Here is a 72,089-nt window from a genome sequence, read left to right as displayed (position 1 = left end):
TAATCACTGTTTATTTTAATGAAATGAAAATTTAATTCCTCCAGGATATAATATGGGTTAACTATTCACACCACAATAATTCTTAGAAACCACACTATCTTTCGACACAAAAATAGACAGGATTACTTTTCTAGCATGTTAGATTGTCACAGAAAATGTCACGCTTAAAATGTCTTCACAGAATATAAGACATTGAGTAATGTACTATAAAAATGTGATTGACAGAGATTGCAGTGCCCTTCTAAGGCACAGCAACTCATTCACAAATCATTAAGTCACTATTTAAAAATAATGCAACAGAAACGTGATGGATTACAAAAAATTACAAAGCTGCAATTGTTTATATAATAAGAGGCTGTACAAATGTCTTTAATAAAGGACATGGCACAATTCTTGGAAAAAATAATTAGTGTAGCATTTCTTTTTTTGCTACCTTCAGTCCATATTGAGAAAGTACATCAGTTGGTAAAGCTGTCCTGATATCTAGTGAATGGTCCAAGACAAAAGATCATAAAGACACTGAGATAAGACAAGGATTCTGAAGGAAGTGAGATAAGGAAAATGAGAGTTCTATGAAGAAAAGTGATAGACAGGTGCAATGGTTTCTCTTATGTAAGACAATTGTGTTACAAAGACTGTATTTCTGTTCTCTATCATTCCCAGCTACACTGACACTTATGTGGAAAACAGGTCAAGGTATTTCTGACTCTGCTAATAATGCTTTGACATTTCTTTGAGAAAATCTTCTGAAATAATATACGTCTATATCTGTACTTTTTGTCACTATGAAACCTTTCAATACAATGTTTGATCATGACAGGGCAAAGAAAGCAACCGTACTGACAGTGAGTCTCCCCAGTCAGCCTATCCAGTGGAAATAAGCGTCCTGCTAATACAGGGAGAACTTACAATTTCTCTCTAAATGGAAAAAAAGACAACCATGTTCAGTCTTTATTGCAGATAGGTAAGGGTCTCTCTGCTCCATCATCTGAAGCCATTAAATAAGATGAACCACCACCAACATCAGAATTACCAGTCTCCCATGGATTCTATGACATGAAATTTTCAAGAAAGAATAACATGTTAAAACAGTTATGTTTAAGAAGAAACTGAAGAGGTTTGTCTGACTGACTCATAACATACTAATAAGGTGCCTAGCCCATGGTAACAAAACTGCACTGAGGAATAGAGGTTAATTAAATAAGACTCACATTTCTGTTTGACTCCTGATGTCTGAAACTCTAAATAAGTCAGTAATTATTTATTTCCTAAATAACTACATTTAAAGTTTTTGTTTAAGATTCACTTATTGATGCTTCTGAAGACTAGTGCCACATTAAATTATAAAAGCACACTATATATACATTTAATTATTTGTACAACCTGTTTGACAATTATAAAGCAAGAGATGTCATTAACTTGATCTCTTCTTTCTTCGTTTAATTGCAGTTTACAAGTATGACTGTCACTGTTCCATCATATTTTATTCCATAATCATTCATGGCAGGCATGTTTTTTCCCCATCTTGCATTTGATCCCCCATGTCGTGTCTCCATGGCAATGCTTCTCTCAGTTAACATTACAGACCTACATTTCCCGGTTAACAGGCCCACTGTCATTAGTTGGTTACACAAACAAAACATTTTTATTGCAAGACAAGTAGAAATAAATGTTGCAAAACTTGGTACACACTGCAAAGGTAAGGTATGGGATAGATTCATTTTAAGGTGCCAAGCTAAATTTTCAAAATATGTAGGTGTACTATGCATGTAACATAGATAAAGTGATATTCCACAGCTTCACACATCACAGTGAGGGTAGGTAGCTATGCTCCATTTTCCTGCACCACCATATCTAATACGACTGGTTTGTTTCTTGCCCTCTTATTGATTTATTTTGCGTCTCTCGGCTTTTCCCAGTTAGGGGTCGCCACAGCGGAACTCCGGTACGCTAATGATTGGTAGTTGATTTTTATGTGCCGAGTTACCAGCTCTGATGCACAACCTTCAATGAATCCATTATAGAATTTCTACTTACAGTTCTTATCAGAGGTAATTTAATACCACACTGGATTCTTTGATGGCCAAAGGCAACATAAGCTCTATGCCACCAGCAGCAATTTCACAGAAGCAAGATGCCTGTCAGCACCACTGGCAATCTGAAAATGGGAATGGACTTGAGCTATCAGTAGGTCTGGCTGAGGGTATAAATGAAGAAGGTGATGACCAGCTATTGTATCAAAAGAGAGGATTTGGGAGAACCTCCTCTCTGTGTGATCTCTGGTAGAAATGAGGAACCTTACAGATCATTTCAGGGTTACCAAAGGGGTGATAATGATTCCCTGAAGTCACTGTACTAGCTTATCCAACAACTACAGCAAATGAAAAACCACATTACGTTTGCAGATCCCAGGCTCCATGGTCATTGCTACCCACTTCATCCCTCATATATCGGGTCTAGTACAGAGTGACATTTGAAGTCTACCAAAGGAGTCATGGGGGTTTACACAGTAAAGGGTTATGTCTAAGGCACTAGTAAATAGAAAATGGGGGCTTATGGATATGTGAGCATGGAAGCCATGGAAGCAATAGCCTGAGGCCACATTTGTCCAAGGAGGAATGCATTAAAGTTAAAGATGTCCATCAAAACCACAAAATATGATTAATAAATTAATATAGTCTTGACACATATCTGGAGACTCAATCAAATACATCTCCAGGGGAAAAGGCACCTAGTAGAATCTACTTTTTGTTAATTTCTTATTCATTAGTAAACAGAACCAATGGTATTAATATTACTTTCTGACAAGTGTCAGACCATGACTGTTTGCTTTGACAACCCCAGTGCCTTGTAAAATACAATCATGGTCTGATACTTGTCAAAAAGTAATATTATTAAAGAAAAATGCTTTTTAAATGTGATTAACTCTGGAAAGAGTCTTAAAAGCCCTGCAGCAATGAATATCATTTTTGCTAATTACCATTGTCAGCTGCCTGCCAAAGTTTCTTTATCTACCCACCCTCATTCCCAATACTATGTATAGCTTTACAAAAGAGTTAAATCTGCTTAGAATGAAAGAGGATAAAAATGAATTATTTCCCTGTTTTTGTAGCTATTTACCATGCCCTCAAGTCAGCACCTCTAGCTAGATAGTGGTTGTTTCAGCTTCTACACATTCCTCCAGATAGAAATTACTACACCATGTTCAAAGTTATCTTTGCTAATACTACTCCCCCAGCCCTGTAAAATTCAGCAGATGTGGTAAAATACTGATCTCTTTAAGTAAGAAATGCTGAAACTAAACTGTATGCCATAAGTGGTGAGAAAACAATGCTGTTGTAATTGCGGATTGCCTTAGTCAAAAGTAGAGTGAGACATGGCCATTTAAGAGCCTCAAATTCTGTCACTCAGCTTTTTGAAAATAAAGAAGACCCTACAATGGGTGCATTAACTGTAAAAAGAAGTATGATTGTATCATTTTGATGTGTTAATGGAACTCCATAGTTGCTTCCAAAGTCACACATCAATGTATTGCAGCCACTACATTGCAATACTTTACAGGCCTGAGTAATGACTTCTGTACTAACAAACACAAATGCATGCCATGCCTTCCCAGTAATAAAATAGTACCCTGTGGGTAAAGACTTCATTTTCTGCCACCATATTTCTTTGAACTAGTGAGTCATTAATCCATTCGAAATTAAGCATCTTTGCAAATAATTGAATGCAAAGAAAGGGATAAATAACGCAGCTGAAATGTTTAACATAAACCAAGAAAACACTGAGCCATGCCAGAAGCAGTCACTTTGTAGTTTAATTATAAGATAAAAACAAACCACATAGAGTATGTTGCCACACCTCGTGTTCCTCCTTCACAAAAAAAAATAACATGAATGCAAAGAAAAGCTGAAATGTCTACCATAAACCAAGAAAACACTGAGCCTTATCAGAAGCAGTCCCTTTGTAGTTTACTTGCAGTTGGACTGCTTCTGGCATGGCTCAGTGTTTTCTTTGCAGATATTTGTTTATTGCTCACAAGTGAACATTTGAAGTAAATCTCAAAATTGCATGATGCATTGGGAAATTTCCCATTTTCTCTGGGATGAAAGTAAATATGCAGAAACATAACTGTTTCATTGTAATATAGCAGCATCCTTTACTAACCTCATGCATACATGGAACAAATGTTCTGATCTTACAAGTCTCATTTAGCTTATCAGTGTAATTTTTATGCTATTATGTAATGACCTATGTGTTAACATTCACGCTTGAAGGACTCAATATTTATCAATTATTAGCTGTATTAATACTGAGAATCATTTTCCATGTGCTATATAACACATGTCCAGATTTCATCCTCATAAAAATGACTGCATAATCTGAAAACTCTCTACTCATTTCATTTGGAATGGTTAGAGAAAGAAAAATATTAGCCATAACTTAAAAAAATTATCTCAGAAGAACAGATAATGGCCTATATTTTACTGAAAACAGTGAACAGTTCCATACCTCTCAACCTCTTAGAGCAAGAAATCTGGACAAAGCCATTAATAAAAGTGGGGCAAAGGCCCAAAAATAGGGACAATTTTTAAATATTGCTCTTACAAACTTTGAAAGCTGATAGAATAACAGATTTTGCATTAGTATGAATTTTCGGAAGGGTATGAAGTCTAAAACTCAAATGTCTGTCGTTATTTTCTAACTTCAGTTTGCAATGATTTGCCACTAATTTGCCAGAAAACCACAATTTTATGAAAAATGAAGCAAAAATATAAGGCAAAAATCTGGACATTCTGTGAAAATCTGTACAGTTGAGAGGTATAGTGAACACCATCTTAAAAACAACATATTTCCTTGGTAAATCTATTCCCTACAACATTCCCTCATTTCAAATAAATAGCAATATAAGACTGCAGTGGTTTGGTGATCTTACTCAATCTATGTCAGACAGCTCTTCATTTTACCTTTTTGTGCATTTTTTCATTTTGTTTGGACTTCCAAAGCAGGATGGGACATGCGGGGTGGAGACATTTCCAAATTCAGACACATACTTCCCAATTTCAAATGTAAGAAATTCTTTCATATAAATCACACTTTGGTAATAAAGAAGCAGTAAATTGCAAGACAATATCACATAAGGGCCACCATATAAAAGCAAAAAAAAAAAAAAAAAGAAATATTGTCTCAACTTAGACATGAGCACATATTTCAAGAGTATCATTGGATCTTAGTTTACAATGGATATTACACACCAGTCCATAATCTTAGATTGGGGTGAGCCAATTCTGCAAGCAGCCTGGGATTTAACTTTATAACACAAATGGCATTTGCAAACTAGTTGAATGTTCTGCAAAAAAGGCAAGACTTTAACAGTTTCATAGTGAATGCACTAAGTTTACAACTTATATTGCTTTCTACTGTTTTTATATCAAAGTATGACTCTAGGATTTGAGTTCTGAGTATGATAAACAGACATGAATCCAACATCTGTGTTGTCTGGGGCAATAGTGTACAGCTGGTAAATGGAAAGAATCCCACAATATGCTATTTTATATCTCATTTTTAATCACACGTACACAAAAAACTAGAACAAAATCTGATTTAGCTTTGATTTCTTATTTCAGTACATGGGATTTATAGAGCCAGAAAAAGCTAGTCATTTCTTTTTTCCTCATCCTGTTTTTTACATTAATGGCAACCTTTGCCCTAGTTTTCCTTTGTCTCCTCCTAACCTTTCTGCCTTTGGTGTTCTCTTTGTATCTTCATAATTTCACTGTCATGTTTTCTTCACTTTTGCTATAGTTGATAGTACTTTAAGACCTACATGCTTAATAAGATGCTCATGAAATTATGCTGATTTTATTATACTAACTATGCCTTTATAGTTGTCAAGTTATACGTGTGTGTGTGTGTGTGTGTGTGTGTGTGTGTGAGTGTGTGTGTGTGTGTGTGTGTGTGTGTGTGTGTGTGTGTGTGTGTGTGTGTGTGTGTGTGTGTGTGTGTGTTAGTGTAGCTATCTACCTGTATACATATATATATGGTTTACCATCATAATTTCTACAATGTTTTGTGTGAGTAATCACTTACTCGAAAAACATTGTCAAAATTGACATTAGCGAATGAGCATAACAACGAATTAAAAAAATGTCAACAGTTCATATTCAAACTGTTGGCATTTTTTTGAGCTTACCTCAAAGTCCGGTGCCATTCAAAACATGTTTAGCAGGTGGGCAAGCCCTCTGCACCCACCACGTGGGAGGCTGCACCCCCCTACACCCCCACCAATTATATATAACTAACTCCGAGGATGCACTACAGTGAAGGATGCCAAACTCACAAAAGTGTGAATGCACACTGGCATTCACTCATTTGTGTCTTCGGCACCTTTTCGTAACATTTGCATTCGCAATTTTGGAATGTTGCAGCACTCCTTTCACAAATAATCACTAATCACTCAGATATCCACCAGTCGACCATATGACGGTAAACCCATATATATATATATATATATATATATATATATATATATATATATATATATATATATATATCTTACCACTGAAAAGGATTTCTATTAAGCAGTCAGTGGGTACTTGCTTCTTAGGCAGAACTTGATTGTGTGAGAAAAACTCAGGCAGAGCATGTTTCAGGTAATTGTTTAAATGTCACAGTTTGCACAAAAAGGATGTTGCATTTGCATTCTTTAGCATATGGCTTCATTCCAGAGCTTTCAGAAATAAAATGAGTTCATTAGTCAAATTTGCATTTTGAAAATGGAGGTTTATTATCAAAGATAATTAAAATTAATTTTTCCCGTAACATACAGGGAAAAGTCAAGAAACAAAACTGCAAATTATTCAGCAGATTCCAAAATCCAGTTTGCATTCAGACTCTGAAGTTCAGTTTATAATTGTAGCTTGTCCTTTTTCAGGATTTTCTAAAGTACATGACAGTATTTACACAATTTAGTTTTATATCTTCAAGAACTCCTTTACATCCAACAGGCGTGATAACACCATTAGTCTTAAATATAAAACCTATGTACCTCTCAACATATGAAACATAAACAGCCAAACAGGACCACCACGCTATAACGCATCCATCAATAAACGTTTATTAAAACGATAAATTAAAAGGATTAGCGCTTTTGGGCTTAAAATAGCCATTCTTCAGATCCAACAACTTAAAATCACACTCCTGTTTAAAAGAACGTAATGAGCCAATGAAAATGGGGCTGTGGAACTTTTGGTTCATTACGCATTTGTAAACAGGAGTGTGATTTTAAGTTGATGGATCTGAAGAACGGCTAGTTTAAGCCTGAAATCACTAATCCTTGTAATTTATTGTTTTAATAAAAGTTTATTGGCTGATGCATTATAGTGTGGTGGTCCTGTTTGGCTGTTTATGTTTCATTCTTCATTGTTTCTGCGTTATTGGACTGTTTGTGTTTCTGGGCTTCACTATTTTGACATTTACCTGTCAATATATGGTAATCTAAGTTTTCCTTAAAAATTAAAAATATGGCAAAACTTCTTTTCCTGCTTCAGATTTATGCAGAGCTTCTCTCAAGTGGACAGCTATTCAAAGACTAGAGGCACTTGTGTATAGAGGCACTTGTGTATAAACTTTAGGATACAGCCTCCAAATTATTTCAAAGACTAGAGATACTTCTGTATATACTATAGGACACACAGCCTCTGAATCTTCTCAAAGACTAGAGGCAATTGTGTATATACTTTAGGACACCTCCAAATTATCTCACAGCTATTCAAAGATTAGAGGCACTTGTGTATATAATTTAGAACACAGCCTCCAAATTATCTCAAAGACTAGAGATACTTGTGTATATACTATAGGACACACAGCCTCTGAATCTTCTCAAAGTCTAGAGGCACTTGTTTATATACTTTAGGACACACATAGCCTCAATATATGGTAATCTAAGTTTTCCTTAAAAATAGGGTAAAACTTCTTTTCCTGCTTCAGATTTATGCAGAGCTTCTCTCAAGTGGACAGCTATTCAAAGACTAGAGGCACTTGTGTATATACTTTAGGACACAGCCTCCAAATTATCTCACAGCTATTCAAATATTAGAGGCACTTGTGTATAAACTTTAGGATACACAAGTAAGAGCAGCACTAAGGAAAATGAAGTCAGGGAAAGCAGCAGGCTCAGATGAGGTCACAGCAGATATGATAAAGATGCTGGTTGAGCTAGGGGAGAAATGGCTCCTGAGGGTACCAATTGCAGTGTGGAGAGAAAGGCATATTCCAGATGACTGGAGAATAAGCATACTCGTGCCAGTGTACAAGAACAAAGGGGACATCCACAACTGTGGACAGTACAGAGGCATCAAACTCCTACCACATTGCATGAAAGTTCTGGAGAGGATGATTGATAAACGGACACGCAGAATAGTAGAATGTAAGATGGGAGATGAACAGTTCGGATTCAGATCAGGATGCAGCACAATTGACCCGATGTTTGCTTTGAGACAGATACTTGAGAAGAAACTAGAGAAGAGGAGAGAGTCAAACTGGGCTTTCCTAGACTTGGAGAAAGCATATGGCAAGGTCCCAAGAAAGCTGATCTGGGCAGTACTGCAGTGGTTTGAAGTCCCAAAAACATTGGTAGAATTAGTACAGGCTATGTACAAGGACCCAGTGACTCAAGTACAAACAGTGTTTGGCCTCACTGAGGGGTTCCCAGTGGGAGTGGGTGTACACCAGGGTTCAGCTCTGAGCCCACTGCTGTTCATACTGGTAATGGACTACATCAGCAAACAGGTTGGAGGGGACAGATCAACAAAGCTACTGTATGCAGACGATGTGGCAGTACAGGCAGACTCTGAGCTAGAACTTCAGCAAAGGATAGGAGAATGGAATGCAAATCTGAAGGCTCATGGGATGAAACTAAGCACAGATAAGACAGTGATAATGACAGCAGATTGGGGAAATCAGAAGAAGCTGAGAATAGAGATAGATGGGAAGATAATGGAACAGGTAAACAGCTTCACGTATCTGGGAGGGGTGGTTGAGGAGAAGGGTAGTCTGAATGAAGAGGTCAAAGCTAGAATCCGAAGGGCTGCAGCCAAGTGGCATAGAGTACCAGGTGTAGTCTATGACAGAAGAATGCCAAAGAAGCTGAAAAGTAAGGTGTACAAGACAGTGGTGAGACCAGTACTACTGTATGGTACAGAAACCTGGGCAGTAAAGGCAGAATAGTTGAAGAAGCTAGAGGTGATGGAAATGAAGTGCCTGAGAAAGGTGGTAGAATGCACACTGCGGGACAGATGAAGAAATGAGGACATAAGAGCAGAAGCCAAAGTAGCTCCAATTGCAGAAAAGATCAAAGAAAACAGATTACAATGGTATGGGCACATGTGTAGAAAAGCAGAAGACAATCTGGTGAGGGAGATTTGGGACAGACAGGAAGAAGGTAAGAGGAAGCGAGGGCGTCCAGCAAAGAGGTGGATGGATTGTGTGAAAGAAGATCTGCGACAGTCAGGCATGAGTGTTGAAGAAGGCAGGAGAGTGGCACTGAATCGAGAGAGTTGGCGACAGTTAATACGATACCCCGACCCCATGTAAATGGGAAAAAGGGGATGATGATGATGATGATGACACATAGCCTCCGAATCTGCAATCTGCCTGCTGCTCTGGTGTTGTTAATTATGTTCCATCAAAATGTACCTGATATCTGTTTAAACTCACCTTCCTGCTCTTTGTTTCTATCTTAAAGTCAAAGTGCCCCTGTGCTTCCTAGCATCATTAGCCACCAAACTGTGATACCCACCAGCATAGAACCCTCCGTATGAAACATGTCAATCCATTCCATTTAGGTGACTGCAGCCAGGATAATGTCTAATTCAAATGATATAGGTCTGAAGGGTTAATGGTCAACCCTTTCTGTCTCTAAAGTCACCAAAAGATGTATATGTACCTGTAACAATTATAAGCTTCTTTCCTTCCTAACAAGTTAAATGTATGGGTAGGGACAGAGGGACGATTATTTTCATAATGAGGTACTGTCTTTTTATAGCTGAATAGTACTTCTCCATGGTGGTGAACTTTCTGATTAGTAACATAATGGGATGCTCCTCCCTGCCTACTGTCTGATAAATGTAGCACCAGATACAGTTTCTATGTTATACTGGTTTAAGTTATTTTTACCAGGAAACTCTTAAGAATATGTTATTCCTGAGTGCAAGCTTCTTTATTTTCCTTTATGAGAAATGGATAATGTAGTCCCTATTTTACCTTCAGAACATGATATGGGGCCCTGCACGGAAACGACCGTTTAAGAGCAGCATTGCAGCGCACCATGCATAGTAATGAAAGTGTGCTGCCTCTGCTCCTAAACAGACACGGAGCATGGATGAGTGCAGGGGGTGTGTCTGAGAGCAGAGCTCTCACAATACACATGCCCCTGCACTCAAGAATTGCTGTTCGACAATTACAATGAGCGAGAACACTCATAGGAGATTGCATCCCTCCCAGCTGTACAAATCTTCACAGAATGTCTAGCTTTTTCACCCATAGAGTTGGCCTGTACCCCATTTGTCCTGGGAAATCACTAGGATGATGTCAGGATTGAAGTTGTTAAATAATGGCATACATTTGAGTTTCAGACTCCAAATCCGTCAGAAACATTATATTAAAACAAATCCTGTTACTCTAGCAACTTACCTAAGTTTATAACAGCAATATTTAAAATATGTCCCTAGTTGTACTTCATTTTGTCAAGCTTTGTCTAGATATTTTGCATGAAGAGGTTGAGAGGTATGGGGGGTTGCTAGGATGTCTGCCAAATGTGCACATGCATGCAGGAATCCACAGCAATAAGTGTAATCTGTCCCTTCCTAGAGGAAATAACAGTAGAATTTCTTATTTTTTTTATCAAACAGATTAAATTTAACCATAGGTGCGCGGGTTTGCCCATTGTTTAGCTTCGCTTACTGTAGCTTAAATAGCACAAGAAGATAAATAGCAAGATACATTCAATTGAAACAGTACTGCAATAGTGTAGTGGTCAGAGCGTTCGCTTTGCGAGCAGTCATTTCTAGCTCAATCCTCACTATAATAAATTCCATTTTCCATGTGAGAGCAATATATGAACATTTTATTGCTGTATAACCTACTAAATAACATATATTTGTGAACTGGAGTACTGCATTAAGTGCAGATGTGAGGTGTCATTGTAATAATGTGGCAAAATCCACAGATAAACACAAGTGCCCATACAGTATATGTACACATGAATCAGGAATACTAAATGAAGTTATAATGTGTAATGACTGATAAATCCATAGAGTGTCCAAATCTACCACTTTCCCAAGACCCATGTTTCATTTCTGTCTAAATTAGTGTGAAGGTAAGCAGGAATAAACACTTTTAAGGAGTAATAAGTAGGTTTAAGCCTGTTTGAATGGGGGTAAGCAATACGCACCCAGGTTAAGCAATTTTGAAGCTAACTCTCAGTAAGCATATTTAACTGGAAGTTAGCATTGCTTACCATCACGCAAACCCGTGTTAACCCACTTACAACTGCTTAAAAGTGCCTTAATCACTCTGTATCCAACAGCCCCTGTTCTGCCCAGCAACAAAATAAACAGGCCTTGCAGGACCCTGTACACTATAGTCACAGCAGTTAACCAATAAGCCATCACAGCTATACATAAAACTGAGGTATACCCAAACAGATCCTCACTATAGCAAAATCACAATTTACATGTGAAAGAAATCTATAAACAGTTTTATGTTGTATAACCTGCTAGATAACATATATATGTGAAGTTTAGTACTGCATTAAGTCCAGTATGCTGTGGTGATACGGCGGTAGCATTGTTACCTCACAGCAAGATGTTCTCCCATTCGATTCTCTGCTGGCTTGGGAGGGCCTTCTGTGTGGAGTCTGCATGCCCTCCCCGTGGTTGGGTAGCGTTCAAAAGACATGCGTGCGTAAATGGGCATGCCTTTGTTGAAGGTTGGGTGTCGAGCTGGCACCTTGGCATTTCGTAAAAATCTACTGCCAATCATTAGCGGACCGGAGTTCCGCTGTGGCGACCCCTTACTGGGAAAAAGCCGAAAGACAAACAACAACAAGTACTGCATTAAGTCCGGATGTGAGGTGTCATTGTAATAAAGTGGTGAAATCCCCCAATAAACACAAGTACCCCATAGAGTGTATGTACACATGATCCATGGATACTAAACAAATATAAAACATGTAGTGAATGATAAATCAATGTCAAACAGCAAATAGTGTACAAATTTAAAAATAACCAATGCTAAGCATTGCACACCCCTGCTTATTAGGTGTAAGCAATGCGTAGCCCAGCTAAATCGATTTGCTCATTGGTATACCACTTTAAGCAATGCCAACCATAGGCAAGCAGGTTTGTCCATAGCTTAGAATTTTCAAAACCATCCAATCATGACAAAGTGCAGGAAATCGGCCCTATTTAAACCCCGCAGGTGTGAATACATCTCATAACTGGTTGTAGCTTCCTCTTGTAGGCACTATGGCTAGTGTTGAAGAAGGATCACTCTTCCGAGTGCAGCTCTGGGGCATCCAGGAGTCCAACGTCATGGCAGGACTCCTGGTAAAAAACCATGAAGAGAGATTGCTGCAGGGCCAGTAACAGGGTTCCCAATATAAAGCGGAAGCCTAGTACTGTCTCGCTCGTGACTTCACCAGTGCCACTGACATACCTCAAACTGGTGAGCAGGTCAGGCATCACTATGCTGACCTGAAATTGAGGAAGAGGGAGCTCTTGTGTTAGTGGATCCAAGAAGATAGGCAGTTGGGTGATGTCCCAGCAGTATGTATGTACTCATTCTACTACCTGTTTAATAATTGCCAGCTCATGTATATTATGGATAGGTATGGCTAAATATTCCTCTAATGTCTTTGACAGTGGCAGACGAGCGGGCTGTGAATCAGGAAGCCCAAGGCTGTAGGCTGCAGAGGCTGTGATGTGAGGCAGGTTAGTAATAATCTTGCATGTACTGTCATAAGAAATAAATCTAATAGTAGTAGAAAGTTAATTGCCAGTATAAAACCTGTATTGTGTATGGGATGTACTGAATAAACCAGACAATGTGGCAGGAAGAGACTCATATAGGTTGTATGTAAATAAAAGGTTAACGGCCTGGCAATAAAAGTCTAACTGCTGGACTGCTTGTGTTTACTCTGGTATCATATAGTAATGTAGTGTTGCATTCTCTTAATAGTACTGTCATATTAAGCACTGTTACCCACACTGTGCTACATAAATAAAATGTGTAGGAATGTCTGTATATGACTGTTGTAATCACAAGGTCATACTGTACAACTGAGGGAGACTTAGACAGAAAGCAGTGAAAAGATACACAGCAGAAGCCAAATAACATGCTCAACTGACATGTAAATGGTTGTATTTTTAGCACACACAACCATGGTTCAAATCCTGGGAGTGGTAGTAAGCTGCATGCAGAAACATACCCCTCAACTGTACAGATATAGTTAGAAAGTTCAGATAATTGGCTTAATTTTCCTGCCTGTCCTCCTGTCCCCCTGGCAAATCAGTGGGATGATCCCAGAAGTTTAGGCAGCAAATAATGACATACAACTGATTGTCAGACATCATAATCATCAGAAATATATCTATAAGAACAAACCTGTCACTCTAGCAACTCACCAAAATGCTATGAGAGTAATATGCAAAGTATGTCCCATCTCTACCCTCATGTTGTGAAGCTATGACCAGAGTGTGTGCAATAAGAGAGTGAGACGTATGTGCATAATAATAATGTGGAATCTGGTAATATGTGTGGCAACATTCAGGTAGTGTTAACAAACATTCCTTCCACAGGTCTGGCAGATAAGAAAACTGTGCCTGGAAATAAAAGACTGAAATCCTGGACTGGTACTGTTTAGTCTGGTATTGTATGGCATTGTTAGTGTTGCAGTTTCTCTGAACAATAATGTATTACTCATCACTGTCATCCACACTGTGCTGCATAATAAAACTGTCTAGGAATCCCTGTATAACAGTGTTGTAATTGACAGGTTAGATTGTAAAACTATGAGAGACTTATAGGCAGAAATCAGAGAAGATATACACAGCAATATCTAAATAGCACACTCAACTTTGATGTACACTGTTTTATTTTTAGCAGACACAGCCATGGTTTGAATCCTGGGAGTTGTAGTAAGCTGTATGCAGAATCATACCCCACAACTGTACACATTTGTCCAGAATGTCCAAATAATTGCCCCATATCCACTGCCTGTTACCCTGTCCCCCTGGCAAATCAGTGTGATGATCTCTGACATTTAGGCAGCATTTAATGACATATAACTGACTGTCAGACCTGTAAATATTCAGAAAATGTATATAAAAACTAGCAACTCACCAAAGGTTTATGAGGGCAATTGTAAAAATATGTCCCAGTTTCACCTGCATGTTGTTAAGACTTGCCCAGAGTGTGTGCAATAAGAGATTGAGAATTATGTGTACAACATCAACCAGGAATCTGGGAATATGCGTAGAAATAGTCAGATAATGTTAATAAACAATACCTCCACAGGTATACCAGGTAGGATGTGTATACTGCAGGTAAAACACAGTTCACGTATATGGTTGTCTACTATACCACTGTCCAAACTAAGGCCATAGGGTAATGTAATAATACCTGCAAGGTACAGATTACAGCACTGACAAAGAAAGTATTGACAACTACAGGGATATACAAGTTTTTAACTGACATCCTTCCACTCCACCCCCACCCCCCCCCGCCCACTATATCTGCAACAATAATATAAATACACAACTCAATGGGTATGTGTACAATTAAATTTACTGTTGGGACATATGTCCTATTGTTTGATAAATATTGAATTTTTTTTCTATGCATGTGCCATGTTGAAATAATCCCACATTGGTGGCAAGCTGCCATCAATGTACCTGCATGTTGTTGTAATGCCCAATGTGGTTCCATATATGCATGTGTTCTGTTTGCTATGCAACTGTTCCATATCTGGTGTTTTGGGTTAATGGGAATATCTATGCATGCTGTTATACCTAATCCTGAAATGTGTTGACTATTACTAACCCGCATGTGTTTTAAAATTGAAACACCATAGCATGTTTGGGAAGGCCGGGCACCCCATGGACCCACCTATAACACCTCATCTGGTCGTGGCACTGAGCACCAGCACATCTGGGGCCCACCTCGGGACCTCATTGTCTGCTGGTCCTGCACCACCTTCGGGTGGAACTGCCTCAGGGGATGGGACTCACCCCCCCCCCCCGGGAGTGGATGCAGACAGGAAACTGTCACTGTCATCAGGTCCGGGGTCTGGTGCATAGTGAGCACCACAGGGAGTTCAGAGATCAGCTACACCAGCTTGAGGGCTGCGTGGCACATCTAGAGGGTCAGCCTGCCCTTCCTACCCAGCCCCCAGCACAGCCACCTTCTGGGCTGTGAAGGTGCAGTGGTGACTGCCCATGGGTGGGGACCTAAGTCCCACTGTTTCCATTTGGGGGCTCATGGGCTTCTAACTTCCAAACACCCCTCCCCATCCAAGGTGTTTACCCCCACATGTGTCATATACCAACGCTGTGTGCTGTCTTGTCTATCTTGTCTGTCATCCTACCCAACCTACCTCCCCAAATATATCTACTATCCCTCCCCAACATTCCACTCTTACCTTAAAAAAAAAAAAGGGCAATCTGTTCCGAAAAAAAGCTCTCCCCATACATAGCTGCCCATTTCACACACATGTCCACTGGACACATGTAATCTGGTCTAATTGGCTTCACAACATATTATTGTTGTCCTCACCCCTCTCTGAGGGGTATGAGTGTCCAAATCTACCTACAAATCAGTGTATATGCACAACTGTTGCTACAGAAGAAATGGGCAGCTATGGACCTTCCCTACACCCATTCTGCACATCCCTAGCTATTTTCCCTACTGTCTTTCCCTCTTTGTGCCCCTTTTTCACCACTTTCCTATCAACCATTTTTCTTTTCTTTTAAAGAAATTAGCACAGGGGTAAGCACGAGTAAGCATTTTTAAGCAGCAGTAAGTGGGTTTAATCCTGTTTGCACAGGGGTAAGGAATGCCTACACCGGATATGCAATTTAAAGGCTAACTGAATGTAAAATATTTAACTGGAAGTTAGCAGCGCTTATGGTCGCACAAACCCACGCAAACCCACTTATAGATGCTCAAAACCACCTTAACCACTCTGTATCCAATAGCACTTGTTCTGCCCAGCAACAAAATAAACAGCCCTTGCAGGTCTTGAACCTAGGACACTGTATACTACAGTCACAGCGGTTAATGACTAAACCATCACAGCTATAAAGATAGTTGTTGTTTTTCTAATTTATCTGTCAGTACACATACTGAATAGTATTGAATGACTGCTATGACATCTACAATGGGGTAGTACATGTTAGTGATATTACTGTTGAATCACGTATGTTTGTGTGTGTGTGTGTGTGTGTGTGTGGGTGTGTGTGTGTGTGTATATATATATATATATATATATATATATATACATATGTAGATATATGTGTACATGTACATACACATATATATTCATATATATATATATATATATATATATATATATATATATATATATGTATTTATATACATCTGTATATTGCATTATATTTATGGCCATATATAGATCTATCTGTATACATATATATATATATATATATATATATATATATATATATATATATATATAGATTTATATATATATATATATATATATATATATATATATATATATATATATATATATCATATACATATGCATGGGTTCCTATTAGATTGTCAAAACTCAGTTTGTGCGAATATGAAATCATCGACACGTATTGCGCAAAATATGTAATCGGCGAACGTGCAAAACTGCGGAATTCAAAATGTTGAAGTGTTTTGATTGGCCCGTCTACGGTATAGCTCCGTAAGGTAAGTGTGTAATAGTTAGGGACCTTAGGGTTAGGGTGCGGGTTAAGGTAAGTGTATAGATAGGTAATGTGTGTAAGATTTAGTGTAGTGTTAGAAGTAGGGTTTTGTTAAATGTATTTATGTGTGTTATTTATTTTGTTTGGGTATCTCTCTGCAGGGGAAGTGTGCGGTAGTTACGGACCTTAGGGTAATGGAGGGGTTAAGGGTAGTGCATAGATAGTTGTGTATGTGGATTTTAGTGTAGGGTAAGAAGTTGAGTTTTGGTGCTTTACTTTAGGGTTAGGAGTAGGGTTTGGTTAGTTTATATATGTGGTTTATTTATTTTGTTTGGGTAGTAAGTATGTAGTGGGTGATGGGGTTGGCCGACTATGAACGTCTGATATTTTAAATTTCGCGGTTTAGTGCATTCGGTATTTTTGCAGTTCGAGTAATATGTGTGGCTGTTTTGGTATTCGATGTAATGGACTTTTGTTGATTTAATATAGACCCTATATATATATATATATATATATATATATATATATATATATATATATATATATAGATATGTATATATATATATATATATATATATATATATATATATATATATATATATGTGTGTGTGTGTCTATATATGTAGATATCTATATGGTTGGGAGGGTGGCCTAATGGTTATGGTGTTTGCCTTACAAACACAAGGTGCATGGTTTGAGTCTCACAAGGGATAATTGGCTAGGCTTTCAAGGGCAATTAGCTTAGTACTAACCTATGTAATTTAAACTATAAATAGGACATGCTGGAGGGACAGATTCATAACCCAGAGGCTCCCTTCACTCTGGAATAAAATCCAAGTCCAGGTTAGGCAGAGTCCCTCATTGACTCTCTTCAAGAGGAATCTTGATGAGTGGATGGGAGATTGTAGGTTTACCCCGGGTATCACTTCTGTGTCACTGTTAGACAGAGGCACAGTATACTAACCTCAAAAAAGGGCATAGCAAAATTAATTTAAAATGGGTGGCGAAAGACAAACACACTCTGGCTAGGCTTATAAATGCCCTAGGGTGTGTGTGTGTGTGTGTGTGTGTGTGTGTGTGTGTATGTATATATATATATATATATATATATATATATATATATATATATATATATATATATATATATATAGGTTTACTATCACAATGCCGACATCCACTTGCACGGCTATGAAGTATTCGAACAACAGATGTTCGAATACTTCATATTTCGGCAGGTGATGTGAGCTAACGTTACCATTGCGAATGGACTGTGCATTCGCAATTCTAACGTTCGCTCATGTGAGGGGATCGTGGTACAGTGTGGTTAGGGAAATACATCCCTTTCCTCACTGTAGTGCGATCTCGGAGTTGGAATATTAAGGTAGGGGGGTGCAGGGGGCTTGCCCCCCTGCATAACTGTGAGTTTAGGCTAGGTAGGTAGGTAGTTACGGGATGGGTGGGAGTGCTGTGTATTGCCGTAAATGTCGCGAGCGACATTTTCGACAATACACAGCTGTTTTCGACTTTAGGTTAATTCAGAAATGTTCATTTCCGATGTATAAATTTGACAATGCAGACACATTTTTTGCTGATTTTCGAATTTATGATAGTAAACCATATATATATATATATATATATATATATATATATATATATATATATATATATACATATATGTTTAACATATGTCCAGAACATGAGCAGAGTCATACCTCAGCACCAATAGTCGCAACCTCTTAGTGCAAGAAGATGTTATGTAAGTATTGCAGGTATAAATGTAGACTGTTGCTACTGTAACAGGGGTTGTCTTAACAGAAATCTTGTGTGTGGGAAGTCACATCTGATATTGACATGTACGCCATCAGTTACTGACAGACATCCTAAGATCATCATAGTACAGTACCACAGATATCACAGTAATGGCCCTGTGGAATACAGCAGAGGTATGACCAATAAATGTGGACAGTCTGGTCCATCCAGAGGTATACACAGAACCCCTTAGTGCAAGACGTGTGGACCATGCCTGACAAAGTAGATATTAGCCATGTAACTTGGTATATCATTTAAATTCTGAAATACATATGCTCACACAGTTTATTCATTCACACACCCCTGTCTGTCCTGACACATAACCAGAGGAGCAGAGGTCACAAGCTGACATACTACCCACTAGTTAGTGACATACATCTGTACAGCATCCCACTGCTTTGTCAGAAATACACAACAGTTATGGTGGCCCGGCAGCAGAACATCTGACAAATATCTGGACATAACATCACACTGTGTAAGTGCACTGAGCTACTAGGCATGTCACAAAGCACTGTGCAAACTACAGGCAGACTGCCACAACACTGGCCTACATTTCTTATGGGGGAATACACATGTACCTGAAAATATAACAGGCTCTACTGGCATGTAACAGCATGGAGTAACAGACATCTGTGTGAATATCCAGAACCAATCTGAACACAGCGACCGCCACATATGGTAAGTGCACTTAATATTACAGTATATGGACTGTCTGATCAACATCATCCTCATAATGGCCACTCGCACACTAACCCTACATATACTGGGCCAATAAACACTGTATTCTGATGCCTGACTGTGGTATGGGACATGTGTGGGTTTGGCCCTACAAACATGCAAGCCGATAGGGTACCATACACTAGAGCAGCATGCAACATCAGATAGAACAGGACCAAGAGCAACGACATCTACCACAGTCTGTACACAGGACAAAGTGCATATTCACAATACACACTCTGTCAACAATCACCGACCTCACTACTGTACGCACTACAACAGAATGTCCAGGTTTTGTCCTCAAATATAACCCCTACTTTACATAACATGTCTAGCAGTCTGATATCTCACTGGTTTGTTATCAGATATGATGTCAATAAATAATGGTGTACTGAACATACGCACCTCTTACTGAATGACATATGTACAAAGGTTGTCGGAGTTGTGGCTGGAGGCAAAAACACAGGGACAATATTGACACGTTGCTGTGATAACCTCATACATTTACTGGTGTAACAGGGTTTGTTGTGACATATGTCTTCTGAGGGATATGAAGTTAGTAACTCTTATGGCTGTCACCATGTACTGACTGCAATTCTCAGGCTATGTCACTGCATTTCTAAAGATAGGTCATCTGTGAGTAATGCGACATACGTAAGACTCCAAACACTGGCCAGTCTGTAGATAGCCCTACAGGTGGGAGTTTCCTCGACCACATCACACTCTCATGACAGGTATTAAATCATGCAGACCAGGCATATCCTCACAAACCCTGTTAAACCAACATTACTTCAAATGTAGAAGAGCAAGACTTACATTCTGTATTCATACCTGGAACATCCCCCTCTTGTTTGTTGGCCTGTCTCCACAGTGTATGTTGTAAGAGGTATATCCCACCACAGTCTGTGCCAAACATCGCCATGAAGTCCTGCTCACAGTGAATGAAAAGGGCCAACACTCACATGATGTTCCTATTTATAGGTGTGTGTTTCCATGCAGTTGGCTACTGGAATGTTTCCACAGCTGTTCCACATGCAATCAGCTAGTGGGGAACTGCAATTCATGCACAAGCCATCAGCTGATCATGAGCATCACTTACAAAACACAAGCTGCTGCTGCCTAAGCAAAGCAGGTGTACTTCTACACATCCAGCAGAGAGAGAGTGAGAGGGACAGACAGAGACAAAGTAAGAAAGAAGGGGGTAGGAGTGTAAAAGCTAAACATGTCTGTGTCACACACTTACCAGTACAGGGTTTCAAACCCCTGCCTGACTATGTATTGAAATTACATTTCGATGCAGTTATTGCATGCGCCACAGAGCTTACATGGTTGAGAACTGTCCAAAGGTATATTTGAAGGTGAGTGACATCAGCAACAGTGATAAAGGAGGGCTAAGGTAGGTGTAGTACATGTGCCTGTCCACAAGAACAGGCGTCAAGGACAACACAGCCACACTCTCTCAGGGACTCACACACATTGTCACAGTTGGCAGGGTCAGGATTATAATTTCTAACTAACTAGTTTGCTACACTACAGTATTACTAAGGTATTACTTGCAACACAGAGGTTATCAGGCTGATATATGGGCAAAGGGTATGCCAAGGTGACTGACATCAGAAGGCATGCTTCAGTAGGGCAATGGGAGGGGTAGTGAGTGTGAATGACTTCTAAATCATTAATCTCCACACAAACACACAGACACATGTTTGTCAGTACTGACATGCATGAGTTCATTGCTTCACAGGTGTGTAGTGGTTGACTGTGCCAGAAGGCTGTACAAGGCTAGACAAAGGGTATAACTTGGCATCAGGCCACATGACAATGGCCTGCAGTGTGGTTCAGGTGTGTAGTCTCTGGATTGGTCCACACAGGTGGGTACTGTATTCACCATCCACTCATTTGGGTTACTATTGTGGGTGGCCAGTGCTGTGCAATGCTTGCCATGTATGTGTTCTATATTCCATAAAATGGATGGTATCTGGGATGTGCACATGTCCTACATGCATGTTCTGTGACATGTGGAAGTGTACCTGGGGTGTCTGGGCATGTTGTCTGGACAGATTGTTATCATCTGATGTGGCATTCCTGACCTCATGTGGTGAGAACTGGCAATGGAACTCAGGTTGATCCTGCACCTACATTGACAGCATGATACAGGTATTCACTGGTGTTAGTGGCATCTGTCTATACCGGGCATGTGTATAAGGTATGATATTTCCTTTGTGGGTTACATTTGCTGACTCTACAATTGTTGCAGGCGTCCAGTGGAGAACATAGCAAAGGAATACTCTATGCAAGTATTTGCCTATTGTAGGGATGGAACAGGGTGCCATGTCCTCTGTAGTTCACTGCAATCACAGCATGCTTACTATCTGTGGGCAATATGCAGGGAACTACCAACACAGTGGTTGTTGCCTAGGCAAGTGTGTTTGTATATGAAACATAGGTGGAGAGTGTTCTCTGGGTAATACAAGGGTTGTCTATATTGTTCCCCAATCCATAATGTCACATGTAGGGGTATAGGTTCTCTACACCAGCCTCTCTGCTGTTTGACATCTGTTGTCCTTGTAGGTCCTCCATATAAGAAATTTGCAAAACCCACCCCCACAACAAGTCCTGTTATTACACAATCACAGCTACCTCCACACATAATACTGATGACAAATACACACACACGCAGTCTCACCATTGCCATGTCTGGGATTAGAACTCCTACCTAACTAGTACATCATACTATAGCATTACACAGTTATAATATGTGCCATGGAGCTTTCAGGGCTATTATTTCACCAAAGGTGTATTTCAAGGTGAATTACATCAGCAGACTTGCCAAAGTAAGGCAATGAAAAGTGTAGTGACTGTGAATGGTCTCAAAAGCATCGATCCATACACAGACAAACACACACAGAGTTTCACAGTTGCCATGTCTGGGATTAGAACTCCTAACTAGTATATCACACTACAGCATTATTCAATTTCAGCACACACCACGGAGGTTACAGGGCTACTCCTTCCTCAAAAATGCATTTCAAAGTGAATGACATCAGCAGGCTTGCCAAAGTAGGGCAATGGAAAATGTAATGACTGTGAATGGCCTCAAAAGCATTGGTCCCTACACAGACAAACAAATACACACAGAGAGTTTCACAGTTGCTATGTCTGGGATTAGAACTCTTACTTAACTAATACATCATAAGACAGCATTATCCAGTTACAGCACACACCATGGAGCTTAGAGGGATACTTCTTCCCCAAAGGTGTATTTCTAAGTTGATTACATCAGCAGGCTTGCCAAAGTAGGGCAATGGGGAGTGCAGTGTGTGTGAATGGGCCATAAACCATTCCTCGGGAACCAGACACAATACTCAGTAACACACAGGTTTACATTTAACAGGAACGTGTATACAACTGGTAGAGTAATAATGACTTGTACAGTCATGTTACACAGTTATTACAAGCACCACAGACACTATAGTGCTGAGGGATATCAGAAGCAAATGTCTACAGTGATTGACATTTGTGCATCATGTGGTTTTAGCCAATTGGATGTGTGCTGGGTGGGACAAGGCTCATGATGGGTAGCTATTTGTCACCGTCTGTCACTCTCTTTCACACATCTATGTATGTGTGAGTTTGGCCTATTATAGTGAGTTGTCCTTGGATATATGTGTGTATTCCTATCTGATGTGTGTGCAAAGCATGACTGGTGTGCAATGTGGAGTGTGTGCACAAACAGCTGCAACTATCAGATATGTATAGTCCACTGTTGTTGCCAGACTTGGGCTTCATTTCTAGCATGCCCAGCATGACCTTTCAGTATTTTGTTGTCAGACATGGGCTTCAGTTCTCTAAGTGTGGGAGCCTGCCCAGTATGACCTTCTGTATTGAATGTGAGAATCCATTCCTGGTAGGTTGTACTCCAGTGCAGGCTTTTGTGTTCTACACCTACAGCTAGCAACCTGTTTCTGCAAGTTATCTGTAGATTGGTTGACAATATGGGGTTACAATGGGCAAAGGATAGTGATATACTGTAACTAATTGTGTCTGTGCTGCTTCTGTTACATGGTTTTAGTATTAGCAGAGATATTCAGACATATGTACTATTTTACACTGTGATGTTTTATGTCAACAACTACTGACAGGTATACATATTTGCTTGCAGTAATTTCCTGGGAATCACAGGATGAATGAAGCTGTGTCCAGTATTGTGGTCTGCAGCCTACATATTCTTGCACAATCATGCCATTCTAGAGGGGGAGCTGCAGACACTTGCTGATGGGTCTGTGTAAATGGTTCAGCACCTTGGTACTGTGGTGGCTGAGAATTCCATGCTTGGACATCCATCAGTGTGATAGTATGGCCATACCTCACAGCTGTACAGATTCACACAGGTTACCCAGAGGCAGGGCTCATATTTCTGGTAAATACCCCTTCACATCGTGGTTTACAAGCAGGTTTGTAGCTACCTGTTCCTGTGTTTTCAGGCAGGGATAGTATGTGCACACTTCTGAGTTTCAGACTTCACACACTCCATGGCATCCATGCATCAACCCCCCCCCCCCGTTATTCTATCCTCTTCCAAACATTATGCAAATGTTATTTGATAAGTATCCCTATAGTTATCACTTCATCCCAGCAGTATTTAGGGGTTGGTCCACAGTTTATGCAGTAGGATAATGGTGGACATGCTACTGGGATTTGTCAACATGGCCTTGCATTTGGGTTCTGTGGACTATGTTATGCTGTTATTTGGGAGTCCATGAGATAACATATATACAGTATGGGTGAGACACAGGCCTTTGACAGATGACTGTATGGCATTTGGTAGTGATGCAGGCCATCTGTAGCAGGTATTGTGTCACTACTACAGTCCCAGGCTGCAAGCCACTATATCACCCTGGAGTGACAGGATAGGTGTGCAAAGTGTTAATGTCAATAGTTTCTGTCCTTATTGCTTGATTGGTGTGAATGCTGGCAGGGTGCTGCTTACAGCTAGGGACACACCTGCATGGAACACCTCTTCAGCATGCTGCATTCTGTGGGTATTCCCATACAGAGGTGGGGGTCATATCGTACTCATTCCCAACAGCAGGGATAAGACCTGTGAGGTACCTGTGGGTGATGGTGGGGTGAGCAGGGTGCATGTGTGCTATGGAAGCTACTTGCAGCTGACTCAGATATACATGGGGCATTCCACTTATGCTGGCTTGTGCAGGGACATCAGCAGTTTCTCAGCACTTCATACCTGTGCCTTTTGTGGTCTGCCAGTGTTTGTCCTGTCGACATCAGTATTCCATACTACACAGCCAACTAATGTGCTGCTAACCTGTATGTACAATTCCAAAGATGTGTCCATTTGACAGTAACATTTTATACACTCTCTGTCTAGGGTACTTCCTTCTGTGTACTGTTTGTATGTCTGGGCCCACATTCATGCCATGTCCATCTTTCAGATGGTGACAGCTATTACATTTGAACAATTAGTATGGATTACTGCTGGAATGTGTCTTGCTGGGATGCATTGTGTTTGGCACTGCAGTTGTGAGAACTTGGCCCTGTCATCAACAGTACTGGCCATTGGCCACCAGCACACAACCCACCATGCCTACATGCTGACTTCCACACAATATACAACACACACAAACCTAACACACACAGCCCTGCATATTGTACACGTGCTACAATCTATTCTGCTACTTTGGCCAGCTCAGGTAATATGTGGTCCACTGTTATTATACCTACACATGCATGTTACTACATTTCTACATAGGATTGTGGGGTGGGGGGGGGACACCTGACAGCTGTACTCATTTGCTATGACTGTACTGGTATTTCAGGTACTTCATTTCATTCTGAGTTATGACCTGTCATGCTGACTAGAGGCATATCAGTGTACTACAGTTCTTAGGTTTTATTGACATACATTTCAGTTTCAGACCTCTTACACTTCAGAACTAACATCCCACTGCCTGACCTGTTGTAGTCTGTCTGTGTAGGTCTGGAGGGGGGCTGTTCCCCATAGCCATCAATCAGAGGCCTTAGCACAGCCTTTCTTTGTGTTTGTCTACACCTACCCTGCTGGCTGAGACTGTTGTTGGGTATGTGAGCTTCACTGACATGCATGTGTGTGTCCTATGGACAAACATTTGGCCCACCCCATGTCTTGCAATGGGTTTTGTCATCTTGTCTAGTACTGCCTACTATGTTGACACCAGTATTTGTTAAGGATTTCATGTTGCCGATATAGGTGTCTACTACATGTTGGCATCCCATTAAGACACCTGATTCCCTAACATGCTCACATCCATACCATAGATACAGGTAGCAGAACATTCTGCTCCATTCAGCAATTGATAGTGAGTGTGATTTACCTTGTGGCTGTGCCAGTATTGAGGATGGTGCTGGAGGGCTGACTATGTTGGATGCACATCGTACACTCCCTATACATGGTTAAGCACAGGTAGTGTCATGTTTGTCATCCCTTTTACTGTATGTGCGAGTCAGAGTGAGGTGTCATTCCCTGGGTTCCTACCATGTCAGTGTATGTGCTATGCGTTGCCTCTTTGCCAAGGCCTGGGCATACTGGGCACGCCTCCTTCTGCCTATTGGGGCAAGCTCAGGATGTTCCTCCTCTGAGTCACTCTGTGCCAGTGCAGGCCTCAGCAATGGTGGGAGGCTATGTGGCCCTGCCCCATGCTGTTCCTGCTGCAGCTGTTTCCGCAGGATCATATTGTGTAGCATGGCACATACAATGACAATTTGGTTAAATGTAGCTGGTGATTACTGCAAGGCTCCACAGGATATGTCCAGGCATCGGATCCGTGACTTGAGCATCCCAAACACATGCTCTGTTATGATTCTAGTCTGTGCATGTGCCTCATTATGGAGTTCTTGTTCGGGTGTGTGTGCATTTCTGATGGGTGTCATCAGCCAATGCTCCAGTGCATAACCAGCATCCCCCACTAGGTGGCCATATGGGATGTCCCTATTGGCAAATCTCTCTGTACATCTGTGTCATATGCCAGATGTGGGAGTCATGGTAGCTTTCAGGGCTGCCAGCACACACATTCATTATAATGCCCTGGGCATCTCACACAACCTGGCAACTGATGGAGGGGAAGCACTTGTGGTTTATGTAGACTCTACCCCGCTCACCACGTGGTGCTTTGATGTGTATGTGTGTGCAGTCTATAGCACCCAGTACCTCAGAGTATTCTGCTATTTGGTGGAAGAGATGCATATTGCTGGGCAACTCCTCACAGGTGTTGAGGAAATATATGTGCTCACCGGCATGTGCTGACATGGCATCCAGGAACTGGTGGGGTACCCTGGATGCTGATGCCTGTGAGATTCCCAAGGTATCCCCAGTTGGCCTTTGGAAGGTACCTGTTGCTAGTATTCTTAAGCCAACACATACCTTGGTATCCACTGGGATGGGCTCCCCTCTGTGGGTTCTGTGTCTAAGGCATGGGCACACAGCTCAACAATTTGCTGTAGGAGGTCCCTCTCCACACTATAGTGCTCCACTATCTCCAGCTCATTTAGACCCTGGTAGGTTACCCTGGGTCTGTACACTCTTCTCCTTCTCCTCACTGTGAGTTGGTCGTCAGCATTCTTATCCTCACTACCCTCAGCCTCTTGCACAAGTTGATTTATGAGAGCGAATGCAGCCCCTATCATTTTGTTGCTTTTGTTAGGTAAAATTTCCCAGTTTGTGTACATCAGAGGTGTAGAGTTTGTGGGAAAAACTAGAGGGAAAGGTGTTTGCATAGTTTACATTAGTGTGCTGCCTGTGTAATTGGCTGATTCTGATACATTTCACCTGCCAGCTATGCTAGTTTTCCTTGATTACCTTCCTACTGCTGTTTTCCCTTCACATTGCCTTCCTGTTTAAGTCTTGAGGTGCACCATGCAAACACAGTGCTCAGATGTGAACGGAGCTGCTATTTCCTTAATTACTTTTTTTTTTTTTTAAAACCCAGTGCCTGGCGCACACACCCATTTAGGCAATGTAAAGTGTGCTTGGCAGCTTCAGACACACCCCCTTCCATAGCTCTGCTATGCTAAGGACAAACACAAGCCACAGAGCTCCAATAAGCTTACAGTATGCCTGGCACACTCCTCTATGATGTCAGCTAACTCTTAGGCTTGCACCATGGTTTTCGTGCACCTACACGGTTGGGAGCAGGCTAGCCATGAGGGGAAATCTGTGATTCAGTATCATTCCCCACATTTGCATAGAATTGTCTGCTAATGCCTAGTTACAAGTCTGACACTGAGCCTTCCCCCTTAGCAGCCACTATTCACTGGCCTTGTTGTCTTCTGCCTGCCATTGACTATAATGGCAAAATTGTGCTTTTGCAGAAAAAAGTTTTTTCAAGGTTTTACTTTTATTTTCCAGCCGATCCCATTTGTGCACTGCTGCCCTACACTTAAACAGCTGAAATCAGCCAAAAAAAAATTTTTTTTTATTTTGCAACTGTTTTCCATGCCAATGACCATATATTTGGTCATTGGCATGCTTTCCACGTTATATACACCCTTTATTTGGAGCTGTCATGGCTCTGTTTTGTAGTCTGCAGAAATGTACTCGATTACTAACCAAGTACATTTCTGCAGGTTACACTAATCCTGCACGGATGGCTGCCAGCTTTCTGGATTGCTAATTCACCTCATTTGCAAGGTTTTCACCTGCAGATGGGGTAATTAGCATACAGGAGCTGTGTCCGTGCAGGAATAGTGCAGGAGTGCTTGTGCACGTCCCTGGAGCTTGTTCCTGGATCTCTCATTGGCCATATTGGCTCCAGCAGCTCCTGCAATATTTCTGCATGCCGTGCAGAGCTTGCTGAATCCTGGGGGCTGGGGGGGGGGTATCTTCTCCTACAGCATACTTACTATAGAAACTTCAGTTTCTCCCAAGGATTCAGAGCAGTAATAAAAACTCTTCTGGTCTTCTTTTTCCAATTATCTTTGTCATTTTACAAGATACTTGTTTTCAGCAGTGGCAGAAATACTTTATCTCCTGATTTAAATGCTCTGAAATGAGCATTTTTTTTGTTACACACACACACACACACACACACACATATATATATATATATATATATATATATATATATATATATATATATATATATATATATATTTTTAATTGCATACTCAGTGTTCTTCACATATGTTCTCTTCATATAGTCGTTTTAGTTCTTAATTTGTCCTACTGGTGTGTAAAATGTTCTATCACACTTTTAACGGGGGTGTTTTCTTCTTTTCATGTCTTTTGCTGTATAAAACAAGCTTCATGAATGTTTGCCACAAAGTCAGTAGTACAGCTAGGTTAAGGAGAAGGGAGAAGTTACCCCGCTTGCAAAGTGTTAGGGGCAAGATTGGTCAATCCCAATCAATCTTTAGTGCATACTGGCATGTAGAAATAAATGTTGATCTTGCATTTTCTGTCAAAACTGAGCAGTGCAGCATTCTGTGTGTGGTATAACTCATGATTAGGGGATGGCACTGAGTACACAAATAGGTAGCTATGTCCCTACGTACAGCAGTTCAACCAGTCTGAATCCAGTTATGGCTCAGGATACTTCCTTTACACAAAGAGAATGTATGGGAACAACTCATCCCACTTCCTCCATCCACTTCTCTGAAGTTTTACAATATAAGTTTTTTTAAAACATTCAACTAGAATATGGTAAACAGATGTCCTTAGCTGTTTAACTTTAAAGAACTGACAAAGTGCAAGCTTAACCCTGGACATGAATAGGGTATCATGGCCAGTTATACTTTCTCTGATAATTACTGGCTATGGGGTAAAAAAACAAAACAAAAAAGTACATATTCATTTACTATGGTCTTTGCATTGTTGAATTGACGTTTTGTAAGAGGACTGCCTCTGGAAGTTCTGTTGCACACTCAGTAATTATTATATGTACTGGTGGCCCTTAGTTGATGTTACAAGTTGACCATAATGCCTGCTGTGATGTATTTAAATGGAAATACAGAATGGATAAGGTTATAAATGGTTTCTTAAACCCAAAGATGTGTACTGGTTCTAGACATGTGGGGAAGCTGCACAAAAATGTTCTCTATGGTCAGAAAAACATGACTAAAATGCTGGCTTGGGGTTATCCATCCCTAAATTACCACCCAAAATGTGTATGTGTGCTGACTTCATTACAAATTCTCTAAAACGTCTGAAACTAACAATTGCATCGGTAGCTGATCTTTCTTTTTGGCTACCCTGTAAAACAAGTCATTTCCTAAATAATGCAGGAGTCTGAAGTGAAAATGTTATGTTCCTTTGTGTCACCTCCTATGCTTTCTATATTTTCTCCATCTCTGCTTACTGTATTGCTTTTTCATGGTTATGGTACCAGTGGACAAAGAATGAACTTTCAAGCTTCAGTTGTCTAAGGTTCCATCCGCCAGTGATTGGAGCTTCTCCATAGAAAATCACTGTTGGCAAGTTCTGCCTCAGTGATTCCCTTTTGGGGGAATTTCCTCCTTCTTTGAGTTAGTGTGACCATGGAGTTGGTATTTATATATATATATATATATATATATATATATATATATATATATATATATATATATATATATATATATATATATATATATATATATATATATATATATGTTTGGCAGTTCAGGCATTCTGTGTCCATTCATAGAGGAAGCATGTTTCTGCTGTGCTTTCTTGAAATTGACATAATTTATCTAGAAGTCAGCAAAGTCAGCTTTGCTTTCATCAGTATTCTGATGTGAAGTGATGGCCATGACTTCTTTCCCTATACGTTAGAGGCTTTTCTCCTTCATCCAGTTAGTGTTTTAAAAAAGGAAACCAATAAAATAATTTTATTTCATGTAGGTTCTTACATTTTGCTTTTCTTTTGTTTCAGTATTCACCTTTTTTAACTTTTATAGTTCACAGGTAGGTACTAGGCTATCGGACCTGGGGCCTATACAAGCCCAGCCAAAAAGGTACACTGGCTTTTGCCACCCAAGAAAATTATTTTCCTGTGCCACTATCCTATATAGTCCTACTTCTGAGTGTTTGTTTAATTTGTTTTAAAAGAGAAACTTAGAGCTCTGACCAGGTTTCTCTTTTCCTTTTTCTTCACTTTGAGATTTCTCTCTTTAGTCCTCAGTTACTACACCCATGTGCCCTAGTTCATTCTTATCCATAATTCCTTCATCGTCAGTTTCTACCCTTTCCTCTTGTTTTTACTGGGGCCTTTTAGGAAGGTTGTCTTTCTTTGTCGGTTTGGAAACTGACTTCCTTTATTATTTTAACAATGAGAGTCTTTTGGCAAGCATCACATTTCCTGTCAGTTTGCACAGTTTCAAGAACACGTTTTTTCTTTTTTTGACAACTCAACATTTGATTTATCTAATATTTTCACCCAGAGGCAAAACCTTTAACTACTTGCATTTTTCAGGTAAGTGCATTCTTAAATCTTTAACAGTAATTTATCACTATGATGCTTTTCTCCCCATAATGTCCATGTATATCTTAAAATTGAAGACGGTCTTGACCTATCATCATATAATATACTGTGTCAGGGACTAGAGTTAAAGGACGTAACATTTGTTTTTGTTCCCCTTGCTGCATCCTTTGGAGCCCTATCACAGTGCTCCCCATATCCACAGAAGGTAATATGAGCCTAGTCGTTGGACCACAGCTTTTTCCATAAGGGCTGAGGCTGGTGCAGAGACTAAAGGCATCCTGGAATGTCTGGCCATCACGCTTTCTGCCAGGGGATTTGTTATTTATGCCCCACCCCATTCAATCCCCTACCCTACAGTCTATCTGGCCTCATCCAGAGGGCTGGCAATAGAGACATGTTGATGCATCATCCTGCTTCCATAGCAGCTCAGTCATGGACCCTACCCAAATCCCTCTTAGGAGTATGCCCCCTTCTTCACATGTCCAAGCTTCCACGAGGGATCACAGACCACTTTCCACCTGGAGTGGCAGTGCCCATTCCTGCCCTGTTACTCCATTAGGAGGTTGCGACACTAATTGGACTATTGTTAGGTGGGCCATAGTTAGGGCTTTATCCATCTATCAACCAGAGCAGTTTTAGGGTGAAAGAGACTGAGAAAGCAGCACACATGACCCCATCATGAAGTAACAGGGAAAAGTACAATGTTTCTAGTAACTGGTGAGTAATACTAGGGTTGTGCCCAGGTATAATACTGAGAAGATTATCTTTAATAGAGGTAATAACAGCATGATAGCAGAAACATAGCTGAGAATAGTTTATGCAGGAAACAGAGGAGACAAAACAATGAGAATGATGGTATTCTGCTGCTCATATAGTAAGGATATGTCATAATATAGATATGTAGTTAAAGAAAAGCAAATATTGGCGATGAGCTGTGTTACTGAAAAAGATCTAGGACAGTTGTTGTCATAGACGATGTATTAACAAAGCAGTAAGGTTAATACAGGTGTCAAGTCTACAGATCTGTCTGAATGAAGGGAAAAATGATTGCTAAAAATGCCATTACTGACTGAACATGGCAAGTGTGAAAGGAAAAGGGCAGTGATATAATTCCCTTTCCCAAACGAGTTTCTCTTATTTTTCTTCTTGCATGAAAGTTACCTCAGTATCACTTTATACGCTGAACACATAAATACTAAAGTGTTTCACTGCAGTTTAACAGACAGGAGATCAATAGCAGAGTAAGTTGAACTAAATTAATTAATGCATCAATAGCTTGGGGAGACAATCAGCTTTCTACGTGTTTGCATTGGGCAAATTACTTATTTATTTTGTTTGAGGGACTCTGTGACTTTCAGAGCAATAATGCTGAAACTAGCACAAATAAAAGGTAGCAATGATATCCATTGCTCAAGACAAGACTTAAGAAAGAATGTTGTGATGCCAGATCACAGTCCATAAAACTAATTGTAGTGCATAAAAATGATTTTCAAAATAGCTATAATGACAGCCCTTATTAATATACAAATATTTGCCTTCCCATGGAGTTGGTCAGGATAATCCTATGCAAAGCAGCTTCTGTTAATTACCTGCTAATTACTTTTAAAAATGCATAGATTAAAAGGCAGGTCCAGCATCAACAACAGACCACTTAACCTGCCAGGCATGCTTACAGTAATAATGATGTTTTGAACTTGCATTGCAACCATCGTATGGCATTTAAAATTACAGTGCTGGGGTATTATTTAGTTAATGACTTACAAGATCAAAAATGATATAGTTTACACTGTCTTAGAAATCTCCCTTGAGTCATAGTCTCATGTGCTTGTTACCCCCATTCTGCTTCAAATTATGTAAATATATATATATAGATATATATATATATATATATATATATCTACTTCTATTTACCAAGATCCCACTTAGTTGAACGATGAAACGGCAACGTTGCTGAAAATTCACTTTAACAAACTCTCGGATCACCATAATTTAACTCCGGCAAACTTACCACTTGGCCACTATAGTGATCTTTGCCCTTTTCTCCATTATAGTGCAATCTTTAAGTTGGTATATTTAGTTAAGGAGGGTTGTAAGGGTCGAAGCCCCCAACTTGGGTGGGTTTTATTGACTTTGGTTTCTTTTTAAAGTGTTGGTGGCCAAATGGATAGTTTCCTGGAGTTAAATTAGGGTGATCTGGGTGTTCATTAAAGTGAATTTTCAGCAACATTGTCTAGTAATTTCATCGTTTGACTAAGTGGTATTTCAATAAATAGAAGTAGATCCGTATCTGCACTGAAAATGGACATTAATCCAGTTGGACTCTTCCGGTCAACAAATGTAAAATAAATATATATGTGTGTGTGTGTGTGTGTGTGTGTGTGTGTGTGTGTGTGTGTGTGTGTGTGTGTGTGTGTGTGTGTGTGTGTGTGTGTGTGTGTGTGTGTGTGTGTGTGTGTGTGTGTGTGTGTGTGTGTGTGTGTAAATAAAGATAAATACTCTGAATACACCTTACATTGACACATAATTGACCTACCAAGCTTATAAAAAGTACATTTCACTAACAAAATAATTGCTTGAAAAAACTGGTACGAAAACTGTTTCATCAACAGATTATAATGGGATGTGTGCATAGACAACATAGCACAGAGAATGCCACAATTTATATACCTTTGTATGGAGTAATATGCTGTATGTTTTATACAATACATGTTAGTCTATTGACAGCATTATTATCAAGTGCTGTCTTATGAAAAAAAAGGTTGGAACAAGTTTTGCTGAACTTCAGACATACGTATTTTTGCAGGAGGAAAGCCTCCCATGCACCCCAACACCTCCCAGTCTTAAATATACCTACTCCAAGGTTGCTCAACAGTGGAGAAAAAGAAAAAGAAATCTCCACTGCAGAACATTTCCTTTGATTGGACAGCATTCAATGATAGTAGCATCAAGGGATCTGCAGGAAATAGGATCGCAGTGTCCACTAATGGAATGATTTAAGAAAAGCAATGTAGTGACAGGTCTGTCCAGCACAAAACACAGATCAGTGTTTTTTTGCATTGTAAAATCACTGCTGATGCAATGGCTACAGTTAAACTTTTCCAGGTGCCATAAAGTCTGCTCTGCAAATTTTCCCTTACAACTAGCTGGTTTCTCAGTAATAGCACTAAAATCTGAACCCCTGTGACTAGCACTTGCTCTAGAACCTGCTGGAAAGCACTAGGAAGCCTGAAACTGATACAAGCACTCAACTCTCCTTGTCAATAAGGAGAAATTGATCGTGGGCACTAAACAGCCTATAATTGCAAAGCACCTTGCAAAGGTAAGGGAAAACAGCTCTTAAACTTTACAAAAAAAGCACCTAAACAGGCATGTCCAAGGGTCAGCTTCCAGTAATTTCTCCTGTCCACCTGGTGAATCTGGGCATACTGGGGCAATGTGGCAACTGCATCATGTACACAGACAATCCTTTCCTCCTACCACTCAACACTACAACCTGTAAGAGATGCACTTACATAGCCACACTGGAAGCAAAGCTCTCTCCGGCCAAGATTGTGCTAGACAGTCAAGAGGAGAAGGTTAACACCTGCACTGCACCTCAAGCAACTCATAGCCCTTCAAAACCCACACCATCAACACCCACACATAGCAACACTAAACCCACATATGCAAAGGCCCTTAACATTAACCTGCCCATGCAACAAAGACCTCCGAAGCTGAAACGCCAACAAACACCAGTCACAACCAAAGTGGCACATAGCTCACAACACCAGTGTGCCACCCAACAACAGCACCTAAGGCAAGACAATGTGCCCAAAACTTTAGTCATAGGTGACTCTATAGTTAGGCACACTGATGTCCCACTCACCAGGCTGAACAAGAAGAAAATTACAGTCAGCTGCCTGTCGGGTGCCAGGATCTGCCACATAATGCATGCACTCAAGTCACTCCACAACAAGTACAAATATGACTCTGCCATTGTCCATGCTGGAGTGAATGACTTGAGATGTACCTCCCTGGATTACATGAAAAGAGACATGGAAGAACTCTTAGATCATGTGGCCCAGGCAGGTATGACCCTAGCCCTGAGTAGCATCCTGCCATTGACCAGAATGATATCACAGTATAAGGACAAAATGATTGACTTCAACAATTGGCTAAGCTTCTGGTGTCATTCAAAGGGGATACAGTATCTGTTTGCCTGGGAAGACATGATCGACAAACCACGATGCTTTGCCAGAGATGGTCTGTACCTGTCACCCCTGGGATTCAGGTTACTGGCTAAAGCTCTTGCCACCCCTATAGTACCTTTTTTAGGCAAGGTTCAAAGGATAAAACCACCACCATAATAGATACAAGCATGCAAAATCTGAAGGTAATGCTACTCAATGCTACAAGTCTAAACCTCAAAATGCACTCTCTTGAGGCACTCCTAAAAATGGAGAACATTGATATCTGTGCAGTAACTGAGACCTTGTTCAAGGCTCCAGTGAGCACCCCTGCAATACCAAGCTATAACTCTTACCACACTTTTCGGCCACAAAACCAAGACCGAAACACTAAAGTTGGAGAAGTGTCCATATTCACCAAGGATATTCACACCTCCAGGCTAGTTGCCCAACACAATGCATTTGAAATTCTCCAGGTGCCACTAACGCTAGGTAAGACTGCAATCCAAATTGTAGCTTGTTACAGATCCCCCACCATGCCCCAAGATTCTCACTACACTTTTCTAAACATACTGGAAAATATTAAGATACAACCAAACACCCTAATTCTGGGTGATTTCAACTACCCTGCCCTTAACTGGGAAAACTACTCGGGTACCAACTCCTTTTCCCAACGGTTCTTGGAATTCATAAATTCCAACGCCCTGGATCAACTAATCCATTGTCCCACCAGGGGCTCCAATATCCTAGACCTGGTCATTACCAACATGGGAGATAGATGCTCCACACCAGTGGTCACCCCCTCATTGGTCAGGTCTGACCATAAGCAAATCTCCATTGACATCCACATCCCAGCCCCACCCCCCAGTAAAGAAACCTCCTTAAAAAACTTCTCCAAAGCCAACTTTATGCTACTGAAGTCAGAAGTGACAAACTTCATGACACCCATGCAGACGGGATCTGAAAGTTCGACTAGAGAATCCTACACTAAGACGCTGTACGAGCACATCCACTTGTGCATGAATTGTGCCATCCCAAATAGAGCCAAAATGCTCTTCTCCAAAAAAAGGAAGTCAATCTGGTGGTCCCCTGCTATAACTAAACTATACAACAGAAGGAAGAAACTGTTACAGAAAAGAGGAAAATCCCAGGATGCAAAAAACTCCCTCAGCAGCCTCAGTAAGAAGCTGAGATCCCTCATAAAATCCTCAAAAGCTAGTTACGAAAATAAAATTGTCAAAGATTCCAAAGACAACCACAAGGCATTCTATAGTTATGTCAAGAATCTAAATGGCAATGCTCATATCTGCTCTGAGCTACAACAGAATGGCATTAAATATACTGATCCCAAGAATATTGCCAATATCCTGGCAGCTCGATTTAGTGCCAACTTTACCCCCCTCTCACCCATTAAAGGGCCCATCTCAATACCAAAAAATTGCCAAACTCTGGTAATCACGGCCACACAGGTAGAAATTGCACTCTCCAAAGTGAAGAATACAGCATCCATGGGACCAGATGACATCCCAGGCTGTGTACTACATGGACTACAAAATGAACTGGCACCTCATCTAAGTGTCATGTTTAATCATAGCCTCACCTCAAGCTTCGTGCCCACTGAGTGGCGCACAGCTACAGTTATCCCACTCCACAAGGGGGATCCAACTTGGATCCCGGGAACTACCGTCCCATCAGTCTGACAAGCCTGATCTGCAAGGGTATGGAACACATTATCATGGAACTTATAAACAAAGACATTGGCAACCTTCAAACACTAGACCCCACCCAGTTTGGGTTTGTGAAGGGCCGATCTTGTCTCCTGTATCTGATTGACTTCTTCAAATCAGTCTCCAGAGCTATGGACAAGGGTAAGGCGGTCCACACAGCCTATCTGGACCTCGCCAAGGCCTTCGACACCATCCCCCATTCTGGAATCATAGATAAACTTACTAAATTGGGCATAAATCTATACGTCACTCGATGGGTTGCCAATTGGCTTACTGACAGAACCCAGACTGTAAAAGTAGCTGACTCCAAATCCAGCTCCAGACACGTGACAAGTGGAGTACCTCATGTCTCAGTTCTGAGACCACTCTTGTTTGGCATCTACTTCTCTGAATTACAGGCCAATACTAAGGGACTCTGGCTAACAAAGTTTGCAGATGACTGCAAACTGGGAGCCATTATTGAATCCCCAAATGATGTGGATATTCTACAAAAAGGCCTTACAGAAACAGATGCCTGGTGTCAGATCCATGGGCTCAAGCTTAATGCCAAGAAATGTATAGTTATCCCCTTTGGAAAAAAACATGTACCCATGAATTACCACATAGGTGGCAGTACACTAAACATTGAAAGTGTGATGAGAGACTTAGGGACACAGGTGGACAGTGGTCTCACTTTCAATAACCACATCACCACAACAGTCAGGAAATCCTTTTATGTGGCACACCTCATCACTAAGGGCTTTTCATCCTGAAAAAAGGAGGTCATTGTCCCACTGTACTCATCCCTCATTAGACCCATTATAGAGTATAATGCCCTGTTTGGTATCACAAGACATCTGCAACAGCTGGAAAGGCCACATAAATACCTCACTAAAAGAATCACAGGCCTAAAGCAGATGCCATATGCTGACCATCTAAAAAAACTCCAGCTATACTCTGTGGCATATCCCCTACTCAGAGGCGATCTCTGCTTAACATACAAGACCATGTCAAATCCTGAGCTGTTGGACATGCTCCACTTAAAGAAATCCCAATCCCTCAGAGCCACACACTCCTGAGATCTAAACCTTGTCATCACAATGAACAAAACATGCTGGAGGGATAGGTTCCTGACCCAGAGACTCCCCATACTTTGGAATAGACTGCCCATACATGTCAAGCAGAGTGCCTCATTGGCCCTCTTCAAAAGGAACCTTGATGATTGGATGGGAAATAGGAAATTAACCCCGGGGATCATGTCAGTCGCCCTGCTAGACAGGGGTCCAGAGAAGTAAATATTGTGGGAAGAAATATCCAGGGAATTGTTATGGCTATGCTTGTATAGGCCCTAGGGCCGATAGCCTAATACCAGCCTATGAACCTATGAGCCTAAGTATGCAATGGTAGTGATTCCCTGATTGTAAGAAATTATGCCCTTCATAAATTGGTGTGACCATGGAGTTGCCCTTTATAATTTTGATGGTGTAGGGAGTCTTACCCCCAACATTGGGTAGTGAAGTGGGCAAGCTCTCGTCTGCAAAAAAAAAAAAAAAAAAGACTTTTAGTTAATTTTGTATACAAGATGAAAATTCAAAAAATTCTTCTTGTCAATGAGTGTGTTACCATTGTTCTTTTTTCAGACATATTATATTTAGACCAATTATTTTCACACAAAAATCTTATTAAACAGTTGGATTTTCAATTAAAATGTGTCAGTGAATTGTATGCCAGACAAAGGTGCATTCAGAATATTTACCTGTACCACTATATATATATATATATATATATATATATATATATATATATATATGTGTGTGTGTGTGTGTGTGTGTGTGTGTGTGTGTGTGTGCGCATGTGTGTGTGTGTGTGTGTGTGTGTATGTGTGTGTGTGTGTGTGCACGTGTGTGTGTGTGTGTGTGTGTGTGTGTGTGCGTGTGTGTGCGTGTGTGCATGTGTGTGTGTATGTGTGTGTACGTGTGTGTGTGTGTGTGTGTGTGTGTGTGTGTGTGTGTGTGTGTGTGTGTGTATATATATGCCTGTGTGCACAGATATACATATGTACAAACAATCAGATAATCATTTTTAAAATTAAACAAGAATAACAAGAATGAAAATGGTCTTTGACTGTTTAAGCAGTTGGACACATAGCCCTTTGTCACTGAGGGTTTGAGGCTTTGCTTTCCACTAATATCTATGGTACTGAGCTTCATTTATACCCCGTTTTGTAAAAAAAAAAAAAAAAAAGATAAAACTTTTATATGTTATGCGATTCTCGACAGATCCTGTGTTCATGATAAATGTAGTGCAAATGAAAAACTGTAGCAGGTAAATTTTGTAATGTCAAGTATTAGAGAGATATGAAAACATGTCCTTATCAATTTATGGTGATCTTCAGATATTCAGGCAAGCAAAAGTTTTTAATTTGCAACTACATTTACCATTGTGACACTTGTGGGTGCTACATTTCTGCTAACGTGTAACAGTCAGTTCATAGGTTCATAGGTTCATAGTTTCATAGGATCATACTAGGCTATCTGCCCTGGGGCATTTATAAGCCTAGCCCGATTGTGTTTGGCTTATGCCACCCCTTGATTTGAGTATACTGTGCTCTTTTTAAAGTTTAGTTTACTGTGCCTCTGTCTAATAGTGACACAGAAGTAATCCCCGGGACAAACCTACGATCCCCCATCCACTCATCAAGATTCTTCTTGAAGAGAGTCAGTGAGGTGCTCTGCCTAACATGAATTGGAATTTTATTCCAGAGCGAAGGGAGCCTCTGGGTTATGAATCTGTCCCTCCAGCATGTTCTATTTATTTCTGTGCTGAGGTTCAAGTCCCTCGATCGCGTGGCTCTAAGGGATTTAGATTTACTGAGGTGGAACATGTCCATTAATTCTGGGTTGGAAATAGCTTTATATGTCAGGCATAGATCACCTCGAAGTAGGTGGTATGCAACTGAGTAGAGCTGGAGTTTTTTTAACTGAGCAGCATATGGCATCTGTTTGAGTCCCTTGATCCTCCTGGTGAGGTACTTTTGGGGTCTTTCTAATTGCTGCAGGTGTCGGGTAAGGTACATCCCAAAGGGGGCATTGTATTCTATGATGGGCCTGATGAGGGATGAATAAAGGGGCACGATTACCTCTCTTGATCTAGATGTGAATCCTTTCATGATGAGGTGGGCTATGTAGAAGGTATTTCTAACCACTTTGGCAATATGGTTGTCAAAGGAGAGATTGCTATCAACTTGGGTCCCCAGATCCCTAATAACTTTCTCTGTACTTAATGGGTTACCACCTATGTGGTAATTTGTGGGCACATTGTTTTTGCCAAAGGGTATGACTATACATTTTTTGACATTTAGCTTTAGACCATGGCTCTGGCACCAGTTATCCATCTCTGCAAGACCTTTTTGAAGGATGTTTGTGTCAGCTGGAGAGTCTATTATGAAGCCCAGTTTGCAATCATCTGCGAACTTGGTGATCCATAGTCCTCCCACATTGGCCTGTACCTCAGAAAAGTAAATACCGAACAAGACAGGTCCCAGGACAGAACCTTGTGGGATGCCACTTGTGACTGGCTTCGAGTCTGACATGGCTCCAGCAACTCTGACTCTGTGGGTTCTGTCTTTGAGCCAGTTTGTGACCCATCTTGTGATATAGGGGTTTATATTTAGGCTGGATAGCTTATCTATGATGCCCGAGTGGGGTATTGTGTCAAATGCCTTTGCTAGGTCCAGATAGGCTGTGTGGACTACTTTCCCTTCATCTATGGCCTTGGTGACTGTTTCGAAGAAGTCGACCAGGTTCAAAAGGCAGGATCTGCCCTTGATGTAGCCAAATTGGATAGTTTCTAGTGTCTGTATGTCCCCAATGTCTTTGTTTATGAGTTCCATGATGATCCTCTCCATAACCTTGCAGACTAGGCTAGTCAGGCTTATGGGGCGATAGTTTCCAGGATCCGCAGAGGCGCCACCTTTGTGGAGTGGGACCACTGTTGCTGTACGCCATTCTTCGGGCACATATCCTGTAGTGAGGCTGAGATTGTACAGCAGTTTTACTTGAGGGATTAGTTCTTCTTGGAGTTCATGAAGGACGCAACCCGGGACGCCATCTGGTCCCATGGAAGCAGTGTTTTTTGCTTTGGAGTGGGCGGCCTTCACCTGAGCATCAGGGTTGTTTGGGAGGCTGCACTCTGCCAGGATAGATACTTGCTCTTTTTGGGGGGGGGGGGTGGAGAAGTTTGCACTGAACCTGTCTGCCAGGATATTGGTGATGTCTGTGGGTTCAGTGTATTTTTTGTCGTCTAGAATCAACTCAGAACAAGTCTGGGAGTTGCATCCCAGGTTCCTAACATAACTGAAAAAAGCCTTATGATTGTCTTTAGTGTCCTGTGCAATTTTTCTCTCGAAGCTGGCCTTGGAGGATTTTATGAGGGATCGTAATTTTTTGCTAGTACTGATCAGAGATGCCTTCCCTTTTAGGGATTTTGCTCTATCATGTAGTAGCTTCCTCCTTCTGTTGTACAATTTATTTATGGCTGGGGTCCACCAGACTGGACGCCTGCCTTTGGATGATTGGGTCTTGATTTTCTTTGGGATAGCATGATCCATGCATTCCTGGAGATGTCCGTAGAATGCGTTTATATAGGATTCTGCAGTCTGGGCCGTAGTTTCCACTGGCCCTGGGGCCTTGAAGGATTCCACTTCGGTTTTGAGAAGTGTGAAGTTCGCTTTTGAGAAGTTTTTCACTGTGGTTTTCTGGGCTGGGGGTGGGGTCGGGATGTGGATATCCAGTGAAATTAATTTATGGTCTGATCTTACCAATGAGGGATATACTTCTGGTATGGAGCATAGAGTCCCCATATTGGTAGCGATCAGGTCTAGTATGTTTTCCCCTCTTGTGGGAGTGGTGACTAGTTGTTCCATAGCATTTGAGTTTATAAATTCCAGGAACCTTTGGGCTAAGGTGCTGGGGCTTGAGTAATGCTCACAGTCTATGTTTGGGTAGTTGAAGTCGCCCAATATAATGGTGTTCGGAGAGATCTTCATGTTCTCCAATGTTTTCAGGAGAGCCGAGTGGGATTCCTGACTTTGAGAGGGTGGTCTGTAGGATGCTATAGACTGAAAAGCAGTCATGCCCACTGTCAGTTGCACATTGATGGTCTCTGATACTTCGTGCAATGCCACTAACTTGGAGGTGTGGATATCCTTGATAAATATGGAAACTCCCCCTCCTTTTGTGGTTTGGTCCGGGTTTTGGTAGAGAAAGAGAGACAGAGAGAGAGAGTCCAGTAAATGTGTATCTATGTTTGTGTGCCTTTGTATGTGTGTGAGTGCATGCTTCACTTACATCTTTTTACAAAAGGAGAGTCCAATGCATCCCTGATGTGAGGGACTCTGCCCCCTCCATCTCCTTATTTATATGTACTAAATCTATGGTTGCACAGCCACCGACAAAAGTGAACATTTAATAAATATGGGAGTTATTGACTGCACATACATAAAAACTTAAAAAATTGTACAGCTTATTTTATTGTACTGCTAGACTCCTTTTGCAAAAGTATCTTTGTGAGTCTTCAAAGTATTGTAATTGTGCTAACATACAAATGTCTGCGAGCAAAGCTTAATAAATATTTTCTATTTGTAGATGTATCTCGTGTCTATGTATTGTTGAACAATGTGGTTGATGACTTATTCGTATGAAGTAATGAATAGAAAAATGAAAGTGAAGTAGAAGTGTGTAAGTTGAGTAAATAACATTTATAGCAGTTTTATGAAGAGTGCATTGTAAAAAGAACAATGTTTCTTTAAATCTGTAGTGCTTTTATTAGCTGTACTTGTTTGTACTTGTTTCTTAAAGAATGCTTGCCACAGTGCTGTATAAGACATCCTCAGAGCCATTACTGATGAATTTACTTCACATCTGTCAAATGGCATCAGAAATGCTCAGTCTAAGGATCTAAATGTCTTCTGCAGTACCGACAGAAGAGTTTGGAGGGACAGGCGTATTTTGCAGAGGATACTACCGCTGCAGAAGACACTCATCATCTACATAAAATAAAGTTCATCTCAGTCCATTTTCAAATGCAACTTAGATGCATGGATAGGAAACAGAAAATGTATCACAGAACTTTCCTCTGTGCTACTAATGGACAGAGGAAGTTCCTAAAGGCTTTATCCCATGCCTGTGCCCCCTCATATTATCTATGGTGTGAGCCCAATTATTCTTACTCGGGACAAATTTTAGCCAAATGGGTAGGTTATTAAGAGCACAAAAAGGAAAATGGCTAGGCTTAAAATGGTCTGCAAGGGCAGCTAGCCTACTATTTACCTTTTGACCTCTGAACCGATTAGTGAGAGCAGTTTTGTTTAACAAGTTAGTGAATGTAATACAAAAAGAGGTCTGTACGAAGCACAACCACAGCAGTATCATGAGAGCAAGAGTTAAAACCACAGTGAAAGAAGTCCTTGAATATGACACTGGGAAGTGAACCTGTCAGAGGAACCCAGAGAGTGACTGAGTTAGAGAGAGAGGAGAGAGAGAGAAAGAGAGAGAGAGAGAGAGAGAGAGAGAAAGAGAGAGAGAAAGAGAGAGAGAGAGAGAGAGAGAGAGAGAGACAGAGACAGAGAGAGAGACAGAGAGAGAGAGAGAGAGAGAGAGAGAGAGAGAATGACAGAGACAGAGACATTCCAGTACAAGACTGATTTAAAGGTCCTCCTGGTGATTTTGTTAAATTACAAGACATTATTTTGCTCAGAGGACTGTGCATCTTTTAATTTGTATAGGATAAAGTGCATTATTTTATAAAACCTTGTGTTACAGCTGCTTTATTTTAACTCTTAATAAAGATAAATAAATAGTTACATAGAAGTAAATATAGATGTGTGTGTGTGTGTGTGTGTGTGTGTGTGTGTGTGTGTGTGTGTGTGTGTATGCATTCAGTGGGTTATGCTGAGTGTGCTTTCCTGGGTGAGTTTAATACTGAATGCACAGTATTTTGATTGCACAACCTCTTGACTGTCAAATACTTATGTATTCAGAATACTGTGTTTTGATCATCATAGTACAGTATCACAGATATCACAGTAATGGCCCTGTGGAATACAGCAGAGGTATGACCAATAAATGTGGACAGTCTGACACACTCTGGTCCATCCAGAGGTATACACAGAACCCCTTAGTGCAAGACGTGTGGACCATGCCTGACAAAGTAGATATTAGCCATGTAACTTGGTATATCATTTAAATACTGAAATACATATGCTCACACAGTTTATTCATTCACACACCCCTGTCTGTCCTGACACATAACCAGAGGAGCAGAGGTCACAAGCCGACATACTACCCACTAGTTAGTGACATACATCTGTACAGCATCCCACTGCTTTGTCAGAAATACACAACAGTTATGGTGGCCCGGCAGCAGAACATCTGACAGATATCTGGACATAACATCACACTGTGTAAGTGCAATGAGCTACTAGGCATGTCACAAAGCACTGTGCAAACTACAGGCAGACTGCCACAACACTGGCCTACATTTCTTATGGGGGAATACACATGTACCTGCAAATATAACAGGTTCTACTGGCATGTAACAGCATGGAGTAACAGACACCTGTGTGAATATCCAGAACCAATCTGAACACAGCGACCGCCACATATGGTAAGTGCGCTTAATATTACAGTATATGGACTGCTGATCAACATCATCCTCATAATGGCCACTCGCACACTAACCCTACATATACTGGGCCAATACACACTGTATTCTGATGCCTGACTGTGGTATGGGACATGTGTGGGTTTGGCCCTACAAACATGCAAGCCGATAGGGTACCATACACTAGAGCAGCATGCAACATCAGCTAGAACAGGACCAAGAACAATGACATCTACCACAGTCTGTACACAGGACAAAGTGCATATTCACAATACACACTCTGTCGACAATCACCATAAGTACACTGACCTCACTACTGTATGCACTACAACAGAATGTCCAGGTTTTGTCCTCAAATATAACCCCTACTTTACATAACATGTCTAGCAGTCTGATATCTCACTGGCTTGTTATCAGATATGATGTCAGTAAATAATGGTGTACTGAACATACGCACCTCTTACTGAATGACATATGTACAAAGGTTGCCGGAGTTGTGGCTGGAGGCAAAAACACAGGGACAATATTGACACGTTGCTGTGATAACCTCATACATTTACTGGTGTAACAGGGTTTGTTGTGATGTATGACTTCTGAAGGATATGAAGTTAGTAACTCTTATGGCTGTCACCATGTACTGACTACAATCCTCAGGCTATGCCACTGCATTTCTAAAGATAGGTCATCTGTGAGTAATGCGACATACGTAAGACTCCAAACACTGGCCAGTCTGTAGATAGCCCTACAGGTGTGAGTTTCCTCGACCACATCACACTCTCATGACAGGTATTAAATCATGTATACCAGGCATATCCTCACAAACCCTGTTAAACCAACATTACTTCAAATGTAGAAGAGCAAGACTTGCATTCTGTATTCATATCTGGAACATCCCCCTCCTGTTTGCTGGCCTGCCTCCACAGTGTATGTTGTAAGAGGTATATCCCACCACAGTATGTGATGCTGTTTGCCAAACATCGCCATGAAGTCCTGCTCACAGTGAATGAAAAGGGTCAACACTCACATGATGTTCCTATTTATAGGTGTGTGTTTCCATGTAGTTGGCTACGGGAATGTTACCACAGCTGTTCCACATGCAATCAGCTAGTGGGGAACTGCAATTCATGCACAAGCCATCAGCTGATCATGAGCATCACTTACAAAACACAAGCTGCTGCTGCCTAAGCAAAGCAGGTGTACTTCTACACATCCAGCAGAGAGAGAGTGAGAGGGACAGACAGAGACAAAGTAAGAAAGAAGGGGGTAGGAGTGTAAAAGCTAAACATGTCTGTGTCACACACTTACCAGTACAGGGTTTCAAACCCCTGCCTGACTATGTATTGAAATTACATTTCTATGCAGTTATTGCATGCGCCACAGAGCTTACATGGTTGAGAACTGTCCAAAGGTATATTTGAAGGTGAGTGACGTCAGCAACAGTGATAAAGGAGGGCTAAGGTAGGTGTAGTACATGTGCTTGTCAACAAGAACAGGCATCAAGGACAACACAGCCACACTTTCTCAGGGACTCACACACATTATCACAGTTGGCAGGGTCAGGATTATAATTTCTAACTAACTAGTTTGCTACACTACAGTATTACTCAGGTATTACATGCAACACAGAGGTTATCAGGCTGATATATGGGCAAAGGGTATGCCAAGGTGACTGACATCATAAGGCATGCTTCAGTAGGCAATGGGAGGGGTAGTGAGTGTGAATGGCTTCTAAATCATTAATCTCCACACAAACACACAGACACATGTTTGTCAGTACTGACATGCATGAGTTCATTGCTTCACAGGTGTGTAGTGGTTGACTGTGCCAGAAGGCTGTACAAGGCTAGACAAAGGGTATAACTTGGCATCAGGCCACATGACAATGGCCTGCAGTGTGGTTCAGGTGTGTAGTCTCTGGATTGGTCCACACAGGTGGGTACTGTATTCACCATCCACTCATTTGGATTACTATTGTGCGTGGCCAGTGCTGTGCAATGCTTGCCATGTATGTGTTCTATATTCCATAAAATGGATGGTATCTGGGATGTGCACATGTCCTACATGCATGTTCTGTGACATGTGGAAGTGTACCTGGGGTGTCTGAGGCATGTTGTCTGGACAGATTGTTATCATCTGATGTGGCATTCCTGACCTCATGTGATGAGAACTGGCAATGGAACTCAGTTTGATCCTGCACCTACATTGACAGCATGATACAGGTATTCACTGGTGTTAGTGGCATCTGTCTATACAGGGCATGTGTATAAGGTATGATATTTCCTTTGGGGTTACATTTGCTGACTCTACAATTGTTGCAGGCGTCCAGTGGAGAACATAGCAAAGGAATACTCTATGCAGGTATTTGCCTATTGTAGGGATGGAACAGGGTGCCATGTCCTCTGTAGTTCACTGCAATCACAGCATGGTTACTATTTGTGGGCAATATGCAGGGAACTACCAACATAGTGGTTGTTGCCTAGGCAAGTGTGTTTGTATATGAAACATAGGTGGAAAGTGTTCTCTGGGTAATACAAGGGTTGTCTATATTGTTCCCCAATCCATAATGTCACATGTAGGGCTATGCTATAGGTTCTCTACACCAGCCTCTCTGCTGTTTGACATCGGTTGTCCTTGTAGGTCATCCATATAAGAAATTTGCAAAACCCACCCCCACAACAAGTCATGTTATTACACAATCACAGCTACCTCCACACATAATACTGATGACAAATACACACACACGCAGTCTCACCATTGCCATGTCTGGGATTAGAACTCCTACCTAACTAGTACATCATACTATAGCATTACACAGTTATAATATGTGCCATGGAGCTTTCAGGGCTATTATTTCACCAAAGGTGTATTTCAAGGTGAATTACATCAGCAGACTTGCCAAAGTAAGGCAATGAAAAGTGTAGTGACTGCGAATGGTCTCAAAAGCATCAATGATGATGCAATACCAAGCTATAACTCTTACCACACTTTTCGGCCACAAAACCAAGACCGAAACACTAAAGTTGGAGGAGTGTCCATATTCACCAAGGATATTCACACCTCCAGGCTAGTTGCCCAACACAATGCATTTGAAATTCTCCAGGTGCCACTAACGCTAGGTAAGACTGCAATCCAAATTGTAGCTTGTTACAGATCCCCCACCATGCCCCAAGATTCTCACTACACTTTTCTAAACATACTGGAAAATATTAAGATATAACCAAACACCCTAATTCTGGGTGATTTCAACTACCCTGCCATTAACTGGGAAAACTACTCGGGTACCAACTCCTTTTCCCAACGGTTCTTGGAATTCATAAATTCCAACGCCCTGGATCAACTAATCCATTGTCCCACCAGGGGCTCCAATATCCTAGACCTGGTCATTACCAACATGGGAGATAGATGCTCCACACCAGTGGTCACCCCCTCATTGGTCAGGTCTGACCATAAGCAAATCTCCATTGACATCCACATCCCAGCCCCACCCCCCAGTAAAGAAACCTCCTTAAAAAACTTCTCCAAAGCCAACTTTATGCTACTGAAGTCAGAAGTGACAAACTTCATGACACCCATGCAGACTGGATCTGAAAGTTCGACTAGAGAATCCTACACTAAGACGCTGTACGAGCACATCCACTTGTGCATGAATTGTGCCATCCCAAATAGAGCCAAAATGCTCTTCTCCAAAAAAAGGAAGTCAATCTGGTGGTCCCCTGCTATAACCAAACTATACAACAGAAGGAAGAAACTGTTACAGAAAAGAGGAAAATCCCAGGATGCAAAAAACTCCCTCAGCAGCCTCAGTAAGAAGCTGAGATCCCTCATAAAATCCTCAAAAGCTAGTTACGAAAATAAAATTGCCAAAGATTCCAAAGACAACCACAAGGCATTCTATAGTTATGTCAAGAATCTAAATGGCAATGCTCATATCTGCTCTGAGCTACAACAGAATGGCATTAAATATACTGATCCCAAGAATATTGCCAATATCCTGGCAGCTCGATTTAGTGCCAAATTTACCCCCCTCTCACCCATTAAAGGGCCCATCTCAATACCAAAAAATTGCCAAACTCTGGTAATCACGGCCACACAGGTAGAAACTGCACTCTCCAAAGTGAAGAATACAGCATCCATGGGACCAGATGACATCCTAGGCTGTGTACTACATGGACTACAAAATGAACTGGCACCTCATCTAAGTGTCATGTTTAATCATAGCCTCACCTCAAGCTTCGTGCCCACTGAGTGGCGCACAGCTACAGTTATCCCACTCCACAAGGGGGATCCACCTTGGATCCCGGGAACTACCGTCCCATCAGTCTGACAAGCCTGATCTGCAAGGGTATGGAACACATTATCATGGAACTTATAAACAAAGACATTGGCAACCTTCATACACTAGACCCCACCCAGTTTGGGTTTGTGAAGGGCCGATCTTGTCTCCTGTATCTGATTGACTTCTTCAAATCAGTCTCCAGAGCTATGGACAAGGGTAAGGCGGTCCACACAGCCTATCTGGACCTCGCCAAGGCCTTCGACACCATCCCCCATTCTGGAATCATAGATAAACTTACTAAGCTGGGCATAAATCTATACGTCACTCGATGGGTTGCCAATTGGCTTACTGACAGAACCCAGACTGTAAAAGTAGCTAACTCCAAACCCAGCTCCAGACACGTGACAAGTGGAGTACCTCAGGTCTCAGTTCTGGGACCACTCTTGTTTGGCATCTACTTCTCTGAAGTACAGGCCAATACTAAGGGACTCTGGCTAACAAAGTTTGCAGATGACTGCAAACTGGGAGCCATTATTGAATCCCCAAATGATGTGGATATTCTACAAAAAGGCCTTACAGAAACAGATGCCTGGTGTCAGATCCATGGGCTCAAGCTTAATGCCAAGAAATGTATAGTTATCCCCTTTGGAAAAAAACATGTACCCATGAATTACCACATAGGTGGCAGTACACTAAACACTGAAAGTGTGATGAGAGACTTAGGGACACAGGTGGACAGTGGTCTCACTTTCAATAACCACATCACCACAACAGTCAGGAAATCCTTTTATGTGGCATACCTCATCACTAAGGGCTTTTCATCCTGAAAAAAGGAGGTCATTGTTCCACTGTACTCATCCCTCATTAGACCCATTATAGAGTATAATGCCCTGTTTGGTATCACAAGACATCTGCAACAGCTGGAAAGGCCATATAAATACCTCACTAAAAGAATCACAGGCCTAAAGCAGATGCCATATGCTGACCATCTAAAAAAACTCCAGCTATACTCTGTGGCATATCCCCTACTCAGAGGCGATCTCTGCTTAACATACAAGACCATGTCAAACCCTGAGCTGTTGGACATGCTCCACTTAAAGAAATCCCAATCCCTCAGAGCCACACACTCCTGGGATCTAAACCTTGTCATCACAATGAACAAAACATGCTGGAGGGATAGGTTCCTGACCCAGAGACTCCCCATACTTTGGAATAGACTGCCCATACATGTCAAGCAGAGTGCCTCATTGGCCCTCTTCAAAAGGAACCTTGATGATTGGATGGGAGATAGGAAATTAACCCCAGGGATCATGTCAGTCGCCCTGCTAGACAGGGGTCCAGAGAAGTAAATATTGTGGGAAGAAATATCCAGGGAATTGTTATGGCTATGCTTGTATAGGCCCTAGGGCCGATAGCCTAATACCAGCCTATGAACCTATGAGCCTAAGTATGCAACGGTAGTGACTCCCTGATTGTAAGAAATTATGCCCTTCATAAATTGGTGTGACCATGGAGTTGCCCTTTATAATTTTGATGGTGTAGGGAGTCTTACCCCCAACATTGGGTAGTGAAGTGGGCAAGCTCTCGTCTGCAAAAAAAAAAAAAAAAAAGACTTTTAGTTAATTTTGTATACAAGATGAAAATTCAAAAAATTCTTCTTGTCAATGAGTGTGTTACCATTGTTCTTTTTTCAGACATATTATATTTAGACCAATTATTTTCACACAAAAATCTTATTAAACAGTTGGATTTTCAATTAAAATGTGTCAGTGAATTGTATGCCAGACAAAGGTGCATTCAGAATATTTACCTGTACCACTATATATATATATATATATATATATATATATATATGTGTGTGTGTGTGTGTGTGTGTGTGTGTGTGTGTGTGTGTGTGCGTGTGTGCGTGTGTGCGTGTGTGTGTGTATGTGTGTGTATGTGTGCGTGTGTGCGCGTGTGTGTGCGTGTGTGCGCGTGTGTGTGTGTGTGTGTGTGTGTGTGTGTGTGTCTACATGTGTGTCTACGTGTGTGTGTGTGTGTGTGTGTGTGTGTGTGTGTGTGTGCGTGTGTGTGCGTGTGTGTGTGCGTGTGTGTGTGCGTGTGTGTGCGTGTATGTGTGTGTACGTGTGTGTGTGTGTGTGTGTGTGTGTGTGTGTGTGTGTGTGTGTGTGTGTGTATATGCCTGTGTGCACAGATATACATATGTACAAACAATCAGATAATCATTTTTAAAATTAAACAAGAATAACAAGAATGAAAATGGTCTTTGACTGTTTAAGCAGTTGGACACATAGCCCTTTGCCACTGAGGGTTTGAGGCTTTTCTTTCCACTAATATCTATGGTACTGAGCTTCATTTATACCCCGTTTTGTAAAAAAAAAAAAAAAAAAAAAAGATAAAACTTTTATATGTTATGCGATTCTCGACAGATTCTGTGTTCATGATAAATGTAGTCGAAATGAAAAACTGTAGCAGGTAAATTTTGTACTGTCAAGTATTAAGAGAGATATGAAAACATGTCCTTATCAATTTATGGTGATCTTCAGATATTCAGGCAGGCAAAAGTTTTTAATTCGCAACTACATTTACCATTGTGACACTTGTGGGTGCTACATTTCTGCTAACGTGTAACAGTCAGTTCATAGGTTCATAGTTTCATAGGTTCATACTAGGCTATCTGCCCTGGGGCATTTATAAGCCTAGCCCGATTGTGTTTGGCTTATGCCACCCCTTGATTTGAGTATACTGTGCTCTTTTTAAAGTTTAGTTTACTGTGCATCTGTCTAATAGTGACACAGAAGTAATCCCCGGGACAAACCTACGATCCCCCATCCACTCATCGAGATTCTTCTTGAAGAGAGTCAGTGAGGTGCTCTGCCTAACATGAATTGGAATTTTATTCCAGAGCGAAGGGAGCCTCTGGGTTATGAATCTGTCCCTCCAGCATGTTCTATTTATTTCTGTGCTGAGGTTCAAGTCCCTCGAGCGCATGGCTCTAAGGGATTTAGATTTACTGAGGTGGAACATGTCCATTAATTCTGGGTTGGAAATAGCTTTATATGTCAGGCATAGATCACCTCGAAGTAGGTGGTATGCAACTGAGTAGAGCTGGAGTTTTTTTAACTGAGCAGCATATGGCATCTGTTTGAGTCCCTTGATCCTCCTGGTGAGGTACTTTTGGGGTCTTTCTAATTGCTGCAGGTGTCGGGTAAGGTACATCCCAAAGGGGGCATTGTATTCTATGATGGGCCTGATGAGGGATGAATAAAGGGGCACGATTACCTCTCTTGATCTAGATGTGAATCCTTTCATGATGAGGTGGGCTATGTAGAAGGTCTTTCTAACCACTTTGGCAATATGGTTGTCAAAGGAGAGATTGCTATCAACTTGGGTCCCCAGATCCCTAATAACTTTCTCTGTACTTAATGGGTTACCACCTATGTGGTAATTTGTGGGCACATTGTTTTTGCCAAAGGGTATGACTATACATTTTTTGACATTTAGCTTTAGACCATGGCTATGGCACCAGTTATCCATCTCTGCGAGGCCTTTTTGAAGGATGTTTGTGTCAGCTGGAGAGTCTATTATGAAGCCCAGTTTGCAATCATCTGTGAATTTGGTGATCCATAGTCCTCCCACATTGGCCTGTACCTCAGAAAAGTAAATACCGAACAAGACAGGTCCCAGGACAGAACCTTGTGGGATGCCACTTGTGACTGGCTTCGAGTCTGACATGGCTCCAGCAACTCTGACTCTGTGGGTTCTGTCTTTGAGCCAGTTTGTGACCCATCTTGTGATATAGGGGTTTATATTTAGGCTGGATAGCGTATCTATGATGCCCGAGTGGGGTATTGTGTCAAATGCCTTTGCTAGGTCCAGATAGGCTGTGTGGACTACTTTCCCTTCATCTATGGCCTTGGTGACTGTTTCGAAGAAGTCGACCAGGTTCAAAAGGCAGGATCTGCCCTTGATGAAGCCAAATTGGGTAGTTTCTAGTGTCTGTATGTCCCCAATGTCTTTGTTTATGAGTTCCATGATGATCCTCTCCATAACCTTGCAGACTAGGCTAGTCAGGCTTATGGGGCGATAGTTTCCAGGATCCGCAGAGGCGCCACCTTTGTGGAGTGGGACCACTGTTGCTGTACGCCATTCTTCGGGCACATATCCTGTAGTGAGGCTGAGATTGTACAGCAGTTTTACTTGAGGGATTAGTTCTTCTTGGAGTTCATGAAGGACGCAACCCGGGACGCCATCTGGTCCCATGGAAGCAGTGTTTTTTGCTTTGGAGAGGGCAGCCTTCACCTGAGCATCAGAGATGTTTGGGAGGCTGCACTCTGCCAGGATAGATACTTGCTCTTTTGGGTGGAGAAGTTTGCACTGAACCTGTCTGCCAGGATACTGGTGATGTCTGTGGGTTCAGTGTATTTTTTGTCGTCTAGAATCAACTCAGAACAAGTCTGGGAGTTGCATCCCAGGTTCCTAACATAACTGAAAAAATCCTTATGATTGTCTTTAGTGTCCTGTGCAATTTTTCTCTCTCGGCTGGCCTTGGAGGATTTTATGAGGGATCGTAATTTTTTGCTAGTACTGATCAGAGATGCCTTCCCTTTTAGGGATTTTGCTCTATCATGTAGTAGCTTCCGCCTTCTGTTGTACAATTTATTTATGGCTGGGGTCCACCAGACTGGACGCCTGCCTTTGGATGATTGGGTCTTGATTTTCTTTGGGATAGCATGATCCATGCATTCCTGGAGATGTCCGTAGAATGCGTTTATATAGGATTCTGCAGTCTGGGCCGTAGTTTCCACTGGCCCTGGGGCCTTGAAGGATTCCACTTCGGTTTTGAGAAGTGTGAAGTTCGCTTTTGAGAAGTTTTTCACTGTGGTTTTCTGGGCTGGGGGTGGGGTCGGGATGTGGATATCCAGTGAAATTAATTTATGGTCTGATCTTACCAATGAGGGATATACTTCTGGTATGGAGCATAGAGTCTCCATATTGGTAGCGATCAGGTCTAGTATGTTTTCCCCTCTTGTGGGAGTGGTGACTAGTTGTTCCATAGCATTTGAGTTTATAAATTCCAGGAACCTTTGGGCTAAGGTGCTGGGGCTTGAGTAATGCTTCCAGTCTATGTTTGGGTAGTTGAAGTCACCCAATATAATGGTGTTCGGAGAGATCTTCATGTTCTCCAATGTTTTCAGGAGAGCCGAGTGGGATTCCTGACTTTGAGAGGGTGGTCTGTAGGATGCTATAGACTGAAAAGCAGTCGTGCCCACTGTCAGTTGCACATTGATGGTCTCCGATACTTCGTGCAATGCCACTAACTTGGAGGTGTGGATATCCTTGATAAATATGGAAACTCCCCCTCCTTTTGTGGTTTGGTCCGGGTTTTGGTAGAGAAAGAGAGACAGAGAGAGAGAGTCCAGTAAATGTGTATCTATGTTTGTGTGCCTTTGTATGTGTGTGAGTGCATGCTTCACTTACATCTTTTTACAAAAGGAGAGTCCAATGCATCCCTGATGTGAGGGACTCTGCCCCCTCCATCTCCTTATTTATATGTACTAAATCTATGGTTGCACAGCCAGCGACAAAAGTGAACATTTAATAAATATGGGAGTTATTGACTACACATACATAAAAACTTAAAAAATTGTACAGCTTATTTTATTGTACTGCTAGACTCCTTTTGCAAAAGTATCTTTGTGACTCTTCAAAGTATTGCAATTGTGCTAACATTCAAGTGTCTGCGAGCAAAGCTTAATAAATATTTTCTATTTGTAGATGTATCTCATGTCTATGTATCGTTGAACAATGTGGTTGATGACTTATTCTTATGAAGTAACGAATGGAAAAATGAAAGTGAAGTAGAAGTGTGTAAGTTGAGTAAATAACATTTATGGCAGTTTTATGAAGAGTGCATTGTAAAAAGAATAATGTTTCTTTAAATCTGTACTGCTTTTATTAGCTGTACTTGTTTGTACTTGTTTCTTAAAGAATGCTTGCCACAGTGCTGTATAAGACATCCTCAGAGCCATTACTGATGAATTTACTTCACATCTGTCAGACGGCATCAGAAATGCTCAGTCTAAGGATCTAAATGTCTTCTGCAGTACCAACAGAAGAGTTTGGAGGACAGGCATATTTTGCAGAGGATACTACTGCTGCAGAAGACACTCATCATCTACATAAAATAAAGTTCATCTCAGTCCATTTTCAAATGCAACTTAGATGCATGGATAGGAAACAGAAAATGTATCACAGAACTTTCCCCTGTGCTACTAATGGACAGAGGAAGTTCCTAAAGGCTTTATCCCATGCCTGTGCCCCCTCATATTATCTATGGTGTGAGCCCAATTATTCTTACTCGGGACAAATTTTAGCCAAATGGGTAGGTTATTAAGAGCACAAAAAGGAAAATGGCTAGGCTTAAAATGGTCTGCAAGGGCAGCTAGCCTACTATTTACCTTTTGACCTCTGAACCGATTAGTGAGAGCAGTTTTGTTTAACAAGTTAGTGAATGTAATACAAAAAGAGGTCTGTACGAAGCACAACCACAGCAGTATCATGAGAGCAAGAGTTAAAACCACAGTGAAAGAAGTCCTTGAATATGGCACTGGGAAGTGAACCTGTCAGAGGAACCCAGAGAGTGACTGAGTTGGAGAGAGAGAGAAAGAGAGAGAGGGAAAGAGAGAGAGAGAGAGAGAGAGAGAGAAAGAGAGAGAGGGAAAGAGAGAGAGAGAGAGAGAGAGAGACAGAGAGAGAGACAGAGACAGAGAGAGAGAGAGAGAGAGAGAGAGAGAATGACAGAGACAGAGACATTCCAGTACAAGACTGATTTAAAGGTCCTCCTGGTGATTTTGTTAAATTACAAGACATTATTTTGCTCAGAAGACTGTGCATTTTTTAATTTGTATAGGATAAAGTGCATTATTTTATAAAACCTTGTGTTACAGCTGCTTTATTTTAACGCTTAATAAAGATAAATAAATAGTTACATAGAAATAAATATAGATGTGTGTACGTGTGTGTGTGTATGCTTTCAGTGGGTTATGATGAGTGTGCTTTCCTGTGTGAGTTTAATACTGAATGCACAGTATTTTGATTGCACAACCTCTTGACTGTCAAATACTTATGTATTCAGAATACTGTGTTTTGACAGGTTGTGATTGCTAAGTTTGTTTTGCTTCGGGATACATGGTGGACGGGGAGACTGGATGCAGTATTAACATGGAAAGACAGTGATTTTCTTCTGTAGGGAGATATTTCCTTCTTGGATTTGCTTTAACAATGGAGTTGTTGCATTTAAGTACCCTTATAGGTGTGTGAGAGGCTAGATGCACCACATGAGGGAAAAGAGGGACTAGCCTCCCCTGCAAAGAAGAAAAAAAAATTCTACGTTCTCTTGGCACTTGCTTTTGCTTTTTAAATGGCTAAGTTTTATGATGTGCCTGAATTATTTTTGGTATTTAAGATTTTGTAGCTGCAGTATTGATTTCAGATTTAGTGAGGCTCAATATCTGTGGCATTGAGATTACCTTACATAACCACGCACATGTGTATAGAGAAATATATATACATACATATATATATATATATCTACTATATATGTATATGGGTTCCCCTTGGAATCTCAAAATCCTAAAACTTCGAATTTCATATAGTCGAGATCAAATGATTGAAGGGTTAGAACTTCGAAATTCTGAATGAAGATTTTCCTTTTCCTTGCTATAGTGTGATCTTAGAGTTGGTATATTTAAGTAGCGGAGGTGTGGGAGGGCAGGAGGGCTTGCCACCCTGCAGAAACATTGAGAAAGTTCTTTTTTACTTTTGGATTTATTGCGGAATATCAAGATTCCCAAACATTGATCATATGGTCTCGATCATATGAAATTCGATGTTTCGGAAATTCAGGATTCAGAAATTAATCCATACACACACACACACACACACACACACACACATATATATATATATATATATATATATATATATATATATATAGTTTACTATCATTAAGTCGAAAGTCAGAAAAAATCATGTCTGTATTGTCGAATTTTCACATCGGAAATGAACATTTCCGAATCAACCAAACCTCGAAAACAAGAGTGTATTGTCGAAAATGTCGCTCACGACATGTACGGCAATACACAGCACGCTCACCCTTCCCATAAGCACCTATCTACCTAACCTAAACACACAGTTATGCAGGGGGGCTGCGCCCCCCCCACACCCCCCCTAACTTAATATTCCAACTCCGAGATCGCACTACAGTGAGGAAAGGGATGTATTTCCCTAACCGCACTGTACTGCGATCCGCTCCCATGAGCGAACGTTGGAATTGAGAATGCACAGTCCATTCGCAATGGCAACGTTCGCTCACATCACCTGCCGCAATATGAAGTATTCGAACATCTGTTGTTCGAATACTTCATAGCCGTGCAAGTGCACGTCGGCATTGTGATAGTAAACCTATATATATATATATATATATATATATATATATATATATATATATATATATTTCTGTACACATGTGTGACGGCTGTTTGTGTATGTATATATGTGGATGTGTGCGTGTGTTTGCATGTGTGCGTGTGTGTGTGTGTGTGTGTGTGTGTGTGTGTGTGTGTGTGTGTGTGTGTGTGTGAGAGTCTGTGTCTGTGTGTGTGTGTTTGTGTGTGTATACACATAGATAAATAATTTCAAAGCACATTTTGAGATTCTGAGAGGAATCTTACATCACAGAAAGCTACTATGGTGGTTGTGATGCCCCAGCACTGGCCCAATAATTAAGGAGCCTCAGTTCTCACCACTGGCAACAGTGGACAAAGTACACACTGGGAGGATGACAAATACATAAACAGTAAGGTGAAATTTCCCTTAAGAGCACAGAGAGATCACAGTCAGTCTGGGGCTGGTTTCTCTCTCTATCTCCAGATGCTCAATAAGACTCGCCACGGCACGGCTATAGGTTTGAGATCTCAGCTGACCTTACCTTAGTAACTTGGCATTTTGCTGGCTGGCTCGATGTAGTCATGTTAAAGGATTGTGGTCTGTAGCTACAGTGAATTTCCTTCCATACAAATAAGGCTAAAGTTTCTACAGTGCCCACACTATGGCTAGACATTCCTCCCTGGGTTGGAGCCTACGACTGAGGTATACCACTGGGTGCTCTTCGCCCTCTGAGGAAACCTTGCTGAGTATAGTCTCACCCCATGGTTGGAAGCATCCACCTGCACAACAAATTCTTTGCTGTAATCTAGACTGGCTGACACCCAGTCCTCCCAAAGCTCTTTTAAGCTTCTGAAATGCCAGTTCAGATGCTGTCGTCTACACTACCTTATCTGGCTTGTTTTTCCTTGTCAGACCTGTGAGGGGAGCAGCTATGGAAATATAATTGGGGACAAACTTAATGTAGTACCCTGCTGTCCCTAAGAATGCCCTCACTTGCTTTTTGGTAACAGGAGCTTGTCATGCCTGAATGGCTTCCACTTTGACAGGTTCTAGCCTGATCTTACCACTCCCAACTCTATGTCCCAGGTAGGAGACCTCTGCCATACCCACCTGACACTTACTGGGCTTAATGGTCAACCCTGCCCTCTGTAGTCTGCTCAGCACCTCCCTGACATGCTGAAGATGCTGTTGCAGGAACGGCTGTAGATGGCTATATCATCAGGGTAAGCAAGGGCAAAATCTCCTGCTAATATACAATCTACCAACCTCTGGAAAGTCATTGGGGCATTTTTCATCCAACGGAAAACATCTTCGTGAACTCATACAAGTCAAAAGGAGTCAGAAAGGCTGCCCTCTCTCTCTCTAGCACTGGAAGTCAAGGGCACCTGCCAGTAACCCTTGGTAAGGTCAATAGTGGTAAGATACTTAGCCCAATCCAGCTGCTCTAGGGCTTCAGCTGTCCTAGGCATGGGGTAAGCATCTGACTCTGTGTGACTATTTAATTTCTTGTAGTCTACACAGGACCTGGTGCTGCCAGCCTTCTTTGGCACCAGCACCACTGGGGAGGCCCAGGGACTGCTGGACTCCTGGATTGCCACTAGTTCCAACATTTCCTGTATCTCAACCCTCAGAGTCTGTTTAACTCTCTTAGGCACCCTATAAGGGTCCTGCTTAATAACCCTTTGGGATCCTGTATCCACCTGGTGCTGCATCAGGTGAGTACACCCTGGTTTCCCAGAGAACATGTACAAAAAACTCCTGTAACACTGCTCAAATTTCTTAAACCTGGGAAGGGGATAGCTGCTAGGACATTGCTACCACTTCTACTGAGGTGTCAGTCTGTGGCTCACTGAGGAGATCAGTCACTAGATCCCCCTCAGACTCCTCCTGCCATCCACTGCAAATACTCAGCACAAAGGTTTCCCTATCATGGTAAGGTTTCATCACTTTAACATGGTACAATTTAAGCCCCTGCCTCCTGTCTAGAAGTTCTACAATGTAGTTAACATCCAAAAGAAAGAACCCAGAGGACCAGATGTCTGAAACCTGTTACCCAGGGGCGGCTCGTGGCATCGGGCTGCCGGACTGCAGCCCCCTCAGCTAGACAGCTGAGTACTTAGTTTATTTTTTTTTTTTTATGCAAAAAAAAAAAAAAAAAATGAAATCTGTTCTTTAACTTTAAATTTCGAGTCCGCGACTCGAAATTACGCGCATGCGCATTGCGCGCTTCTATTGCAACTCCGCAACAGCGTTTTTTTTTTTTTTTTTAAGTCTTGCTGCAATGTTTACATTGCAGCCCGGAGGAGCTTCTAAGGCATCATTGTGATGCCCAGAACTCCCCAGAAGTCTATGCGGTTGAGACACAAACCGCATAGACATGGAAGGGGCTCAGACTGCGACGTCCGCAGGCACGTCATGACGTGCTTGCTGGGCAAATGCTGCTGATTGGTTGTCACTCTCTTCCCGGGCTTTATGTCCTGGGAAAAGAGCGAGAATCAGTCAGTTGGTTTTCGGCGTTGGACCTAGTAGTGACCTTTTTTTTCCCTGCTGCTTAAACAGTACAAAAAAACATTTTTTTTTATTTTTTGGCACAACAAGAAGAGAGAAGAAGAGCGCGAGGCAACAACAACTGTGGTGGACCTGGTGGATTTATTATTGCTGCTTCAGTGCTTCCCTGCTGCTTTTTTCATCAGGCTGTTCTGGAATCAACAGGTGAGTTATTTACTATTTATTTCATTACTTATTAATCCAATGCATTGTAAAATATATATTAGATATTTTAGTATTATTATAATTATTATTGTATCACCTCATTGCTATGTCAGACTGTTTTAGATAAATGTATAAAAGCTATGTTATGATTTTATTTATTATTTATACACAGGTTGACAGCTGTGGTGAGAACTGAATTCACTGAATATGTTTGGGGGCTGTATTCCCCATTACTGGCTTTGTCTATGTGATTTTTGCTTAGAGGTTGAGAACTATGGAACTGAATTCGCTAAATATGTTTGGGGGCTGTTTTCCCCATTATTGGCTTTGTTTAGGTGTTTGTGCTAAGAGGTTGACAGCTATGATGAGAACCAAATTCACTAAATGGTAGCCATTTAAGTTTAAGTCTTCCTCACTTTCACAAAGCAGATGATTTGACATAGTGGTATATTGTACTGACTGTTTTGCACAGGGTCCTGGGTTCAATACTTCATCTATGTGATTTTTGCTTAGAGGTTGAGAACTATGGAAATGAATTCGCTAAATATGTTTGGGGGCTGTTTTCCCCCATTATTGGCTTTGTTTAGGTGTTTGTGCTAAGAGGTTGACAGCTATGGTAAGAACCAAATTCACTAAATGGTAGCCATTTAAGTTTAAGTCTTCCTCACTTTCACAAAGCAGATGATTTGACATAGTGGTATATTGTACTGACTGTTTTGCACAGGGTCCTGGGTTCAATACTGCCTATGTGATTTTTGCTTAGAGGTTGAGAACTATGGAACTGAATTCGCTAAATATGTTTTGGGCTGTTTTCCCCCATTATTGGCTTTGTTTAGGTGTTTGTGCTAAGAGGTTGACAGCTATGGTGAGAACCAAATTCACTAAATGGTAGCCATTTAAGTTTAAGTCTTCCTCACTTTCACAAAGCAGATGATTTGACATAGTGGTATATTGTACTGACTGTTTTGCACAGGGTCCTGGGTTCAATACTTGGCAATAAAATGTATGGTGGTAACACAGCATTTTATTCTAGCAATTTTCCAACATTATACAAGCAATGTTTAAAATGTGTGCCATTTTTTTTTGGCTTTTGCCCCCCCCCCCAATAAATTTTGGCTTTTTCCAGATTTCTTGTGCTGCACCTTTATTTCAGAAATGCATGTAGATTATTTTATTTTGTCAGCTGCTTAAGTTAGCAGTACTAATATTAAAAAGTGTCCCTTCTTTGACAGGCTCCCAGCTGTATTGTGTGGCAATTTTATATTTCTGCATCACATTTTTGGTCCATTTTTCATAAAATTGTGTTTTTTTTGGCAAATTAGTGGCAAATCATTAAATACTGAAATCTGAAAATAATGACAGACATTTCAGTTTCAGATTTTATACCCTTCAGAAAATTCATACTAATGCAAGACCTACTATTCTATTACCTTTCTAAGTTTATAAGAGCAATATCTAAAAATTGTCCCTATTTTTGGGCCTTTGTCCCACTTCTGTGTATGGCTTTGTCCAGATGTCTTGCTCTGAGGTTGAGAGGTATGACAAATGTGTCAGGGCCATCACAGTCAGAGATATTTCAAATTGTGACATACTTATTGCAACCCACTCCTCCATGTAGTGACTCTGGATGTGTTCAAGCAAGGCAAGGAGCAGTTATACAGTGTAAATGTGCAGAGTATCCCCCTATCCAAGGTAGACACAAGTACTACAGTGGCTTTCCATCTGTCCTTGATTTTGCAGAATGTTCTGGTTTCTGTCATATTTTTATACTGTTGAGTTATGCTTATTATTCAGAAAGTGCCTGTTGCTCTGTGTTTAAGTAGCAATGCTTTAATGACCATCAGGTAAGCTTGTCTGAGATTGTAAGATGCAAGTAAGCTTTAATAAGCATACTGTTAAAGAACTGCCAACATTGAAAGCCTTTCTGTTGTTGCCATGCAGAAAATACTTACATAACTAGATAACGTATAAGCCTTGGGTATTGAAATACATATGACAGTATTTGTAATAAAGGACATGATTACAGTATTTTAAAAAGCTCATTACATTTGTTGGAGACTTGCAGTCATCTTTGCAGGCTTTAGCTGTAAACTAAACAGAATGCCAATCTATCATATGTGTATCTATCTTATGTATCTTGAGCTTGTTTCTTGTTTGCCTTTCATTTTTTACTTTGATCATGTTTTCCCCATGAAACAAGAAGACAGTTGTTGTCAGGCAGCAGGTCTTCTTTAGATAAGAAACATTTTTACAAGTGGGGGTATCGCAGAGATTGCTACTTTCAGCATGTTACTTGATACTTTAATAAAGCTGAATATAAATTATAAGTAGAACTGCAGTGCAAGGAGAAGTGGTTTGAGTTGAGTGCTGCTTGTTTTTCTTATACTTGATTTTGACTGCCATTCCAGTAATGTATTTAAAAAGTAATTTATTTTTTCATGCCTCACAACCTTTTTGTTTCCATCTAGATATTATGTAAGCTATCATGCAGCCAATGCATTGAAATATTTTTTTTCTTCTACACTTCATTTTGTCTTGATTGGACTCTCATAATTATGGTTTGACACCCAGGGCAGCGTATTTAATTAAAGTTACAGTTTTTGTGGTTTTGAGCATAGCTCCACCCCTTTCTAGTTGACCACACCCCTTCTCATTGACCCCCACCCCACCCATTCAGCTGTCTCCTGCAGCCCCCCTTTGATTTGAAGTCACCAGCTGCCACTGCTGTTACCACACACAAAACCAGCTTACGTTGGTGTGGTAAACCCGTATACCTTCAGCCAATGATGTTGAAAAACAAGGTACAGTCAAACAAACAGTTCTATATCCAATTGTGAAAGGAACCAGTCCGTTGAAAAAAGACAAAGTTGCTTTTAATAATCCGCAAAGATCATGAAAAAACGAGCACTTTCACCTGGCGCATCCCAGGCTTTTTCAAGTTGTATTGTGCTGTATGGCCATCTACTTAATTTATATCACAAGATAGGCCAACTACTTAATCATTTAAAAATACAATTAGATAATTGGTTAATGAAATAATTCACTTGTTGACAATTAAAAATACAAATACAAAATAGCTTAAAAATGGACAATAAAACATAGACAATATACTAGTATTTGTCAATTGCTTTTTAAAAATGCTGACATAATGTGCTTAAAATATATGCTTAGAATTAGTTGCATAAATAAATATGTAAAAAGGTTTTGTGCAAACATCGAATGAGCTGATACTAAACATTCAGAATCATACATAAAACGAACACTAATAGAAATTGTATTAATGACTTGTTAAAACTGAAAAACACAAATTGCCCCATAATAACCATTCCAAAGGCTTAAATGGAGTAGAACACTGATACCCTAGCAATTACCTACTAGTTAGCCAAGTCTTGTACATTTGTAAAAATAAAGTAAAGTGCTACTGTGCTGTAAATAACCTATTACTTCAAATTTAAGCCAGATTGTGACAACAGTGCATAGTGCAACGTGGGCCTGATATATTATAATTTATTTCTTCTAGCTTTGAGCACGCTCTTGAGACTAACACTGTCATTCATCCCAGGGAATCTTGTGGCATCTAATGCTAGTTGCCACATTAGTTCTCGGTAGTTAATGTTAATGTAGTTAACATCACTGACCTTCCTTACCACTTTGTAGGGGCCCTCTGAAGCTGCCTATAACATGTTGTGTCTGACAGGAATGAGAACCATAACCTACTGCCCTACAGCATACTCTCTAGCTCAAGCATTCCTCTCATACCAGATCTTTTTCTGCTGTTGGGATACTGCCAGGTTTTCCTGGGCCAAGCCAATGAATTCATTGAGCCTTATACTGAGATTTAGGACATATGCCACAACAGATTCCTTGTAGGATTCACACTCACCCTCCCACTCATCTTGAATCAAATCTAGAGGCCACCTCACCCTATGCTCATACAGCAACTCAATGGGTAAAAAACCTGTGGATTCCTGGGGCATCTCACTGTAAGCAAACAACAGATGGGACAAATATTTGTCCCACTCCTTCTTGAACTGGTCTGCAAATGTGCTTAGCTTCATCTTGAATGTAGAGTTTAACCTCTCAACAAGACCATTAGTCTGAGGATAGTGACGGGGGGCTCTTTAGGTGCTTCACCCCACAGTACTTACTTCTGCAGACAAGCCATCCAGTCTGATGTGAAATTGGCACCTCTGTCAGTCATTTTTTCTTTTAGAGAACATACCCTGCTGAAAATCTCTAACAAAGCATTTGAAACCTTTTCTGCCTAAATGGAGGACAATGCCACTGCCTCAGGGTATCTGGTAGCATAATCTATTACCTTATACGTCTTCCCTTTGGAACTTAGGGACCTGAGAGGCCCCACAATATCCATAGGTACCCTCTGAAATGGCTTCTGAATCACAGGCAAAGGCATCAGAGGATGTTTCCCCTTGTTTGCTGCCTTGCAACCCTTTGGCACTGCTCACAGGTCCTGCAGTACCTTGTTACATCTCTAGAAATCCCAGGCCAATAAAAGCTCTGCATAATACGTATTTTGGTATGCTTTATGCCCATATGATCTGCAAAGGGAATATCATGGGCTATGGCTATAAGTGCCAGACTGTAGGCTCTGGGCACTAATAACTGCTTCATTCTTTCACCATATATCCCTCCCTCAGGGATGTACTCTATATACCGTAACCATTTGTCCCAGTATACAGATTCCCCTTTCCCTTGATAATCTGGTGCCTCACTAGCTACCTCCCTCAGGCCTTGTAATGTAGGGTCTGAGAGTGGAGCCTGTCTAAACTTACTCTTGGTAACCCTTCCCAGCTCCCCTTCCACAGTAAGTCTGGCATCCTTTGAAAGTGATGCCTCACTGTCAGCCTGGGTACTACTACTCACCTCTGCCGGTGCAGTCATTCTGTCCAAGGGAACATTAGTACCCACAATTAGCTGTGGCTCACCTTCAGTCTCACTGCTTCTGGGTAGCTCCCACCCTAAGTAACCACCTTACCAGTCCTGGCTGCAAGTGTGCAGTCTCTCTGAGTCTCCCCCGCGCTACCAGCCCCACATGCTTGCTTGGCTGAGTATAACTGCATGCACACAAGGTACTGCATTATCAAAATCATTCCCTATCAGGACATCTGCAGGGATATCCTCAAACACACTTACTTGCTGGCTTCCTTTTCCACTCTCCCACTCAAGGTGATCCCTAGCCAAAGTTATTTGGAATGAGATCCCTCCTAAAGCTCTGACCGGAGTAGACTGCCCAAGCAAGTAGTGCTCCTCTTTAAGCATTGCAAGCTTCACAATCATTAGGTCAGAGGCTGTGTCTCTCTTAGCAGTGGCCTCATTTCCTCCACTAAGATAGGATATAACCTCTTGTGCTAGTTTGGTACCTTTGTTGTTTCAAGACAAGTTACTGCTGGCATTTTGTTATTCCCACTTACTGGTTTTTCCACCTGTTGTTCGCCACCTTACATCCGTGGACATCTATATGTTACATGGCCCTACTGGTTGAATTTAAAACATTTAACCATTGGTCCTGGATGTGTAGCTGGACTAGTAGCTTGACCTGCTGCTGGTGGACTCTTTTGGGGCAGTTTGGGCTGCCCACCATAGGCTCCATTAGACCCATGAGCAGCAGTGGATGTCCCTTTCTTGTGCAGCAATGCCCTGCTTGCTAGCTATAGGTCTCCCTTCTTCCCCAACTCATCTGCAGTTTTGCATTGTCTGTCAGCTAACCAGATTTTCATGTCCTCAGGCAAAGTGCTAAGGGCTTGTTCCCTCACCAAAAGTTCTGCCTGCCTTGAAAAAGTGGAGACCTGGCATCCACTCATGCACCTATGAAAATAAGTGCTTAGTTCAGCAATATTTTCACACAAACTTTCATCTGACTTGTGTCTATGCTCACAAAATTCTTTACTATATGCTTCAGGTGTTAACTTAAAACATTCTAACAAACAATTTTTGATTGTATTATAACTTATCAGTATCAGACAATTTAGAAATAGCAGTTACAGCTTTATCATGGAGAAAGGAGCTCAGGAACTGTACCCAAAGCACTGGGTCAATATTATACTGTTTACATACCCTTTCAAGCATATGAATGAAACTATCAAAATTATTCCCATCTGTAAATTGTAGAAGGAATTTACTGACCATTCTTGCTTCTGTGGTTCGGTTTCTCCCTTCCTCATTACCTCCATGACCCTGCCGAAGAGTCAGCATCTCCTTTTAATGTTGCCTCTGCCTCTGATTCTCTTCATCTTCCAGATGTCTCAGTCTCTCGTTGCTGCTTCTAATTCTATTTGTTTCTCCTGCTGCAGTCTCTCTGCTGTTTCTATTACTAACTGTTTGGCCTCCAGACAGATTTTACGCCCTCTGTGTAAAGGTTGAGCTGTCCATTTGCTGCGAGTTGTACATGTCCAAAGCCAGCCTGGTTGTCCTCCTGATTGCCATTTTGTGATGCAACTGTGCTTAAAGCTGCAATAATTTCTGCTGTAGTCAGGTTAGCATGCACCAATCCTTTAGCCTGGCACATCTCAGCCATCTGGCTCCTTGTCAGCTTGCCATACTCTTAGGCTGACATGCTTGCCTGCTCTACCTGAGTAACTAAGCTACCTAACAAAAAAAAAAGCAAAAAAACATTTGTGATATGAAACTCTGGCTGTTCACTGTGTGGCTGATTGAGAGTACAAACACCTTCAGTAGCCACTGTTCATAGGCTTCAGGAATTCAATATCCACACCACTACAAGACAATTAATATGTGATGCCCCAGCACTGGTCCAGTAATCAAGGAGCCTCAATCCTCACCACTGGCAACAGTGGGGAATGTACACACTGGGATGATGACAAGTAAAAACACAGTAAAGTTCAATTTCCCTTAAGAGCACATAGAGATCACAGTCTGTCTGGGGCAGGTTTCTCCTTCTTTCTCCTGATCCCCAATAAGACTCCCCACTGGCACATATATCGGGTTGAGATCTCAGCTGAGTGGTCAAACCAAGAGCATCAGTACCCTCTCTGCCCAACCAGTGCTTTGCGTCCCTGACTAAGTAGCTGACACTGAAACTCTTTGAAATTTGATTTATATACCAACACACACGCACACACACACACACACACACACACACACACACACACACACACACACACACACACACACACACACACACACACACACACACTCCTGGGAAAGGCTGGTGCAGGTTTACTAGTTATGCCCCCTTCTGCCCAGACAATAAGATAGTTTCCACTGCCACTAACCACTACTTATCAGCTACTTTAAGGCCCTTAACAAAGGGTACCCAATCCTACTGTGTAATGTTACTATGAATCCAAATGTTAATTTGACCAACAGCAAGGCTATTTAGGAGTGGCCTGTACAGTGTCACCAAGTAGATATGCAAGTACTCTCAGGGTCTATATCACGTTGTTGAAGTTTTACAACTTCAAATGCTATATGGTCGAAACCATATGTTCAAAGTTGTAAAACTTTGAAAACTGAAAAAATAGAAATAATAAAAACCATAACTGACAGTTGTAAGCAAGGGGGCAAGCCCCCCTGCACTCTTCACATGGTGGTCTGCACCCCCACACCCCCCCGCTCTTTAAATATACCAACTCCCAGACCACACTACAATGCACTACAGTATGGAAAGGGAAGATTTGCCTTTACTACATTGTAGTGGGATCTCAAATTTGGTATATTTAAAGAGCGGGGCATGTGGAGGACACAACCCCCCATGTGGGTGGTGCAGGGGGCTTGCCCCCCTGCTTACAACCGTCAGTTACGTTTTTTATTATTTTAATTTTATTTTTTTCAATTTTTTCGAAGTTTTACAACTTCAAACATATGGGTTCGACCATACAGTGTTCAAAGTTGTAAAACTTCGACAACGTGATTTAGACCCATACTCTAAGAGCTTAAAGATGTCTCACAAATATTAGCCACAATGACAGGTTTAAATATATTTAATAATAAATAACAAAAGAACAAGACCATACTCAATAAGTAATCAGTTACATCAGTGTTCAAAATCACAGGAAATATTTAAAACATAATTGCAGGGCAGACTCAAATAAATAAAGAAAACATCTAAGCTATACTTTACTATATTCCTGTCTGAATCTAGAAGAGTTACTATACCCTATAAACTTACTTACAGCAAGGTAAGTGCTGATGTAGTGATAAGTGGATGTTCTTGTTAGGGCAAAGACAAAATAAAAAAATGTCCAGTCTCTCTCTCAGAGAGTTACTAAATTAATATCAAATATTACTGCTGTGTTAGCTTGGATGACATCACTTTTTGCCACTTGACCAGTTCCCAAGCTAAACCCCCTTTGTCAGATACTAACAGAATTTTAGCATCTCTCTATGGAAAAATATATACCTCTCAGATGTCTGCAGATCCTGGAAGTCATAAACCAATAAAACACCTATATATCTTAAACCTAGTAATTACTTCTCTTTCAGAACAATACAAAAACTTCTAGCTCTAGACATTGTGTCTGCTACTGCACTGAAACTGAGGGATAACATATCTTTCCTTGCATGGTTATAAAACAATATAATTTCAACAATGTTCTCTGAAGTATTTTCAAGTTAACCTCCTGTGTCCCAGTTTCCATTAGACATATACATCTAAACCATCACAATAGTGCAGGTACATTCCTCTTCTATTCCAAAAGGACATACTCTGGTTAAATTTCAGCTCAGTACTTTACACATACTTCTGTATAAATCATATCAATAGTCACAAATGACATAGAATTATTTAGAAAATTCCAGATAGCTTGGCTGGCAGTGTTTCCCTTTGTCACAGTTGTCTTCATTGATGTTTCATATTTATGTTGCTATTATAGTCGTTAGAGTACTTATAATTCATTTTGAACTGCAGTCTTTCTTTGAAACCAGAAAAGTGAAACTGCACTAAATCTTGAATTGTATAGGAGTACTGTGCTAAAAAGCAAAACTTATAAAAGAGTAATACAAGAAGATGAGTAATGTGTTTTAAATAAAAACTAAAAAAAAAATCAAAACTAAGTGAAATAAGTAATAACATATGGAATAACTATGCAAAATGCTGTCTTTTTTAAAGAATATTTTTAGACCCTTTATTCTAGAAATGCAGTGGCATTTTCAGGTTTCCATTTAGTGACTATGATGATATGACATTGTAAATCTTGCATATCTGCAGTGGAAAATTCCTTATGGATAGTAATGTTTCAATGTGGTATGGGTCATTGTAACAGATAACTACCAAATGGATTCTCAAAAATAATAGTCAAATATGCACCAAAGTGTAATCATTATTATATAACAGGGAATTCAATAAAGCCTACACAGAGTGATTTTCTATATAAGCATGGTGGCACAGAGCTTGCACGGAAGTAAGCTGCCATGCAATCCAGTAAACAGAGCAGAGGGACATGCATGAGCATGTTGACAAAGAAGTGTCCATGGCATGCAAATCACCTCATAAGGAAGTGAATTGCATGCAAATGAGGGAGCTGAAGTGATCCGTCAAGCAGATAGGCAGTCCTGTAAAACTAATGTTGGTGTCTGAAGTGTACATGGAAAATATTTGTGTACAAAAAAATAAAAATGGAACAGGGGCTGAAAAAGCCCATTTAGAAGGTCAGGAATTGCATAATAGGCATAGTAATGTGCAAAACTATGCCCTGTGTGTCCAGAAAATCATGCAAAATAATGTAATACATATTTTTAATACTCATATTACATTTGTGCAGCACGCAAAAGTGCCATTATGCAAACAAATATTAAAAAGTATAAAAAGTAAAAAAATAAGAAATATGTGAGGATAATGCATTATAGGGCCCTGCATGGAGTATACACAATGGTAGATTTCAGTGGTTGCTAAGGAGGCAGACCCTAGAATAGTGAAGTATCCAGGTTGTGTGCACTTACCTGTGTGCAGATGAGCTGGGGTTACTGAATATCAAAAATGGGCTCCTGTGTCCACAGATAAAATCCGTGTAGCACCAGAATATTGTTGGTGTCCAGACAAGAGCTAGCTGACATCAAAAGGAGGTGTGTTGCTATATGTTTAAACTTATTGGAGCTCAGCAGCACCCATTTGCGTGGCTCACAATTCAGCTAAGCAGGGGGTGTTTCCAGTGTTGCTAGGGTTTGTTTAGCTGTGGGGTGCATGTTTTAGCTGGTTTGAGCTATGCTAAGCATGCCCATGCATGGGGAGTATGTCCAGACTGCTGAGCATTGTTTATACCTTCCAAGTGGATTTGTGCACCACAGTGCTTAGCAGGAAAGGCAGTTTAAAAAAAAAAAAAAAGGAAAGGAAATTGCCTGGGAAAGCCGATCATGCAGAAAACACTGATAACTCCTGTTCTACTTAAACTGGCACATTCAAAAAACTCAATGAGGTACCTGGCAGGTGGAATGCATCATAGTTAGCCAATCACACAGGATGCATTTTCAGCACAGCACCATAAAGTATGCATACACCCTACAATCTGACCCCCCCCCACACACTCTGCAATATTGGAGTACAAACTTGGGAATTTTAACTGACAGAATGCTAGGGGCTGCTGCTGCTCTGCTACATCTATATGTGCTCGATGCTGAGGTCAGTGCTGATGCTGCAACTAACAATAGGCCTAGACTGAGAAGGAGAAGAGTGTTCAGGCCCGAGGTAACCTTCCAAGAACTACATGAGCTGGAGACTATAGAGCACTACAGGCTGGCAGGGACATACTACAAGAACTCTGCCACCCTCAACTCAGACTCAGAGCCAACAGAGTGAAACCCATCCCAGTGGAAACAAAGTTATGTGTAGCCCTTAGAATACTTGCTACAGGTACTTTTCAAAGACCAACTGGGGACATGATGGGGGTCTCACAGGAATCGGCATCCAGGGTACTCCACCAGTTCCTAGTTGCCATGCAAACACATGCGAGTGAGCACATTTATTTACCATGCACACCTGAGGAGAAGGCCTGCAGTATGCATCTCTTTTACAATGTTGCACACTACCCTAAGGTGGCATAGACTGTACACATGTACACATTAAAGTACCACCCACTGAGGAGGGTAGAGTCTACATCAATCACAATGGGTATCACTCCATCAACTGCCGGGCCATGTACAATGCCCTGGGAATCATCATGAATGTGTGCGCTGGCAGCCCTGGCAGTTATCATGACTCCCATATCTGGCACGCATTACAGCTGTACCAGACGTTAGCAGGGGGGGATCCCATACCGCCATTTAATGGGGAATGCTGGCTATGCACTGGAAACTGTGGCTGATGACACCATTCAGAAATGCACACACACCTACCAAAGACTGTTATAATAAGGCACACACACAAACTAGGAACATCATAGAGCATGTGTTTGGGCTGCTCAATTCATGGTTCCAGTGCCTGAATATATCTGGTGGAGCCCTGCAGTACCCTCCAGCCACAAGTGCACAGATGTTCACAGTATGTACCATGCAACACAATATGATCCTGCAGAAGCAGCTGCAGCAGGATCATCGCAGGGAAGGGACACACAATCTCGCCAGCAGTGCCAAGGTCCCCATAGACACACCCACAGGGGGACTCGGAGGAGGAACTCCCTGAGGCTGTCCCTGTAGTCAAACATAGGCATGTCCAGTATGCGAAGAGGCAACACATAGCACATGCACTGACAAACTAGGGTCCTAGCGACTAACACCTTACTCTGACTCACATACATAGTAAACAGAATGCCAGCCACACCACACAACTTGTACCTTACCATGTTTTGGCTGTGTACTACATGCATCAGATAGAGTCCACCCTGGCAAACAGGTACCACAACTGCTGTGGGCACAAGGTAAGTCACTCTCCTTTACAACAGATGTACAGAGTACTAGACTATTGTTGCATATGTATGGACCTGCTGCATTTATGCAATGGAAGAGAGTGGGCAATTGGGCTACTTGCAAAGAACAAACAGCTGTGTGGGACAAACCAAAGACCAAAAACCAAACTAGTAATCCACAAAATTCTGACAAATGACTGTGAGCCAATGAACTTATAAAAATACACAAACGAAATGCTGCACAAGCTGGTGGACCACAAGGTAGGAGCCCCAGTACACAAAACCAAAAAAAAAAAACAGTCAAACCAGCGTAATAGGGCTGCCAGGACATAAACCAAAGTAAATCCAATT

The sequence above is a fragment of the Protopterus annectens genome, chromosome 9.part0, assembly GCF_019279795.1.
Source record: "Protopterus annectens isolate FY-2018-M chromosome 9.part0, PAN1.0, whole genome shotgun sequence".
NCBI classification, from domain to species: domain Eukaryota; kingdom Metazoa; phylum Chordata; order Ceratodontiformes; family Protopteridae; genus Protopterus; species Protopterus annectens.
Note: the sequence above shows the minus strand (reverse complement) of the source record.